The sequence below is a fragment of the Gossypium arboreum genome, chromosome 11 (genome assembly GCF_025698485.1).
Source record: "Gossypium arboreum isolate Shixiya-1 chromosome 11, ASM2569848v2, whole genome shotgun sequence".
NCBI classification, from domain to species: domain Eukaryota; kingdom Viridiplantae; phylum Streptophyta; class Magnoliopsida; order Malvales; family Malvaceae; genus Gossypium; species Gossypium arboreum.
In genome coordinates this window covers 7,369,002-7,440,805 of record NC_069080.1, presented here as the reverse complement: position 1 = coordinate 7,440,805, position 71,804 = coordinate 7,369,002, and the positions used below count along the sequence as shown (strand labels likewise).

General features: G+C 33.4%; 6 protein-coding genes and 1 long non-coding RNA gene across 19 annotated transcripts in view; 2 read left to right on the top strand and 5 right to left on the bottom strand.

Moving 5' to 3' along the window:
* Nucleotides 1-1,531, bottom strand: part of LOC108460385 (uncharacterized) — an 11,512-nt gene extending 9,981 nt beyond the window's left edge. For 4 of the 5 annotated variants that reach the window (XR_008273816.1, XR_001867522.2, XR_001867525.2 and 1 more), the window contains exon 1: nt 280-1,531. Coding sequence is in view for 1 of the 5 variants with exons in the window: in XM_017759866.2 (XP_017615355.1) it covers nt 280-1,299 (1,020 nt within the window). In the remaining 4 variants the exon portion in view is untranslated. The remainder of the gene's footprint in view (nt 1-279) is intronic. The other variant, XM_017759866.2, reaches the window with a different exon arrangement.
* A 10,370-nt stretch (nt 1,532-11,901) lies between these two features.
* LOC108459089 (zinc finger protein ZAT5-like) lies at nt 11,902-13,650 on the bottom strand. The gene has a single exon (XM_017758454.2). It carries the CDS (start codon nt 13,362-13,364, stop codon nt 11,988-11,990), a length of 1,377 nt encoding a protein of 458 aa, XP_017613943.1. The 5' UTR covers nt 13,365-13,650; the 3' UTR covers nt 11,902-11,987.
* A 9,002-nt stretch (nt 13,651-22,652) lies between these two features.
* On the top strand, nt 22,653-24,048 carry LOC128283737 (uncharacterized). The gene is made up of 2 exons (XR_008274144.1): nt 22,653-22,901; nt 23,847-24,048. It is a non-coding gene; the product is annotated as an uncharacterized LOC128283737 (long non-coding RNA).
* A 4,554-nt stretch (nt 24,049-28,602) lies between these two features.
* On the bottom strand, nt 28,603-29,782 carry LOC108459671 (cyclin-U2-1-like). The gene is made up of 2 exons (XM_017759070.2): nt 29,147-29,782; nt 28,603-29,044 (listed from the first exon to the last, which is right to left on the bottom strand). Exons 1-2 carry the CDS (start codon nt 29,554-29,556, stop codon nt 28,780-28,782), a joined length of 675 nt encoding a protein of 224 aa, XP_017614559.1. The 5' UTR covers nt 29,557-29,782; the 3' UTR covers nt 28,603-28,779.
* Nucleotides 29,783-33,718: 3,936 nt separating this feature from the next.
* LOC108458303 (transcription factor UNE10) lies at nt 33,719-37,933 on the bottom strand. Of its 3 annotated transcripts, XM_017757653.2 has the most exons (6): nt 37,259-37,933; nt 36,468-37,161; nt 36,240-36,335; nt 36,054-36,119; nt 34,215-34,583; nt 33,719-34,135 (listed from the first exon to the last, which is right to left on the bottom strand). In XM_017757653.2, the coding sequence occupies exons 1-6, from the start codon at nt 37,357-37,359 to the stop codon at nt 34,052-34,054; spliced, it is 1,410 nt and encodes a 469-aa protein (XP_017613142.1). In that variant the 5' UTR covers nt 37,360-37,933; the 3' UTR covers nt 33,719-34,051. The 3 variants fall into 3 exon arrangements, with proteins under 3 accessions (XP_017613142.1, XP_052878098.1, XP_052878099.1); XM_053022138.1 differs by having other exon boundaries at nt 36,240-37,161; XM_053022139.1 differs by lacking the exon at nt 37,259-37,933 and having other exon boundaries at nt 36,240-37,229.
* Nucleotides 37,934-41,937: 4,004 nt separating this feature from the next.
* LOC108459367 (protein transport protein Sec61 subunit beta-like) lies at nt 41,938-43,164 on the top strand. Of its 3 annotated transcripts, none has more exons than XM_017758728.2 (2): nt 41,938-42,084; nt 42,754-43,164. In XM_017758728.2, exon 2 carries the CDS (start codon nt 42,756-42,758, stop codon nt 42,993-42,995), a length of 240 nt encoding a protein of 79 aa, XP_017614217.1. In that variant the 5' UTR covers nt 41,938-42,084; nt 42,754-42,755; the 3' UTR covers nt 42,996-43,164. The 3 variants fall into 3 exon arrangements, with proteins under 3 accessions (XP_017614217.1, XP_017614216.1, XP_052878067.1); XM_017758727.2 differs by having other exon boundaries at nt 41,989-42,132; XM_053022107.1 differs by having other exon boundaries at nt 42,021-42,132; nt 42,726-43,164.
* A 909-nt stretch (nt 43,165-44,073) lies between these two features.
* On the bottom strand, nt 44,074-61,238 carry LOC108460381 (uncharacterized). 5 transcript variants are annotated; one of them, XM_053022106.1, is made up of 52 exons: nt 60,874-61,238; nt 60,567-60,626; nt 60,159-60,456; nt 59,808-60,036; nt 59,352-59,691; nt 59,126-59,239; nt 58,922-59,050; nt 58,655-58,846; nt 58,363-58,557; nt 57,996-58,133; nt 57,782-57,904; nt 57,435-57,688; nt 57,043-57,146; nt 56,562-56,656; nt 56,204-56,440; nt 55,485-55,676; nt 55,325-55,406; nt 55,152-55,219; nt 54,277-54,422; nt 54,029-54,137; nt 53,797-53,943; nt 53,608-53,655; nt 53,400-53,528; nt 53,028-53,267; nt 52,810-52,950; nt 52,633-52,718; nt 52,440-52,545; nt 51,925-52,020; nt 51,686-51,838; nt 51,124-51,297; nt 50,810-51,024; nt 50,602-50,737; nt 50,396-50,521; nt 50,057-50,101; nt 49,850-49,927; nt 49,641-49,757; nt 49,137-49,263; nt 48,961-49,061; nt 48,726-48,863; nt 48,454-48,537; nt 47,903-48,049; nt 47,667-47,798; nt 47,523-47,570; nt 47,296-47,442; nt 47,159-47,220; nt 46,167-46,320; nt 45,878-46,069; nt 45,676-45,780; nt 45,303-45,440; nt 44,826-45,062; nt 44,571-44,672; nt 44,074-44,470 (listed from the first exon to the last, which is right to left on the bottom strand). In XM_053022106.1, the coding sequence occupies exons 3-52, from the start codon at nt 60,325-60,327 to the stop codon at nt 44,321-44,323; spliced, it is 7,017 nt and encodes a 2,338-aa protein (XP_052878066.1). In that variant the 5' UTR covers nt 60,328-60,456; nt 60,567-60,626; nt 60,874-61,238; the 3' UTR covers nt 44,074-44,320. The 5 variants fall into 5 exon arrangements, with proteins under 5 accessions (XP_052878066.1, XP_052878065.1, XP_052878062.1 ...); XM_053022105.1 differs by having other exon boundaries at nt 60,567-60,612; XM_053022102.1 differs by lacking the exon at nt 60,567-60,626.
* Between the last annotated feature and the right edge of the window lie 10,566 nt (nt 61,239-71,804).

Here is a 71,804-nt window from a genome sequence, read left to right as displayed (position 1 = left end):
TAACATATCAAATTTAAGAAAGATCCTAGAATAAAAAATAGGAGCAATAGGAAGAGGAAATTATGAACCAAAGATGTTACTACAACTGAAGGTTAATTTAGGCTCACACAACGAGTTCATATAATTAGTTTGAACGAGCCCTCCGTGTTTAAACCTTCTCTCGATGCTTACAACTCAATTAAAGCAGGCATTTTTTTTTTAAATTAACTATAATAATTATATCATAGGATAAACTCCATCATTAGATTAACATGGAGATAACAAAGTTTTAAGTTATACCAGGGATTTAGCAGCTTTCCCGAAAATTGCATTAAATACTTTCTTCCTTGTTGCATCACCCAAATTTACCCACCAATCCAAACATCCTTTCTTCCTCCAATACACATTTGCAGCTACCCCAGCAGCCTTCATCTTCTCTTTCAACTTCATCCCTCTTCTCTTCCCATTATTACAATTCAACCACGCTAACCTCAACGCCACCTCTAATCTATTTACAACAAAAGCCTGAACACTATAATACCCTTTTGATTTTAACCACTCGAGTTCAATCCAATCCGATACCAATTCGCTCTCATCCCCTCTCAAAAACGCACCGTTTGAAACTTCATCCATTATTTCAACAAACCGGTCCACATTTTCAACCAACTCTTCAGTCACCGTCATCGAATCGAGACTACTCACCGAGCACGTACAGTCGTCGATTTTTTCGCCTTCTCTGGATCCGAACAACCGAACCGACTCAAAAACTCGCCGTTCCGACTCATTGGACTGGGCAACCCTAGAGAGGAGACCACGTGATTGTTTGTAACAGAGGCCCGGGAGGAAGGGAGGATCACGAGAGGGAAGGTCGGGAAGAATAATGAAGAAGCCATGGCCACGTGTACGAAGCTTGCCGAGCATCTGGATGAGGAGCTGGGTGAACTTGGAATCGACGGTTGTGAGGTGAGCTTGACGTTGATGGATGGTGAGAGATGAGAACCACCTGAGGATCGAAGACCTTGAATTGCTATTAGGGTTAGGGTTTGGATTTTGGGAGAGAGAATGGCAATGGTAGAGAGAGATGTGGGAAGTAAGCGAGTCCATGACTTGGTTCTGAGCCATGAACGATTTGGTCAGAGATTTGGATAATTGCTGGGGAGGGAAATTAGGGTTTGATTTGGACATTATTTGCAGCTTATTCCTTTCTTCTTCTTTTTTTAATTGTTGATGTTTCGGTTTTACCTTCTTTGGTAGCAGAAAGACGAAAGGAGCTTTGACAAGAGGGAAGGCAAAGAGAAAAACGGTGGCCAAGACAAACATGAGATGTTTTGAGAGAGATTTGCGGGTAGGAAGGTTAAAAGCACCGCGAATACACTACTTCATTTTATTTCATTACTGAAAAATGAAATTTTATTATTTCATACATGTTTTGAAAATAAAATTATTTTATTGCCAAAAAAGTTTGATTTAATAAATTAAAGATGCATGAGAGAAAATAAGTAAATTTTAACAAACAATAAAATATTTTAGAATTCAAAATATTAATTTATCACACCAATTCAATGACTATTGCCTTACTAAGATGATAGATAGGATTGCTTATTAATGGACAAGTCCAATGAATAATTTTATTTTTATTCAATGCCGTTGAGCAATAAACTGTAATTATTTCAAGAAAAACGATTTAAACTTGTAATAAAAATACGATGTATTTATATGAAACCATCTCATCTTATGCTTTCCAGCTTCGGACTGACTGATGCCACACCAATTGAAGCAAAGTGCCACTATTGCTGCTATTTGGAAATGTTGAGTTACTAAAATCCACAGCATCAAATTGAAACAAAGTAATAAGGTTAAATACATTCTACATAGAAATAAATTAAAACCCCCGCACTTGTAAAGCAACATGAAATGACATTCTCTAATGAAACAAATTAAATTTCTAGAACAAGTTTGGATAACTTATAAAAGGAGTGTAAAACGTGTTTAACATAATATGAAAAAGAATTACAAAGGATTGAAATATAAAAAAAAAAAAAAAAAGAAATACATTATTTAAAATAACAAATATTTAGATATGCGAACATCCAAACCAACTTGTAAACGCCAAACCATGGTTTCAACAACAAAAGCCGAAATGTTTTTTTGTGCCTCAAAAGCCGTGCAGACAGCAATGCTAAACAAAGTTCTACGGTAAATTGTGACATGAGTTTCGTACAATATAGAAAAATAATAATAAGTAATAGAAATATAAGAATTTTTAACAAAATTTTGATTTGAGACCTAAATCATACTTGGAACAATGTTGATCCAAGTAAAAGCTCCGAAAAATAAATATTTTAAGAAATCAGAAAGAAAAAAGATATGTTTATTCAATGGAATGAAATAAAAGAGCAATGTATTACATTATTTAATTAGATTGAATGGAATATACAATTAATATTATTGTATTGCTTAATTGATTAGAATACATAAAATTAAATAAATGTAAAATGATATATTAACACTTAAATGAAATTAATAATATTTTATTTTTACATGTTCTTGCAATAATAAATCAATTATATGTAGTCAACATTTAAAATAAAAATAATAAAATTTTAATATCTATTACTTTTTAAAAATATAAATAAAAGTAATTTAAATTCATATTTTCAAAGGTTGAACCAAAAACACTATATGTTTTTCAAAATGGAGCAGACCATAGTTATTATTGCTACCTTTCGCCATTGCCGTTCATCGACCCCCATTGCTATTCATCAACCACTGTCAGCCACCAACATGAAGTTTATCCAAATTTTACCAAAAACTTTTTTTATCTTCTCTTTCATATTTTCTTTAGTTTTTTTAAATCTTCCAAAAGCCTAACTACAAACCTTCTATATCAAAAAATTCTCTCTCTTTTTTTGATTACTTTATTTACTAGAAGCCATTAGATTTGATTGAACCTCACTGAAAATGTCAAAAAATCAAAAAACTTTTTCTCTAGATCTACAAAGCTGTATCAAAAAAAAATATTTCTGGTTATGTTGTCTACAAAGCTATTAGATGTGGTAGAAATCCATTGAAAATGTGAAAAATCAAAACTTTTTCTCACTTATCTATCCTTAAAAAAATTATTTTCTCTCATTTGAAACTCTCATTTTTGTGATTGACATATTCTTATTTGATTTTATTTTTTTTTCACTTTTGGTCCTAACAAATTAGAAAATGTTAAGACGGGTAAAAAAGGGAAACATATTTCATATTGTATTCCAAGACCCATTGAATAGGCTTATTCAGTGAGGGTATAATTGAATAGCTCTTGAGCGTTCTTATTAAATAGACATATAATGCATATTCAACCAAAAATAATGGGATTATATGAAACTGTGATTCTATGTCATTCTTATTTCTTTTCAATAGGAGAATGACAAATCAAATTTTTTTTCCTGAAAAAATTCAAATCTAACTAAATATGGTAAAAATCGGGAAGAAAAATATGATTTCTCATTCTCCCATTGGAAATGATAAAAATGACTAAAACTACAGTTTCATACAATCATTTCTCTTCAACTGAATAGGTTTACAATCAATCAGAGTAGTGAATGACTATAACACATTGAATAAGGATTGAATGGCATTCCAACCAATGGAAATGATTATATGAAATAGTGACGTCACATTATTTGTATCTCTTTTTCAATAGTTTAATACAATGTCAACATTTTCATCCTGAACTTCAACGTTTTCATTCTGAAAAAAATTAAATCCAAATGAAAATTCTAAAATTCAGGATAAATTTACTTATGTGACATTAAATTATTGAAAAGAATAATATCGATATTTCATATAGTCTTTTCTCTTTAACCAAGCATAACACTAGAAATTAAATACTATAATCACTTACAATTGGTAGGACTAAAGGTGTTCATGGGTCAGGCTACCCGGCCCGGCCCGAAGGCCCGCCCAAAATGTGAGAAAGTTTGGGCAAAAATAAGCCCGAAAAATGGGCTTCGACAAAAAATAAGGCCCGTTTAAAAAATGGGTCGGGCCTCGGATAAGGTATTTTTAGCCCCGAGCCCGACACGGCCTGGCCCGGTCTGAATTCACTAAAGGACAAAAAATCTGCATTTTTTTTATTTTTGAATGTTATTTTCTTGTTGTTTTCTCCCTATTTTGCTACCATTTTACTATTATGTTACTACTATTTTGTTGTTATTGTTTGAATATTGTATAAAACTTATTTTATTGTTAATTTTGTTATTATTTTAAAGGTATTTGTTAATTTTTATTATTTTAGAGGCATTTGCTTGTTAAGTTGTATCTATCTTAGTGTTATTTAAGTCTACATATTTTTTTAAAATTTATTTTCAATTTGTTGGAAAATATTTATTTTGATGTTTTTAGTATTTTTAATGTATTATATATATTTAAAAATAATATAAAAATTAATACGGGAGGACCGGACTGGGCCCGGGCTTTAGTATTTTTATCCAGGTCAGGTTTGGGCAAAATTTTTGACCCGTTTTTTTGGTCCGGCCCGGCCCAAGCTCAATAAATGGGCATGATTTTTTAGTTGAGCCCAGTCCGAACGCAACCTGGCCCGACCCATGAACGCCTCTAGGTGGGACAAGATAAAATCATATGGATAAGAAATCTTTGAGTATAGGAAAACGAAAAGAACAATAAAAGGGAAATTCTACACCTAAAAATTTTCAAAGTGCTCCACTTGATCCTTTGAAAATAGAATATATGATCTAATAATCCTTGACAACTATGAATTTAAATATTGTCCATAAAACCCAACACTCATCTAAGTAGAACATGCAAGCTAAAGAAATTTTGCATTCGTAAACAACTGTCTTACAATATACATAAGGTGGTAGCCAATGGAAGGGAAACAAGATAACTGCTACATTCTTAGCTTTGTGGGTACCAAAGGACTTTGGTTGAAATTTGTCAAGCAGTTAAGCAACGACTATAATTATGAAACACTGACTAAATCAAAACAAACAATGCTAATTAGTAAATCATTGAAGGTTTTAGCATGAAATAAATAAAAAGAATGTGCAAGAATGAAATCACTTAATTCAATAGAGCACAACAACAAAGGTTCTCCCTGCCTACATTCTTGGAGCAACCAGTGAAGAACTGATATCATTCATCCATAATGTGAAACCCAAAGCAAACTTGTCGCTTGGACGTCGTTGTCTGTTAGTATGCATATTTGACATATTTTAAGTAGACAAAATAGTAAATTTGAGAAATTCTTGTTACTAATTTTATTGAATTATGCTAATCTTTGATAGGCTAATTTGTGCAATTAACGTATGGTTAGTGACAATATGGCTGGCATGCAGCTAGAAGATGGTAAGCATGTGAAAATTTGTGGATCAAATCAATAATCATAGAGATTATTTTGAGATAACAATTGTTTTTTATCTAATTATATTAAAAAATCCTATTGAAGAATAAATGCTATTATTGATAATTTTATCATTTTAGGATAGGATAAAACTCTTTTTTATAATGGAGGAATCTGACATCTCACAAGAAAGACACTTTTAAATATTTTTTAATAATATTTTTTAATCAAAAAATCGGATTAGGCTTGAATATAAAACACAAGCAAGGTCTATAGAAAAATAAACCAAACATGACAATTGGCCCAAAACAAGCTGTCTCGGAAAGGAAATAAAAATCTGGTATTTATGGAAAAAAAGAAAAATCTAGAATGCCATTAATGCCATCGTCCTTATGCCCAATCAGAAAGTCTGTCGTCTGACGATTCCATCGCATCTTTCAATTCACTCTTTAATAGCGAAATCGGTTACCGAGGGGAGCTTTATTCACTTAGACTGTTGATCTAGTCATTTTGAAACTCTCATCTGTCATTCTATCTCCTCTTTTCTTCAATTCGGCTCTCGCACACTCTCTAATATCGTCTTATCTTCAGTATAGATGGGAATGCTTTCGATTAGATACATCTCTTCTCTCCTGTTTAGTGATTTTGTTGCTAAAATATAGGCTAAACCATTCGCTGATCTCGGGGTATATTCAAACCTTAACTTTCTAACTCTGGATTTCAACTTGTGAATATCATGTATATAAGCCCCTATCTGCGATTTATCGATCTCTATAGCCTTGCATTTCTTTATTATCGATAACGAGTCACCTTCTATGATGATTTCTGATCTTTGCATGTCGAGGCCTATCTGGGTTGCTTGTCGACAAGCGATAGCTTCGGTGGCAAAAGCAGAAGACACCCCTTCATGGATCTCTGTGCTTGAGATGAGAATGAGTCCCTTACGGTCTCTGACCACGGTCCCCGATGCAGATCGGTGGTTCCTCTCGTCATATGCACCGCCAAAACCATTGCACCCCTATCTGTTGCTTCACCAAACAGCACGCAATCGTCTGCAAATAATAAATGAGATACCTTTGGCCCTTTTCTACTTGCCTTTGCGCCTTTTAACAAACCCTCTTTCTTTGTTATTCTCATCAGAGATGAAAGGCCCTCGCTGCATATAAAAAAGAGAAATGGACTCAGTGAATCACCCTGTCGAAGTCCCCTAATAGCTTGAAAAAGTCTACCCCTTCTTCCATTAATATTAACCGCAAAAAAAGTTATGGTAATACATTTCATTATTAATCCCACCCATTCTCTTGCAAACCCCATTTTTAACATCACTTCTTTTATAAAATCCCACTCAACTCTGTCATAAGCCTTACTCATATCAATTTTTACCGCCATAAACCCTTTTTTCCCTGTACGTTTTGGTCGAAACATGTGTAAGATTTCATAAGCTAAAAGCACGTTATCTGAAATAAGTCGCCCTGGGGCAAATGTGCTGTGTACCTTATCAATACAACTGCTAATGACCTCTTGCAAGTAGTTTGCTATTGTTTTTGCCACGATTTTGTACATGACCGTGCACAGATTGATAGGCCTGAAATTCACAAGTTTTAAGGGTTTTGAAACTTTTAGGATGAGCACAATATCTGTCATATTAAATGATTCAACCTCCTTGTTGTCATTCAAAATTCCTAAGCAATAATCAACGACATCCTTTCCTACTATATGTCAGTACCTCTGAAAGAATAATGCTGGAAACCCATCCGGTCTAGGTGCTTTGGTGGGTCTCATCCCTTTTAATGTTGGCTGAACTTCTTCTTCCTTGAAAGGAGATAATAAACCTTTATTTATCTCGTGAGAAATATTTCCTTCAATGCCTGTTAACAAATGACATGGATCCCTGACTCCCTTTGTTGTAAAGAGCTCCTGAAAAAACCAAGCAGCAGTCTCGTTAATCTCTGATCCATCAGTGATTTCCCCCCCGTCATCCAATACCAGCTTAGAAATTGTGTTGGCTCGTCTACGAGCAGATGCACACTTATGGAAGTAGGCAGAATTCTTATCCCCAAGCTAGAGCCAATTTGCTTTAGCTCTTTGCTCCGAATACATTTCATCTTTATCGATCTCCATGTTCAGGTGGATTTTCGTGTCAATAATCCTTGCCAATGTTTCATCATCCCTTTCTTTCTCCAACAGGATTTCAAGATCCTTAGTTAGCCTCATTTTTAGACCCTCTCTATTTCTTCTGATATTGCATGCCTATTTTTTCAATCGAAATTGCAATCTTTCTAGTTTCTCAATTAGCGGTCCTGTAGATGACTCCCAAGATTCCCTAATTACTTGTTCGATAGACTCCTCCATAGTCCACCAGGCCTCGAAGTGGAATCTTAGACTTCATGTGTATTCATTAGCACTTTTTGTATTAAAGAGAATAGGACAATGATTTGCTGTTGAATAAGGAAGATGTTGACTGCTACCCATTAGAAATAGAGTTATCCATTTTTCATTTGTGACCCCTCTATCGAATCTCTCCCTTATGTTTTTTTCTGGCAGATTTCCCATTTTCCATGTGAACCAAACCCCCGAGTACCCAATATCCACTAATTTTCACTCCTCTAAAACCTCCCTAAATGCCTCCATTCTCCTTTGATCCCTTTGCATTCCACCACTTTTCTTGAAAGAATACATAATTTCATTAAAATCACCACCTACAAGCCAAGGGCAATTATGTTCTTGGCCTAATCTTCTAAGCAAAGTCTATGCAAGATTTTTATTTTTTAGATAGGGTGAGCCATAAAATCCTGTAAACCTCCACTCTTCTTGGACATCGTCCTTCTTTATCATAACATCGATATGCCACTTAAAGAAGCTCTTCACAGTTACCTTAATGTTTTATTTCCATGCTAAACACAGCCCTCCCCAAGTCCCCTCTGCTTCAACGTCAATTCTACTCGTAAAACCACAGCTCATTCTAGCCTTCTTCATATGCTTTTTGTCTAATTTCGTCCCTATTAAGAAGACCATGTGGGGATTATGCTGCTTAAGTAAATGTCGCAGTCTCCGTACCGCCCGTGAACTCCCTAACCTATGGACATTCCAACATATATTTTTCATTGTGTCCAGTCGACTTGCCTATTGGCAGCTGCCGATCCTATATTGTTTGAATCAACATTTTGTTCCGAATTTTCAGTCATTGCACCCCTAAGAACCCCTTCTTGATCGACCATACCTTCGTACTTTAACCTTTTTGCTCCATCTTCATATGACACTTCTGTACAGTTTTTGCTATCAGCATCTTCCAGAAATTTCCTCTTACCCACAACACTTTCACTCTTTCGAATATCTGGCAGATTCACTGGAACTAGCTTTCTCCAGCTTGACTTCTTGGGAGCTGCTGAAAATCTCCCCACCTCATTATTACTTTCATTCGACACACCAATCTCCATCATATTGAAATCTGCCTCATATTCCTTTAGCCCTTCCTCCCAACTCGTCAATTGTCGTCCACCTTGTACCTTTCCCTGCGTGGTTATAGGTTCTACAACCTTTTCAGTACCATCGAACTCTTGCTCCAATTTACCTATGTAAGGGCATTGGGAACCCAATTTTTTTGCAAAAGGATTTAACTTCATACTCTTCTTCCCAACCAAGTTTGATTCGATTTTTAGTGCTATAGTGTATGGAGGATCATCTCTGACTTTTTTTTTTTCTGCAGGACTTATCACCAAGCAATCATTGAGACTATGATCCATTCTACCACACCTAAAGCAGAAGATCAGTAATTTCTCATATTTGAAAGAAATCCATGATTTAACACTATTATCACTTAAAACAAAAATACCTCTTCTAAGGGGTTTCTGCACATCCAAGTTAATTCTAAGTCTACAAATATCACCATTAATTTCAGACCTGATTACTCCTCTGAACGTACCCCCAATGGCATGCAGAAGATCCTTTTTATGAAATTTTGGTAAGCATGAGCCAATTTTTATCTAGAACGTCGAGGAAATAAGCCGAATCTGATATCACTCAATCGATCTGCTCAAACGATCGAATAAAATAAGATATTTGCGGAATAACCAATGACGTCCTTCCATAACCGTCTCCAAGTCTTCTTCTGAATAAAAAACAACTAGGAAAAGATTTTTCCTTACCAACTGAATCTTAAACTTTTTCTTTGTTTTCCATATGCTATTCAACTGTACCCTAAAACTCTCCGGATTGAAAGACTTTTTTGTCCAAACTGAACATTTCAAAGTTGGTTCAACATTCAGAACCACCATTGATCTCTTAACTGATAATTGGATGAGCTCTTCTGTTAACAAGGAGATCTCCTCACTACTCTCCCTCTCCTCACCACCACTCTCCTCCATCCCAAGCTGCAGCAATTACTACTTTCTCTAGTACTCTATGAAAATCACTATTGGTTTTCAAGGGAGACTCTCCCCCTATTCTATTGTATATTATTTTTAAATAAATATTTGTGTTTTAAATTTGTGATTTCACATATATATATATATATATATATATGTATTTTAATAATATTATTTTTAGTGTTCTTACGAGCGACTAATTTTCATATTTTCTAACCAATGGTAGATAGAAGTTTCGATTTTAGTAGGATTGTAAGATTCAAATGTTTTTTTTTTATTATCTTTATTATTATTATTATCATTTGGCATTTAATTTACTTATTTTACATAGAAAAGATTTTAACCACCTCTTGTTAAAATTTTCGGTGTCCTCTCAAGTGGGGCCCTTTTTAATGTTTCAGATAGTAAATCGTTATCTAGAATAACTAGATCTATAATTGTATTTTTGTTCTAATAATTAGTTGTAACGATCCAAAATTTGCGGGTATTAGAAAATTAAATTTTCGGGTCATTATTTCTGTAAAATAAATTCGTAAATATTTATTAGAAATATTTATGAAGCTAGTAGTGTGGTTAATTAGATTTTTGGTTAAGTGAATTAGCTTGAATTAAGGCTAATTTAGTGGAAGGACTAGATTGAATATAGGGTAAAGATTGAATTGTAAAATAAAGAAAAGCTAAAGGACTAAATTAGTAAATAAACCAAAAAGAAACAAGTGTATGGTAAAAATATGGCACATGTGTAATACACATGTTTGCACATTTGTAAATACTTATATGTATTTACTTATTATATAAGTAAATAATAATTATTACTAAATATAATATAATATTATAATGAAGTATAAAATAAAACAAAAAGAAATAAAGAAATAAAGTAAAGAAAATAGAACAGGGAAAGAAACGAAAGTGGGGGAAAGAAAGAAGGAAAGAAAAAGAAAATGAAAAATAGGGCCGTGTGCCCCTTTGATGCTTAAGAAATTATAAGTCAGAATTGCCCACGGGCTGGCCACACGGCCATGGGAGCCACACGGGCTGGCCACACGGGCATGTGCCCCTAAGTTCAAGATTTTTTTTTTAAAGTTTTCCGAAGTTACCGGTTTAGTTTCAAATCACTTCTAAAACATGTATTGGGCCCCGTAGGCCCATATTAGGTCTTTATGGTAAAATTGAAAAGTTTTGATTTGGAATGCAAATCTATGACTCGGTTTTGTACAAATGCTAGTGTATAAGTCCAGTAATGCCTCGTAACTCTATTTCGGTGACGGATACGGGTTAGGGGTGTTACATTAGTAAGACGTTAAAACAACTTGATCGAGTTTTTCTAATTCGTAAGGCTCTTAATAAATTAATTTCTAGAAACGTCGTTTAGGATTGTTGAAGATTATTCGACTGAGAAAAGACTAATTATAAAAAATGTTCTCGCAATTAATTTACACATCTCCAATAAACAGCGAAGTTGAGCCTCTAAACATAAATCTTTACTATATAATTATCTTAATTTGCTATAAAATACCAAGCCTTTTAAACAATAAGTAATCATTAGTACAGTATATACAGATAAACACGAATTCAATAAAACAAAGATTTTAGAAAGATGATAATGTAATTGCTTAAGCAGCAAAATTGCGCCAATTAACTGGTTTTGACGCTTGACGCCTTGCATCTACCAACAAACATTGGGATCGAGTTTCATGCTTGAAACTATGATTCTAATCCTTAGAAATCCAATTAAAATACGATTTCTTAAATAAAAAGTACAATTTTTCAATATGCATATCTCAAAGACTTAGACAACTTTAATATTTTGATAATTACCAATTTTAAAAAATATATATTTAGAAAATAAAATTCAAGATTCAACCTTATAACATGTAAAATAAAATGAAAATAAATGTAGTCATGCAAAAGAATCTTTAACACGAGGAAGTGGTGCAGTTTGTGAAACTTTTAGCTTAATTCAACTCTTACGTGTATATATAATTATACATTTATTTCATATACTTTCAAAAATAAAATATCAATACTAATGTTTTATTTAGTGTTCAAGCGTATATAATGCTTACAATTATATCAAATCAAAACATTAAATATTATATCAAAATTCTATAATTTATCTCTAAATTAGTAATGTAGTTCTAAATTTTATAATGAATAAAAGTTACAGATAAAAGAAATCAATTTTAGTTAAACAGATCGTATAAACATATATATACCAAGGACTCTTGAAAATTCTTAGGGGGGGAACTAGGTCTCCTCTATAAGTACCATCCGCCTCTATTGAATCACGAAACTTAAGGGTCAGAACCAATCCCAACTTGCAGCCATGGAGATGAACCTCCGCTCATATTGATGTCCTTTAGTTCACTTAGTTTTGCCAACTTCAACTTACTCTTTGCCTTGTCTTCCTCATTTTGCTTAGAGTTATTACAGTTGTTGTTAGCATTGTCAACTTGCAGATGGTTTTGATTATCTTCCTTTTCTGTGGCATCAATGCTACTGCAAGGCTGCAAATAGATTTTTGTAGAAACATCGAAACTCGATGGATGGATGTGGTTCCGCCGTACAAGCTTATCAACTGGAGCAGGAAGATTGAGATCAAGCGGCTCAGAATCGTCAACAAAATTTGGTCTTTGGGTTTGCTGAATCTGCTGTACCTGGTGTTGAAGCTGATGAAACTTAACCAAGGAGGAAGTCTCAACAGGTGAATTTGAAGTGATCCAATGACATCTTTTATGCCCTCCCAATGCTTGTCCCGATGAAAAAACACGGTGACATATTGAACATTCATGTACTTTTGATTTCTTTTTGGATGTGGAGGCCAATGTATTATCAAACCGAAACGTTGATGTTGGTTTCTTAAGGAAAAACCCATGGTGGTCTTCATCAGCTAAACTATCATCAACTCGGGCTGCGAAACATCCCTTAACTTTCTTGTGGCTAGCTCTATGTCCGCCCAGTGCTTGATGGGAATTGAACACTTTCTTGCATGCTTTGCACTCAAACAGCCCTTTGGCCTTGTCCGTAGGTACCCTAGGCCTACATGCAATGGCATGAGTGCTGAAATTCATCGTATTCCTTCTCTCCTCTTCTTTGCTGGCAGAAGTACAAGATTCTTCAGGCTCGGTAACTAAAGGGACAACGGTTGCATTAGATAACATCATCAAGCAATTGGCAAGATCTTCTTCTTCGCTTGATGGAGAACTGAAGGCGTTGAAATTACCAACTTCACTTCTCAATGATCTTTTCCTTTTAGAGCAATAACCAGAGGAGCCTCTCCTTGTGATGCCATCATCATCACCTTCTGACCCTTGTGAGGAAACAAGAGATTCAGCAATATCCCTAGGCCTGGAGCTACATTTTCCATGCTCCAGAAAAGATTTCCATGAAAAGAACTCCTTGCCACAATTCTCACAAACCCTACAGCTCTTTAATCGATTAGGGTTTGTTCTTAATCTGTACATGCGCTCATTGTTAGGTGGCACAACGTTCCCCTCTAATAATTTGTCTTCCCAATCACTAGCAAGATCATCGTCATCGATGAAGCGGCTCTCGTCGCCTATTCCATGCGCCATCATATGCCCACCAAGTGCTCTCCCACACCCAAATCGTTTGTTGCAAATTTTACAAAAGTATTTGAACTCTGATTGTTGATCCACTATAAAAGCCATACAAAAAATAAATAAAAATAAAAAAATCTGGGAATTAAATTTAATGAAGTGAAAAAAAAAGAATGAAAAAGAAGGGTGAGCTGTTTGTTCTTGTACAGTGAAAAGGTTTGTCGAGGAGTTTTATGGTGAAAAATTATCAAAGGGACAATAGTCCTAGTTTTTAGTAAGAGTAATGGATTGGTTTAATTTGTGGATGAAAAATATATAAAACATATATAGATTAGGGGGTAAAAACCACGAGAGCAATGGTGAGTAGAGGTCGAAGAGTGTAGGTGATGACAAGTGGTAGGAGAAGGAGAGGGTTAGAGACTTTTTCTACGGCTTTGTGGTGGTGCGCTGCTGGTGGCGCCGCCAGTCAAACCAATTATAATATTACAAAAAACCAATGGAGTTCCGTACAACTAGTGAGTGTAGTGTTAAAAGTTAATTTTGCGTCTCTCTACAATGTGTGAGATGGAAAGAGAGTAGTGAATAATGAGTGAAAGACATTTAAAGGTAAGAGTGCTTCAAACCAACCAAGAAAAACACGTGCCCATTTATGCTTTCTCCTTGTCTGTCGGTTGGTTCTATCTCCTTTTCCACAAAACTTTTTGCCTCTCTCTGTGACTCTGTCTCGCACATTTTAATTATTACCTCCCCTATTATTATCTTCTTTTTGTTGGGCAAAGATTCATCAATACCCACAAAATTTACACACACACACTTGAGTCATAGTTTTGTCTCTTTTCTTTTATCCAAATATGAGATGAAATTTATGTTTAATGTGAAGATATTTAAAAGACTTGAATAACATATATTATTAACTATTTTCAAAGCTCCAACAATGCATCAAATTGAGGAGAGGGAATTCATAATTAAGATATAAGTCTGTGTTGCTTAAATTAGGCAATGTACATTAATATACAAAAAGACAAAATCGTATAAAGTTGAAGAGAATTTGTTATTTGAGCGACGACTCTGCTTTCATCAGTATGACAGTGCGGGGTTAGTCGCCATAATCAGTCTATCAATCAGGTAATGATAGTGATTTAGAAAAAAATGGGCGCCGCGTTACTTCAGGCCATTTCTATTCATCAACTGCATTTTGAGCTCAACAATTTCACGTCCATGAATTTGGGACCATTTCCGGTGGTTTTAATATAAACATGTACCTATATGATTAAATTTGATGTTGTATTAGGTTGATGAAAGCCACGGGTGCATGGAGTACTTGCTTAACTCGATGGGGTAAGGCTAATTGATCTTGCTAAAGCACAGTAACCAGTTTAGGACCTGAAAGATCCAGTGTTTTTTGGGCTCTTCATCCCCACTATTAAAGCAAAGGGCTTGAGCCTTGTTACACTATTGATACAATCTCTTATGGCATGACATTACTCCTTTTTTTTCTTTTTTCTTTTTTTGGTTAAAATGGCCCATCTCCGTGACCAAAATACTATATTTCGGTTTATATGTTAAAAAAGTTAAAAAAGTTTTTAAGAAAATGTAAAAAAAATCAATTAAGTTTATGTATTAAATTTGCATCCAATTAAGCCGATATCGTTACATGTATAGTTTACCATTTTTTATAATTTTTTACCATTTTTTATAATTTTTATGATTTTTAAATTATTTTTATGAGAAAAATATTATATTAAACTAGAAGTCCTCAAGTGTTACCATTTGATGGGCTTGTCAATTTATTTTAACAATCAATGTGATCAATGATGAAAACCGTTAAAGGAGGGGCTTAATTTATTACTTTAGTTTACGACAGGGGCTTAATTGAGTGTGAATTTAATATAAAGACTTAATTGATTTTTTTTTTCTTCAAGGCTTTTTTTGACATATAAGTATTATTTTAACAGTTGTGTTTTATCGTTTAAAAAATCAATTCTTTTGAGATTTATAATTGTCTATTTCAACAATATATTCTCTAGAATTGAACTTAAGTTTCCTTATTGAAAGTACAATATATTTTATTATTATACTTAACACTTAATTATGTTTCGTTATTTTTAATATATAAATCATTTTATTTATGAATCATGAAAATTAATTTTGTTAATGATGATTAAATTCGTAATAGATATTAATGAAATTTAAAAAATAGAAATTGGCTTGACGTGTTGATTTATTGCGTATTAGTTATATTATCTTTAATTTAAAGAAAAAAACATTTATGTCTAGTGCATGTTTATATGAAAATGGAATGTAAATATTTTATATAATAATAGAAGTGAGGATGGAATCGTAATAAATGAGTGTCATTCACAATTTCATACAAGTTAAATATAAATATTTTAAATATACGTTTTTTTTTTTTAAGTACATTTGTCTTATATATAAACCGACTAATTAAACAGGGAATAAAAAGAGAAAATTAAAAAAGAAAAAAAAGAATAGAAGGGGGGAAAAGGTAATTTAATTAATTAATAAAAAATGTTAATTAGGTTCCCGGAATGCATGAAATGAAAGTCTAGTGGGACATAAAATCACAGTTAATCAAGCAGTGCAATTATTAAGGTTGGAAGGTTAGGTGGGTGCTGATAGACATGGCAACATAATTTGGATTTAAAATAAACCGCATGTTAATTTAACTCACTGCAGTTTGCATAAACAAATACAACTTTATATGATTAATAATCAACATCATCCATCTTTATTCCTTCATATCCGATACCACACCAATATCAATAACTGATTTATTATGTCTACACAAACTACATCAAATATTCTTTGTCAACAATAATCATATATACAAGTTAATCATATATATATACTTTGAACATGACCAAATTTTCATGCATGCATTATTATGTGAAGGAGACTTTTAATATTCTATTTGCAAAAAGAAAAAAAACATTATACATACAATTTTATTTTTTTTAAGTTATACCTTAATTGAATGCACAAAGTGGTAGAATAAGTATATACATATGCATATATATAGATTTTATTTTAGCTTAAGCTTTACCATGTATAGATAATGTTTATACTTATTCTGATTCATAATCTTTCAATTTATTTGTATATTATAATGATTTATTCAGTAAACTAATTAAAAATTCGATAAAAGCAAGTGCACCTATCAATTAACAGTATAACTACGGTGAGTAAAGATATTGTTTCCACGAGGACTAAAAGTACTAATAATTACTATGTTTCTATTATTTAACCGACAGATTAAAGTGATTGATTAAAAATTAAAACTAGCTAATTAAATTAACTAAAGAACATGACAAAGAATAAATCGGAAAATAATTGAGTAAACAACCAAGAAGTGAAACAATACCCAGGAAATAATTCACTTAGACTGTTTCTAAATTATGCTAATATCTCTTTTGAGAGTAAGAGCAACTGACTCTAGGTTGATTAATTGGAATTTATTTTTAATTAAAACCCCTATTGTCTCATTAACTCAACCTATAGATCCCCATATTAGATTTGACTCTAATCCGATAGATTTATGCCGTCCTATTTCTAGGATTGCATGCAATTCCACTCAATTATGCTAGATCTACTATCAAACAAGGTTTATTCCTCCTCTGATTCAAGCACATCAAACATTGATTAATAACCTAAAAATATTAAACCAAGAATTAAGCATACAAAATTGAGAATAAGATCCAAGTATTTATTACGTAAAATAGAAATCAAAAGACAAAATTTATCATAGAGTTCATCTCCCTAGGTATTTAGAAAATTAATTCATAATCATAAATAAAAACACTTCTAATACAGTATAACCACAAGAAATAAAGAAACTCATAATAAATTTCAAAGAAATCAAATTGGGGTCTTCAATCTTAATAGAAATCTACTTCAGAGTAAACTTTAATGGTGTTTTCTGAGTCATTTTCTTTAATATTCTCTTATGGCTTATTCCCCTCTTCTTATATTTGGTATATATAGGTATTAGAATGCCCGAAAAATCTAAAAATTGCATTTTTCCACATTTCTGGAGTGCAGTTCGCGAAATCTGCACGGTCTGGCACATGGTCGTGTGGCTCACACGGTCTTGTGCCTAGCACGTTTGGGAGGGTCTAGCGCGTGTGGCTTTTGAAAGTTGCTTCGATTTTTTCTCTTTTTGCTCCAAAATGTTCCATCGCTGAAACAGGGTTTCAGGCATTACTAGGATTTACATATCATTTAACAAAAAATTCAATTAAATACTTACCGTTTCTTTATAAGTATATATCGTTCATTTCATTATATCAATATTTCATGCACCATCATTTCCATATATTTTATGTATATTTATTCCGGTAATAGTTCATATCAAACTTAACATAAATTATATTCCATGTACCTATACTTATTTCGTTTATCTATCTTCATAATTATTTCATGCAACTATTTTGTACATATATTTCCATATGATCAATTCTTGTAAACATTTCACACAACCATTTTGTACAACCAATTCATATAACCATTCATCATTTGATACATATTACCTGAATATCAATTATTCAACAGATGTCATAGCGTCTCCTATCCACGGTCTTATTTATCTTCGAAATGATGCCATAGTGTCTTTCAACTATGGTCTTATTCATTTCATGTCATGTTGCCGTGGTATCTTTCAACCATGGTCTTATTCATTTCCTGTCATGTTGCATGGTATCTTTCAATCATGGTCTTATTCATTTCCTGTCATGTTGCCATGGTATCTTTCAACCATGGTGTTACACATTTGAATCGCGATGCCATAGAATCTTTCAGCTATGGTCTTACTCGTCTGAATCATGATGCCATAGCATCTTTCAGCTATGGTCTTACTCATTTCTGGTATGATGTCATAGTCCAACTATGGTCTTACACATGTATTGCCAAGGCCCAGCCATGGTCTTACACTCGTAGTGCCATATCCCAAATATGGTCTTATCATCAGGATGTTATAGCCTAACTATGGTCTTACACATATATTTCCACGGCCTAGCCATGGTCTTATCCGTCAATTCATCACTGATCACTGAATGGTCATACTCAATTCAGCGTTTTGCTCAATTTGAACTTTTGATCTGATTTCCATAATTTAACAATATTCATAATTCAATAGCAAAAATATGAAATAATACATTATATCTGTAATGACCTGAAATTCACGGGCACCGGAAAAGTGAGTTATAGAGCCTCCGCCTTAGTGAAATAAGTTCGAAAATAATTATTAAAAATATTTATGAGCCTAGTGGTGTGTCTAATTAGGATCTAATTAAGTGAATTTAGCTTAATTTAGAGTAAGTAATAAAAAGGATTAAATTGAGTAAAGGGTAAAAGTTTAATTATAAAGCAATAGAAAATAAAAGGATTAAAATGGCAATTAAGCCATTGACTACAAATGAGGTGGCATATTGGTGAAATAAAATCAAAGATTTTTTTAGGTTTTATATATTATAATGATTATTATTATGGTTTTATATTAAATTGTTATGATTATTTAATTGATAATATATTATAAATAAATTAAATAGAAGATAATTGTGTGGTAATAAAATATACATGTGTAAGAATTGTATGGGTACATTTGTAATTTAAATATTTAATTACTTATAATTTAAGTATAAAGATATTTGTTAATTAAATAATTAAATTATAAGATTTTTGGTATGAAAAACAAATTAAATAATGACATTTGTAATAATATGAATATATACATTTGTATTATAATTATGTATTTACTTAAATTTTAAGTTAAAGATATTTATTAATTAAATATTAATATTATAAAATTTTTATTTGTTAAATAAATAAAAGAAAGACAAATGGATGGTAATAATAGTGTACAAATGTACAAAGATACATGTATATAAATGTGTTAATTATATTGTTATTAAATTAATAATAATATATATTAGTTAAATGATAAAATAAATAAGTAAAATAAATGAAACAATAAAAGAATAAAAAGAAAGACAAAAGAAACAAAGAAGAAACAGAACAAAAGCATTTCGAAACAGGGAAAGAAAAAGAAAGAAAGAAAAGGGAAAGGAAAAACTAGGGTTTTAAGGTTCGAAGCTTTAAAAGGTAAGTCAATTAAGTCCTTTTCTCTTAATTTTGATGTTTTAGGAGCTTTGAAACAAGATTTTGATGAAATTAAGTTGATAGTTCAAGAGTTCATATGTTTCCAAGTAGGGTTCATGTTGGAAAAATTATGGAATTAGGGATTTAATTGAATGAATTCTAAGTTAGAATTGATTAAGGGATTAAATTGTAAACTAGGCTATAAGTTTTATGTTGTAAGGACTAAATTGAAGAAATTTCGAAATTAGGGAAATATGCTGGAAATTTTATAGTTAAATATAAGTTTAGACAAAATTTGAATAGAAAAAGAGAGTGAATTGGATTAAGAAAATAATTAAGTTTAGTTAGGATTAAATTGGGAATAAGGTAGGAGTTGTTTAGAAATTTAATTATTTATTATAATTAGTGCTGTAAGTAATAATGTAAATTACTATTATTTTCGTAGCCAACAAAGAACCTGAAGCATCAGCATCGAAAGGAAAGGAGAAAATCATCGAGGACTAAAACGGGAGAATTACGGTGTGTATTACTATAATTCAAATTTTAATTATTATTGATTGCTGAAATTTTAATTGTTATGTATGGTAAATAAGACTTGAGGTAAGTATGTGAAATTGATATGAATATTGAGTGAAAATGAAAGTGATATAAATTGAATCAAATTGAATTGAATAAGTAAATTATGGAATATGTGATCATTTGAAAAGTGTATTGATTGAAAATAAATAAATTGTGACAAATGTATGGTGTTGATAGTATACACTTGTGTGAAAATTAATTTGTATATGAATTAAGATAATAGATATTTGAATTGAATGAGTATTGAAAATTCTTGTGTAAATGAAATTGAAATTAGAAAAAAATAAAATAATACCCTATTAACTTGTCGGACTAGATTCGATACAAATGGCATGCCATTGGATTTGTGATGTGATGAAAAGATTGTAGTTCGGCCGAGAAGATGTTTCTGTTATTATATACTTCAATTTATCCGAATAGGCATTTAATGCCTTATTGGTGTGTTTGGGAGAATATATTATACCGGTGTGTTTGGGAGGATATATTATACCGGTGTGTTATGGAGGATTTACAATATTCCGGGTGTGTTTGGGTTGGATATTCTGGTGTGTTTGGGTGGAAATCCGCGTATCTGTCATAGTCCGAGCTTTGTTAATAGGGTAAATAATTAAAATGGAATTTTGAAAATGAGATTATTTGTTTTAGTACTATTGAAAAGTACGAGAAAGAATGTATGAACTAAATTATGAATTGAGTTAGTATGAGAAAAAAAATGAATTATGAATTTAAGATTCATGAAGTAAAATAATTATATATAAAAGTAGTTTAAATAATTATAGAATTTATGGTTGATGTTTGTAATTTATTAATGTTAAATAGTCTTGATTTATAGTAATACCACTGAGTATATCCATACTCAGCGTACGGTTGATTCCGTGTACAGGTTAGTAGAAGTCAAGTGTCCCTACCAAAGATCCGAACAATCCCGACTCCAACACAAACTTGGTGATGTATATTTTCTTTGGGTAAAGGTGGCATGTACATAGGTGTTATTTAGTCACTTGAATATGTATATTACTTTGGGTAGTGAAGGATGAATTATAAAATTTAGATGGTTAAATGAAATGGTAAGGAAAGTACATGATATTTTGATACATGAACATTAAGTTGTTAAATGAATGATGCTATGATAGTTATTAAATTAAAATTTTGTTAATAATATAAATATTAGTATATGAATGTGAAATATTGGTGTTGGTTGTTTTGGTTTGAAGTTTCAGGAGGTTTAGGTAAAAATAAGCAGAAATGCTGCCGAAATTTTTATAAAAAAAAATAAATATTGGAATATTCGAACAAGTCCCGTTCTACTTTTAATACGTGTTTGAACTTCGAGAGTTCAAGATAGGGACTTAATTATTATATTATACTATGAAAGTTGTATTAATTGTAAATTATTCGTAAGTTGTCTGATATGTCCGGTAATGCCTCATAACCTCGTTCCGGTAACGGTTTGGGGTTAGGGGGTGTTACAATATCAGTCCTAATTTAGCAAATAATCATGAAAGTTCAATCATATGAACTTGGCTAAATTGTAGAAATACCAAAATTTAGGGGCATTTTAGAAATTTTCTATTTTTCTTTATTTTCCACCCAATATTTATCTAAATTGATAATTTCATTCAATTTATTAATTTAAATAATAAAACAATTCATTTCATGCAACTTGGTCATTTTTTATATTTTTATAAAATTGCCCCTAAAGTTTTACTTTTATTCAATTTAATCCCTGATCCTACAACATGCAAATTAGCCATTTTTAATGTAATCCCATGTTAGCTGAATATTCACATATGCTTTCCTCCTCCTCCTCTCCATTCCACATCCTTGATATGTACATAATTCCACTATATAATTATATACTCATATCAAGTTGTCCACTTGAGTCATTGTCACTAAATTAGTTATATCTTGAGCTACAGAATTATAAATCGAGATCTGCTTATTGTTTTAGAAACTAGTTATTTATACCATAAAAATTCTAGAATTTATAATTTAGCCAATAAGTACAGTAAAATCTTCAAATTTATCCATGTTTTGCTGTTTGATAGCTTCAACCTTTCTTTACTAAAAATTAATTATCTCTTAGTACGGGATTCAGATAATATTCCCATTTGTTTCTCTTGAAAATAGACTCATTAAGGATTTTAAAATATAAATTTAAGCCCTTAATTATTTTTATACAATTTTTAATGATTTTTCCAAAGTCAGAACAGGGGAACCCAAAATCATTCTGACCTTGTCTCACTAAATTTATTATATCTCATAATTTACAATTCCATTGCTTACACCGTTTATTCTATGAAAAACTAGACTCAATAAAATTTAATTTCGTATTTTATTCAGCCTCTAATTCAATTTTCACAATTTTTGGTGATTTTTCAAATTTAAACCACTGCTGTTGTCTAAAACTGTTTTAATACAAAATGTTGATTACCAAATTTATAACACCCTTATTTCCTTTCTCTACGATATTTTTGTAACGACCCGAATTTTACCGTTACCGAAAAAGTGTATTTTCGGGTCTCCGTTTCTGAAAAATGGATTCGTAAATATTTATTAAAAATATTTACGAAGTCAATTGAGTGGTTAATTAGAGTTTAATTAAGTAAATTTAGTTTAATTAAGAGTAATTAGGAAAAATGACTAAATTGAATAAAGGATGAAAGTTGAATTGTAGATTAAAAGAAAATGAAGAGGACCAAAATGGCAATTATGCCATTTGTCCTAAGTGAGGCGGCATAAACATAAAAATCTGAGATTTTTTTATGTGTTAAAATATATATATTAAATTATTATTATATTATAGTATATTATATTATATATTATATTATATAAATAAGTAAAGAAACATAAGAAACAGAATGAAAGCAAACGAAACAGAGAAGAAACAGGGGAGAAAGAAAGAAAGAAAAAGAAAAAGGAAAATTTGGGTTTCAAGGCTCAAAGTTTAATTTGGTAAGTCAATTAAGTCATTTCTTCTTAAATTTTGATGTTTTAGAAGCTTTAAACAAGACTTTGATGAAATTAAGTTGATATTTTGAGAGTTTATAGATTTTCAAGTATAGTTCATGTTGAATAAAATAGTGAATTAAGGGTTTAATTGAGTAAATTTCAAGCTAGAATTGATAATAGGATCAAATTGTAAAGTAAGTTATAAGTTTTATGTTGTAGGGACTAAATTGATGAAATTTTGAAATTAGGAAAGTATGCTGGAAATTTAATATTTAAATGAGAGTATGGATGAAATTTGAATAGAAATAAAGTATGAATTAAGATAGAAAAGTAAGTGAATTTAGTTAGAATTAAATTGAAATTAAAGTAAATCAACATTTTGTACTAAGACTATTTTGGACAGCAGCAGTAGTCTAAGTTTGAAAAATCACCAAAATTGTAGAAATTGAATTAGAGGATGAATAAAATATGAAATTAAATATTATTGAGTCTAGTTTCTTATAGAAGAAACGATATAAGCAATTGAATTGTAAATTATGAGATATAAGGAATTTTGTGAGACAAGGTCAGAATGAATTCAGGTTCCCTATTCTGACTTTGGAAAATCACCAAAATTGAATAAAAATAATTAGAGGCTTAAAGTTATATGTTTAGAATCCCTAATGAGTCTATTTTCATTAGAAATCAATGAGAATGTTATCCGAGTTCTGTACTGTGAGATAATTAATTTTTAGTGAAGAAGGGACGTAACTGTCAGACGGCAGAATAGGGGTGAATTTAAAGAATAAACTGTACTTAATGGCTAAACCAAAAATTCTGAAAATTTTATTGTAAGAAGATTTGTGAGTCTAGTTTCAGGAAAAATTAGCGGATCTTAATTTAGAATTCTATAACTCAAGATATGAATTAGTAATGTATTAATGATTATGAATTGTATTAATTTCGTAGTCAATGTGGTACCAGAAATCTCGGCTAAGAAAGGACAAGACAAAGTCAACGGGAGTTAGCTCGAAAATTACAGTTTGTATTTCTATAATCCGAACCTAATACTTAATTGTTGAATTTATTTCTTAATATGTATATTAAGTGTTTTGAAGTAAGAATTATTGTGTTTTGCAAATGAAATAGATTGATATAGTATGTGATGAAATTATTGAATTTATATTGATTGAATTAGGCGTATATATATATAGATATATATATTGAATATTGAATATATATTGATTATTTGAATTGAATTGAAATATAAATTGTTTGAAAATTTTAAATATGAGATTTGTGATATTTGGATATTTGTTATTGAAAAGTGAATTGAATTGTATTGGATTACGAATTTATGTGATTAATTAAAATGTGTATTGATTGAAAAAATTGAAAGTGAATTGAATACCCTATTAATGATGTCGGGCTGAGTCGGATATAGTTGGCATGCCATAGGATTGGAAGTGTTCAGGATTCTTCGACCTCGAGTCGATGAGACACTGGTGTCACTATATTTCTTCGGATAGATTCGATGAGGTACTGGGTACCAACTTTACTTCGGCTAGGCCGATGAGACACTGGGTGTCAAATATTGCTTCGAACTATCCGATGAGGCACTGGGTGCCATATTGGTGTGTTTGGTTGGATCCGTGTATCCGCCAAGGTCCGAGTCTTGTTAATAGGGGTAAATAAGTAAAAAGATAAGTCAAGTGAATTTGATTGATTGAGCTATTGGAATGAAATGAGAAATTGAATTGAGAATTGAAATTGAGATATGAGATTGAAAACATGAACCAAAAGGTTCATGAAATGAGTGAAGTTCAAATGGATGATGATTGATGTTAGAATGAATTAAGATGGTATATTGTTAAGAAATAAAGTGTGAAAACAGGTGAATTGTGAATATATTGTATAGAATTTATACGGTAAGTAAATGAAAAGAATTGAACAAATATGCTATTGTGTTTGTTATATGACTTGTATAGAATTTATATGGTAAGTAATTGAAAATTTATCTATAAAACAAACAAATGAATACTTATAATTGTTATTGTGATTTTAAGTTTAATTGTTATATTATTAAGTGTTCGGATTATGGAAATACCACTTGAGTATACCATACTCAATAGTACGGTTTGTTTCCGTGCGCAGTTTAGTAAAGATAGAACGTTGAATCAAGATCCCGATTCGATCCCGAATTCATTAAGGTAAAGTGTGTTAATTATTGGTAATGGCATGTACCTAGGATGTTTTATGAGAGTCATTTAGGTTGTAGATGTACTCATGAAATGAGTAAATTATGGTTGGCAAGCGGTATGTAGTATGAATTTTGAAATTTACTAAAATTCGGAGTGATTCTAAATTAGTCCCGAATTGAATTTACTGTTCATATTGGACCGCGAGGGCCCATTAAAGGGACGACATCTTAAAACTAGGATGTGTGTAAATATTTACTTTAATTAATGACCGAAATTGGACCGTACTGACTGGTAATGTCTCGTAACCCTGTTCCGATGACGGTATAGGGTTAGGGGGCGTTACAATTTTCCATCACTTTCTCTTATTTCCCTTCACTAACATATCAAGAACATAAAACTTTATATAAGAAAACTCTATATTCACATCATTTCCTTGCTTTTTCAACAATATTACTCTTAAAAATATATTGAAATCTTGATATTCTTACCTTATTCTATTAATTTCAATCTCTAACTTAATTTTCTCTCTCCTCCAGCTCCTATTTATTGAATCTAACTTGATATTCTAGCTCCCTATAGCCTTATTGTCATCTTTCTCTCTTGATGGCTATGGAAATTCTTTTGATTTCTAAGTGAAAATGGTGGATTTTTTGTAAAATGACCAAATTGTAAAGAAAAGAAAGTTTCTTTCTTTCTTTTCTCTTCATAAGGGAAAAAGATGATGACTCTTCATCTTTCTTTCCTTATACATACTAAATAAAATAATAAAATATCATTTAAAAATTAAATTAAAATATTAATAAACTAATATTTATTTAATTAATCTAAAATATCTTCAACATCATCATTACATTCTAGATTTCTCTCTCATTCTAATTGATCATTTTGCCCTTTATGATCTTTTAAAATTTCATCATTGAGTCGTCATTTATATTTGGTAAAATTACAATTTAGTCCATCATAATTCTTCACCTATTCAATTTGGTCCTAATTCATCCATTTTCTTTAGTTTCTAGATCATTTCACCCTTAAAATATTTACACTATTAGTCTTTTAACTTTTCATATTTACACTTTAACCCCTCAAATTTTGAGTATTTACTCTTGTGCAACAAAATTTTTCTCACTTTTACAATTTAGTCATTTCTTGAATTAATATATCATAATATCCTCCCTAATGTTGACATAACTCAAAATTTCCCTTTTTGTCACTTTATTTCCTTATTTTACTATATCAATGATAATATCTTACTGTAAAAAATTTTCGGGGTATTACATTTTCCGCTCTAAAAATGTGTCTAATTTCTCACTGTTTAAACCGCAACAATATTTGATGAATTCTTCAAACCAATGCAGAGTTGAGCCCTTCAGAAGATCACTATTGAATAGCTATAACTGCTTTAAGATAGTTAAATTGGATCACTACACAGTCATATCCTTGCTTCACAATCAAAGATAGACCTTTCAGAATACCCCATAACTCAGTATAAAAAATAGAATAATTCCCCAAATACTTATTGTATCCAAGAATCCAACTTCCGTTTCGATCACCTATTACTCCCCTACTGCCACGAAGCCAACTTCCTTCATATCGAAACCATCTATACTCGAGAGGACATATTCATTAGTTAAAAATGGAGATGGTAACTTAGCTTGTGGGATTTAAGAAGTATTGAAAGACGTGCATGTTAAAATCCAAAATGAAATTTGGATTTGAGCATGTAAGGATGGAGCTGACAGGGGGGGGAATTAAATTAATGATAAAACTCCGAAGGAGAGGGTTGACAGGGAACAGCCTTAGTTGGAAGAAATAAAGTAAGAGTTGTTGAAAAAGGATGTTGTGGGAACAACCACACTAGATTAGGAGAATGGTGACAAATTTAACCAAGCTATTAGGGACACTACTCTAACTCCTTTGCTTGTCGTTTCCTTACAAACCCAACCTTCTATCTTATTTTATAACTCTTGTTTTTTCTGCTTGGGAAATGGCCACTATTTTCAACTTTTTTCAGCTCCACCATACCCTATAAAAGGATTCTATTTGTCTTTTTGTCATTCCGTACATCACGTCATAACAACTCACTCCATTTATTGGATCTTAATTGAGGTGGTTTTAATAATTCCAATTAATTTAATTTATTATTTAAATTGCCATTTTAATTATATATAAATTTTAGTATAAAAATTTCAAAATCATCTAATACTCTAGCTAAGTATATATATATATATATATATATATATATTTGTTTTGAAATAATAACAAATTTAATATTTAATTTTACATTTTTAATTAATTTAACTTTTATTTTTAATTAAATTTGATTTCAATCTTTTTAAAAAGAGTTAAAATTGATCATCATCATTTTTTAAAAAAATTGAGATGATATTTTTTAATGGAAATTATGATTATAACAACAAATTTTTAGACATAACAATTCACATATATATATATATATATATATATATATATATATATGTGTGATTTTTTGAATTTATGAACTTTTGTTTTTATTTTTTGAATATTTTTATATAATTTAAATTATTTGTTATCATAGCATGTAAGATAAATAGTGTGATGTCAGCATGGAGTACACATAAATTATCACACAAAATTATAAAAAAATTTAATTAGTATTTCTATTTAAAAATATCAAATATTTTTAAAAAATTAATGATAAAATTTTATTAAATATAATTCGTAAAAAAATTAAATTTATCATTATCACTTGTATTCTTTTATTTGGACTCGGATTTGATTGACGTACAAACATTTGTGTAAAAAAAGAGAGGCTAAATTATATAAAAAAATTTAGTTGGGTATGGTCGCATAGATGCAGTGTAGTTGCCCTTGCTGGACAAATTATGAATAACAAGAATAGGTGAGGTGTGGTCGTCAGTGGGTGGGGGCGACCAAATCTTCAGAGAATCAAAACTTTTCGACTTATTCCAGATGATCACAGCAGCGGGCTCCTATCTAATGCCATTAGATTGTCATTACATTTGCCCAAACAAACACCTCTTTCTTCACATCCTAAAGAAACTGAAGTAATGTTTACTTACACCAACCAATCATTTCCGAATTTGTGACCTTTTTCTTTTCCTTTTGGAAATACAAAAAAGATGCCTCCGCTTTCCTATTGTAATAAATTATATATAATTAAATGAATAAAATTTTCAATTATCGTTTTATGCAAGTTAAAATACCTTCTTCTTTTTTGGGTTCAATGTTTTAAATAAAAAATATAATAACATTAGGCCTAGGTTATTTGTATTGTGTTAAACAAATATACACATGAGAATGTGATATTTTAATTATATAAACAAAAATTATTGGATGATTATTTAGTATGCTATATGAAAATAAAAACCCTTATATATCTCATTTATTTTATTAAAATTGTATCAAATAATTAATAACAGAAATGTTACCTCGAACTTTTCTTTAAAGAAAAAAAATGGACCGAAGACATCGGCCTTAAAGACGTAAGAGTATTTAAAAAAAAAAAAAAAAAAGGGTAATTCAAATTTGAAGCAAATTGTAATAAGTTATTAGTTAGCCATCAAAATTCAAAAACACTTTTTGGAATAAAATTATACAGTAGTCTGCACCTAATTTCAAACAAACCATCAAATATTTACACTTACAATCTGTACAAAAAGGAAAACCGGGGGATGAAAATTCCCAGATTGTTCATGTAAAAATTACAACATAATGCGAGCAATCTGATTGTATCTTCGTTCTTCAATCTGTCTTGATTTGATTTCTTCAGCGCATCTTAGAGTCTTCTCGATGTGGTATCCTCCTCCAATGCTCACTTCCCTCTCTAAGTGACTGCAATAGCTCTCGAACACACTCACATTTACATGCAACTTGAAACCCATCAAGAACAAAAATTCAAGCTCCAAATTATTCAATTCGTTTGTAGTCAATCCCCCAACTCGTGCAAAGTAAGAGTTTCTGTAATTCCTGTTCAACCAAAAGAAAAAGAAACCCCAATTCTATCAGAACATTGGCTTCACATATCTAAAGCCTGAAAGTTGTAATGAGGAAGAGAACTAATATACTCACATGTCTTCAACATATTTGGAAGCCACCATGATCGTTGTGATGAGAAGCCTGTGTACGTTTCTTGCATTGATCCGAAACCCAGGATTTGCCTGGCAAAACCGATCGATATACACATAAGCAACCACATAAACCGAAGGACCGGCTTTGGTGTATCGGAAAATTCTCTCTAGGTAAGATTGAATCGTCATGTCGGGTGTCTCGTGGCAATCGAAAACCCTGCTCCTGAAATCTTTTCTCGTCAATGCCCATTTACAGTTCTTGACAATCCTTTCGTTCCTTGCCATTGTTCTCTCGATAAGAGAAGCAAGAACTGATATAACCAGTGGGGTGTTTGCATCACGTTGATAGGAATAACAGTAGAGATCGGATCGAAGCTTTCTTGGGGAGATTATAAGGGAAGATGCAGCCATTTTCTCTGTTTTGTGGTAGTATATGCTTGAAAGCTATGAAAAAGGATTTTTATACAAACAGAAAAAAGCCTTAGCTATTGGGTGTGGGGTATTGCAAAAAAAATGTGAGGTTTAATGAGGATTTATAATAGGGGGATTGGGCTCAGATAATAGCTGTGAAAGTGAATAAAGAAAGGGGAAATGACAATGGTTTGGACCATTTGGAAGGTGGGTGGAAGGCTAGATAATAATACTACCAGTATCGTTTCTCAAGGATTTCAATGCTTCCTCCTTGTAAAGCCACACTACAGACAAACCAGCTAAGCTTTCAACATTAAAAAAATACCCTAATTTTCTGCATATCAAACCAACCAATGGGTCAAATAAAATAGGGTCGCCGACAGTGCGTTGAAGGGCAAGGAAATGACCTAAGCAGCTTCCTTGATTAGGCTTGGACCCACAATCAACTATACCAGATTTATTATAGCCATACATGTACTTGTAGTGTAGTGAAATCAAATAGACTTGAGTCTCTTTAAGTGCGACTGCTTCTCCACCAGTTACACACGTGCAGTAGCTATTTTGCTATTTGACTTCATCAAATCTTGGTTTTCTACCTGTAGTTGTACCACGTGCAGTTTCTTCTTTGCAGCGCTCTTGATGCCGGCAATTCTTTGATCTTCCTCGTCAGGCACAGATTGTAATTAATCCCACCTTCGCTTTCCCTTCGGTTTTTTGTTTTTTTCTTCTTATTTTGCTTGCAACTTGAAACACACCGGCCGACACTATATTCTACTCTTTACCTTGATGTAGCTAAGCTTGGCTTGTTGTAAAAGATAATGAAAAGCTCCTTCTCCGGTTTGATTTCACAAATATGAGAATCTATTTTTTTGAATAAATCAGTGTATTCGAAAATATAGACAGGTTAATTAATAATTTCTTGGAAGAAGAGATAAAACCAAAGATTTAAAAAAAAGTTTTAAAATCAAAATTCAAATTTGTTTTATATAAAAGTTGAAAATTATTAAATTAAATATCACCTTTGTCAGGTTAACTCATAATAGTAGTCAATAGGGAAGATCTAACACATATATATATACACCAAGATTTCTCACATATTACTACCAATTATTATGTCAAAAGCATACGTATATGTGTATAAAGAAAATTTATTTTGTAATGCAAGTGGACAAAGCCAAATGATGTTATGATTCAGCAGCATCATTTAGATTCTAAGCCAGAAAAGGTAGAAAAAATAAAATGATGAAATCCCGATGTGCTGTAGATTGCATGAAGATCCAGTCGAGCAATGTGGGTCAAGCGGAGTCTTCTTATTGTGATTGAGATGACAGATCTTGGGTACTCTCTTCGTATCCTTAACCAAATAAGTTTGCAGATATTATATACTTCCAAGGGATTTTGGTCGACCAAGAGAAAATATCTAACCAAAATTTAAAGCTTATAATAAATATCTAACTCTTATTAACCCCCACTTTTTTTATATCATATGAATATCTAACTCTTATTAACCCCCCCTTTTTTTATATCATATGAAAGTAGTAAATATATCTCTGTTTTGGAACCGACATTTCACTCAATCATCCATTCTTCGCCAAAACACTTGTCTGCCTTGCTGAAACCATCAATATTCTGTCTCGAAAATCGATTCCCATTGTTCTGTGTGATTCACAAAATTTGTTGAAATTATATCTACTGATAGAATCTTATACACCCAAAGTTGTTTTTTTTGTATAATATTATATATCAAATTTAATTTAATGTAATTATATATTTGAAATTTTAATTAACACAAAATTGCAATGTTTGCTTTTATTTACTTTGTTTGGTAAGAAACAGTAAAAGTCATGTTGGCAATCCAAAACTGGTTCATTCTTTATTTGCATAGATTAAATGTTTTGTCTGTGTAGAAATTGGGATATGATGTATTGAGTGTTGCTGATTTTGTAAATAAAGAGGTTGCTTAAGCTTTTAAACAGTTACTATATAGCAAGATTTTGCATCTTGGACGACATTCAATTTATTGATCCAAAAAAATTGTTAATCTGGTATTTTATTAAATTAAAAAATATAATTATTTTCACATAATTTTAAATTATGATATTCATTTGACACATAAGTTTGAATTATTTCCACACTAATGCAATGACAAAAATTGACCTTTAAATCCTTGGAAATAATTAAAATTTATTAATTTGTTTTTTTAGTTTAATAAGATGCCACGTTAACAATATTACTTAATGAAAAATATAAGCAAAATAAACTGTTTTTGAGCTACTATTACAATAAATGTATAAAATTTACCCAAGTCGGGCCAAGACAATTCAGTTTCCGAGGCCTAACTTGAACATTAGCCCAATGGGTAAGAAATCTTCACAACTAACTCGGAGTAACACACTTTCTGAACCAGATTTACATTTAAATTTGTAATTATAAAAAATTATCTTTTACACAACAATATTTAGAGACCATAAAAAACCCTTTATTATTGATTTCTCACATCCAGTTTTTGCCCAACATTCAGTTTCCACCAGGCCCGACAACCTTTTATTTTTCGGAATCATGAAACAATATAATATAAATATAAAATATTTTAAAAATCTTTTATTTGTTTTCCGAGTGTTCCTACTCAAAAATGGTTTGGAAGGAGGTTTTGCAATTGTTCTCTTTGCGTTGACAAGTTTTCTCATGGCAGCAGGTGATAAGGGTAAGGCATTTGTTGCTGTTATTTTACGTTCGGCATGGAGTGCACATATATATTTGGTGTGGCTAGAGAGAAGCAACAGGCAATTCAGAGGAAAGCAGAAAACCCAACAAGAACTGATTAGCATATTAAAGACATCTGTTAGATTTAGATTGTTGTCAACAGTCAACTTTGTAAAGCTTGGGGGATTAGTTAAAGTATACTGTACAGGGGAAATATTAATTGTATGATATAAAATATGGGACAATGTTGAAGTTGAATGTGTAAATGTTATATATGAATTTTGATTTTATGTAATTTTAAATATTATATGTTAATTTAATTTAATTTCGATAAATTATTAATACAATTATCTATATAACATTATTTTATGTTAAAATATTGTATACATAAATAATTCAATAGAATAATAAATTGATATATTTATTTTTAAAATGTGTATAATTAAATTAAAATTAAAATTAAAATTAAAATTAAAATTTATGCATCAAATTATATATTTAACTAAAATTTATGTATAATTTTGATATTTATGCTATCTGAGTTATTAGCCAGAAATATTAGGCGTCAAATATGGCTAGATTTTTCAAAAGAAGAAAAATGAAAGCATGTGGTAATCTCATCGCCCAAGCGTTTCAGTCTCCAATCATAGACTCATCTTCTACATGCTTTAAACATGACATGGCTGCCTATCACATTCACATCACTGAGGTTTACAACAGCTAATTTGTAAAATCTTTTGGGGGTCCCTTTGTTGAAGTTTTTTTCACATTTTTTCCAATTTTCGTGCAAAGCATGAACAAAATCAACTAACAAAGCGGTCCCATGAGTAATAGTCCTTGTTTAACAAATTCTACTTCATTGTTTTTTTTTGAACTTAAGAAGGTCAAATATTCATGAAAATCATCAGTTTTTGTTTTGTAAGGGAGAAAAGGGCACCTGCAACTGTACTCAAAGGCTCCCAAAAAGAGTGGGAAAAATGTAAAAAGAAAATAATTTTCTAATATATATAAGGGCTACAAATCGGCGACTCTCAAGATTTTATCCAAAAGGCCCAAGTCATTCAAGAAATGGTAAAATGGAAATTTGTGTGGAACCCATTGGAAAATAAAAACCTGTGGTGATTCCTGAATACAAGTTGACAAAATGAGCGACCAATCATTTAAATGTTCATCTTTTTACGAACACTACACGTTAAGGTGTCTCATTAAGACATTGAAAATTTGACAAAAAAATTGAAGATATTGATTGATTACCCACCACCATTCAATTACATTAGAGGTAGACGACCAAATCAGAACAAGACTCGAGTTTGGTGTTTTACTAGGTAAGGCTTTAATGATGAGATTATGAGAATGCCCAATCTCACAAGGATTTGATTTCTGGCTTGAAACTCTACTCTTTTTTTTTTCATTTTTTTTATAAAAGAGGTTACTGCATCTTCTATAAAGATAATAAGCATTATTAGATGAAGTTCAATAATTAATGTAACAAAAATCAGGTGGAGTTTTAAAGTAATTAATTATACGAAACTCTGGAAGAAAAAAAATGTGAACACTAAATACAATGGTTGCCTTGACGAAAAGGAAAGATACCAAGCTCTTGGCTCATGGGATCCTTTCATACTACAAATTAAGCAATCAAAATAATTACCACTCACACGCTTGTAATTAAGAAATAACTACATGAACTAGATTGTACCAAACCCTAAACGCTAGGGAAATGTATAAGAATTGAAACCCAACTTCAGGTTTCTGTATAGAAAAGAGTAGCTAAAAAGTACTGGCTTGAAGCTTAGCTCTTAGAACCAGAAGCTGGTGGTTGTTGCATCTGCTGATACATGGCGGCCAGCCGACTGTAAGCATCCATGGTCATCGGCTGCAACAAAGTTCGAATTAATCTTAGAAAGCAAAATACTTAAAAGGTACACACATACATGATGGGAAACAAATGTCACCTGTGGTTGGCAAGCCAGGAATGTGGAAAGCGGGTCTGGCATCATGGCTGCCGCTGAGGCAGCTTGTTGTAACCTCTCACCGGAGCCATCCCAGGAGGTCATAGCCATGAAAGGATTAGGCATAACAGGTGAGATGCCGGTGATGTTGGGACGGCCCATAGTGTTGATGTCCATGACACCCATGCCCATGCCCATACCCATCCCCATCCCCATCCCCATCGCTGGGGCCATCATCGACATTTGGAGTTGCTGTTGCATTGCCATCGGCAACATCATCTGTGGTATGTTCATCCTGTTCATCATTTGAACTTGTGCTTGCAGTTGTTTCAGATATTCAATCACTTCGTCTAGCATCGAAGCTTTGTCTGTCTGTAGTGAAACAAAAATGAAATTAACATAGTTCAAACATGAATTATACCAGTACTAATTATGAAATAGTTCATTTAGAAGCGCTCAAGGTAACTTTCTGCACGACAAATTTCTACACGTTCACTATGTGTCGCTATATTAGTATTAGTATTGCATGCATGACCAACTCGGAAAGGTCCACTAAAATTACTTCCCTATACGATTAAGTTGAACCTAATATAGACTATGTACGTGGCAGTGACAGAGTTGAAACATAACCAGGAGCAACATGGGCCTACCATGAAGGGTGTTTTAAGTGGTAAGTGGTAACAGGTTATTGTGATCTCCACACCGACAATCTTATGTCAAGTTGTCCCCATGGCAAATATTATGTGGCGTAGGATTATTGAAAAAGCCCCGAAATTCCCACAACCACTTGAACACCCCCCCCCAAAAAAAAAAAAAAAAGTTGTAACTAGCTTTCTATGTCTGCAGACGGCAGCTGTCCAGTGAAGACTAATCATTTGAAGTAATGTTAGAGATTGAAATTCATGGGATGGTTTCTAAATTTACATCTAATATCATATAAGCCGTGCTAATTATTCTTTTATAGCACCTACAAGAGTAAACTAGACTAATCTGAAGAGGATGCAAGCAAGGGAATCTTAAGTACATGTATACATATACATATACATATACACGTACACGTACGATATGTTTTACTTTTAAGAGAATCTTACAGACGAGGACACAAAAAGTTTGTCCCGTGCGAGTGGCTCAAGTTGTTTCAAGTCTTTTAGTAAAGGGTAACTCTCCTTTGGAACAGATAAAAAAGAAAGTTTTTTTTCTTTCTTTTATTTTTATTTAAGGATAAATCCATGGAAAACCCACCAAAAAGTATGTAGACTAGAGAGGACATTGAAGACCAAAAATGGAGAAACCTCCGCCCACAAAATAATTAATTGACAGTGAAAGGTAGCAACTTGCTAGACTGGTAGAAATAACACCAAGACAGGTGCTTCTACAATTTTATTCGTCAGCATTTGTGTTCTGTTTTTTTCTATTATTGTAAAACCCTAGGTGGGGTCCATTACGCCTTTATAGTTTGTTAGCGATCTCTATAGATAAGCTTCAATTTTTCTTTTTCAACTTTATACAAAGTCATGGATATAAATCCTAATTCTTTTTAGATATATACAAAAGAAATAGAAAAGCATAAAATATTAAAATACTAGTATGCAAAGTTGTAAGGTATATGTAGTGATAGAAAATGCAGGTTGTTTCATGTCAACGCGTGAAGTACTGATGAGATGTTGATAAGAGTCCTAATATGGAAACTTGTGAAAAGTAACCGCACACAAGAATTATTGCCATTCAACTACTTTTACTGTTTCTTGTTTTGATAATTGTCCAATTTTGCAGTGATTTTTAGCCATTAAAACTAGGTTTGCGTTGTAGTTTACTGATAAAAGCTGAGATAAAAATTCATACCTTGCTGGAATTGGGAACCAGCTTCTGTAATGTCTTCATCCTTTGATTAATCTTGTCTCTTCTTTTCTGGGAAACCACCCAAACAATTAATTAAAGACTTATAAACTTCTACAATGAGTGTAGTATAGCATTTATATTTAATTTGTTGAAAAAATTCAAAATAAATTCAAGGATGAGAGAGCATACACGTTCAGACTGGTTATGGATAGCAGCAGCTCTGCTCCTTTTGTTTGAAACTGAAGATTTCCCAGTTTCCTTCTTGTCTTCCTCAAATTCCTCCCTCTTTAACATAACCAAAAAAACAAAATTCACAAACACACACACGCACACGCACACGCACACGCACAAAAAAAAAAAAAGGAGAAAAAAATATTTTGGACATGCAATTACATAATTAAATGGGAAGAACTTTGCCTGGGGTCTACTGTGACAAACAGAATCATGATCATCAGCAGTGGTGGTGGCCTTGGTGCAGGGTTTCGTAGAGCTTGCGTTTTCAGGAGAGCCAAGGGAAGTAGAAGTGAAACCCATACCAAAATCTTTCTCATACGTATCCAAAGTAACGTATCGGCTGTCTCGGTCTTTCCCGAACGTGGCACTGGCGCTTGCACTTTGTTCCTTGCTGCTCCACTCTGGCATTTCAGGAGCACGCGCCGCCGGTGTGCTTTTCCCGCTAACAAGTACCTCGTCGTCATGGGTACCGGCCGGCCCACTACAGGATCCCACCCTGGTGGAGCCTCCCACCAAGCAAGTTCTTCCGAGTCCTGGTATAGATTCCATCGCGTGGGAGGGCCGGCCCTCCGTCCTTTTCGAGCAAGGAACCAAAGCATCCATAGCCATGGTGGCAGATGACGCCGCTGCCTCACGGTGTTGGTTCAAACAGGGTACAAGTTCATCCCGGTCACCATCAAGAGAAACCTTAAGATACGGAACGCGAGTGGCCTGGTTCACTATGGACTCCAAAGTGCCATTAGCCCTTGGTTTATCCCAAGTGTACTTCGAGGGAGGGTTGGAAACTAAGGGTTTAGCCGGCACACTTGCCGGACCTAAACCATGCATGGCTAGTTGGCCATTTTCCCATGTTAATTCTGCCACTTCGTAGTCCGACCTGCAAAGTAAATCACATACATACATCAACAAAAGTACATACATGTGTGTGTGCATATATAGATATAAGGGAGTAGAGAAAGCGAAAAAGTTAGTACATGTGAACATCAGGGGCGGTGGAGTTGGAGTTAGAGCGTAAGGAATGGCGTGCAGTGACATGATTATCGTCCAGATCCCAACTGGGAACACACTGACTCATTTTTAACCAAACTTTCTTTTTTCAGAACTAGTTGCAGGATTTGGTGTGTGGGAGGGGCTTGACGTACAATCGGCTTTGCTTCATAAATTTCATGTTTCACACAAGAGACATAATGAAAAATAAATGGGGTTGCCTAGCTTTTATTATAATGGAGATAAGAATTATCATTTATCACAATCAATTGAAGAGTGAGAAGGATTCTGGTCCATATATATATATATATATATGTATATAGTTAATACAAAAAAAGAGGGGGAAGCGGTTGAAATAACCAAAAATTAAATATGGAGGGGGAAATGACGATGTTGATGACGGGGTAACTGGAGTCTGGCTGGCTGGGTTAGGACTACTACTAACAGGTTGGTGTATAGTAATGTCAATGTATTCGAGGTGGCAGAGACAGCCACAGAAAATGAGGCCAAAAGGGACGACTAGGAAAGTTGAAGAAATGAAATGGAGTGAAATGCGGTGCGGGATAAATAAAAGGAACCAACAACATTGATGATTGAAGTGGGAAGTGAAAATGCGGGACCGACCCCTGACATGGTGGAGTAGCTGTGCCTCTGCCAGAACTCAACTGAGCCTGAGAACTGTTATATAATAAATTTATATAATTCAGAACCCATTATGATTTGTACACGTGGAACTCTGATGCAGTTTCTGAGGAATAGATTAGCCAGCCTCTCTAGTAACTTGACACGTGTATCACTTCCACGTGCAAAAAGCTGTGCTGGATCTACTCTATATGCGGGGCTTATAATAAGCCTCTCTTCATCTTTCAAATGCTGCACAAACGAATTTTAGATATCGCTAGAAGTGTGTTTGGAGTTGAAATGCTGTTAGTCAACTATCTATTAATTATATGGTTTTCCACCTTCGATTTTTTATTTCTTTACTAGACAAGATTGTTTATATATTTAAAATTTAGATTTCATACTTCTATTTTGAGAATTTTTTAATTTTTAAAATTTAATTTATGTTAAAATTATTTTATTAAATCTACTAATACGTGATTTTAAAATTAAAAATATTTACTCTGTAGTTATGTAAAAATAATAATAATAATAATGTTGAAAGTTTTGACATAGATTTTATTTAACTAGACCCAAGTTGAATTAATTTTGAATCTGATTGTGAATTAATTCACTTGTAAGGCTCATTGTGTGATTTATCTAATTCCCGAGTTAGTCACTAACTATGTGTATGTAACTCATTTGCTTTGATATAAATGTAAGCTTATACTTTAAAGATGATTGAGTCGATAGTCGATAAGTTGAGCACATGATTTGTGTGTGGCATGCCTTTACTAGCAACAATAGAATTCATAACTCGATTAAAGAGTTAATGATATCCTCTCATTGACATTATGTGGATTGATAAATATGGAATATGGCCACGAGTTGCTTGTTCTCGAACGCGCAATTTATCACATTAATTAGTTAACAGTGATAATATTAATCATTAAGAAGACACAATGGTGACAATGAAATAAATAGAATTGTATTAAGTGAGCGGATATAACTCAGAAGAATCAAGGACATCATATAAGGATAACACGTACATGACGAGGTCATTGGATAAAATAGTTAGATGAATTGTTTTCGCAAAGAGTAGACAATAAGGAGTTTCCAATCATGGTTCTTCTTATAGATTGACTCCATGATTAACTAAATTTTGAATTACCGAAAAGATACTTCTGGACATAATTGCAATTACTCGAGTCTAATTGTATATGTCCAATTGGTCCATCCGCTAACTCAACAAAAACTCGATTGGACTGTATTTGAATCAGAAGAAAATTCTATGACTTTGGAAATAATTTAATTGAGTCAATTTATTCAATGTGGAATTAAATTAGGTGGTTGTGAGAATTGTTCAACTAGAGAATTTGATTAAAGAATTTTATTGAAAAAATAATTTGGAACATCTTAGTGATTTTTTGGAAAACTAATTTTGATAAAGTAAAATTAAATTAATCAAATTAATTAAAATAAATATAATATTTTTAAAAATTAATTTTCAAGTTAGACAATTGACCCAATGAGTATTTGAACTTGAAAATAGTACCCAAGATCGAAAATTGAACTCGAGAACAAAAACTTGAGACCAAAATAAAAAAATGGTTGAACCGCCAAAAATCAAATTTCCTAGGCCCATTCAGGCAAAACAATGACGGTTCGGGGTGACAGGGAGAAGTGGCACTGACAATGGCACCGCCGGGCACGACAGTTGCGACGATGGTAGAACAACTATAAAAAATATACTCCTAATGGGATTGTACCGGGTAATTTAATTTCAAATTAATTTTTCCAAAGATTATATTGTTTTAATGAATTTAATATTAATATGATATATTAAATTTAAATTAATATTTATATAGATAATATTTTATTAATTTAATATTAATGTGATTAATTTTAATCCTTGTTGAACTCTTTCTAAACTCTCATTATATATAAAGAGCATATGAGTCATTATTCTCATACACTTGAATTCAAAAAAGTTGTAAAGAGAAAATTTCTAGAAATATTATTGTTATTTACAACTTGACCTAAAAAATTTAGAGAAATTATGAAATTGCCCCACTGATAATTTTGTAAATTACACTCAGCAGACGTGAGCTTAAGGATAATGAAAAAGACTATTTGATCAAAGCGTTTATCCTTGATGAATCATAAATGTATGATTTTGATATATATATTTATTACTTTAGATAACACAACAAGTTATTGTTTTTGAAAAAAAAAATTAAAACTCAGGTTTTCCCTTAAACCTATTTTTCGTTGCATTTTTCAAATCAAATTCGTGCATCACTCGATCGGATTCGTGCATCTCAATCGTCGCAAAAAGCTATCAATGACAACTTGACGTGCCATACATTGCGATTTGCTAAAAATTCAGTCGGGATGCATTCTTGAATTCACGGATTAGTGTATGGAATCCATTCAAACAATAATACGAAATTATAAATTTTATTAAGCACCTAATATTGAATTTCAAATCCTTACGTAAATATTATATGATTTGAAATTTAAAAAATTAACATCGACTTTTGATCGTTGATCTAATGACAGTCGGATATCTTCGAGCTCGTTCGTTATACCCACATGACTCGCATCATTATTCCATCTATTCAAATAATATATTATTTCAAAAATATGATAATTATATTATTGAATGAATTTTTACCTTTTATGAGTGGGAATACATAAGGGACGTTTACTCTAGGACGTAAAAATGATAGTTAATACCATGTCCATGACTGACGGAGTATGCAACCATCGATTTTAATTTTTTGTGTGTCTGTCACTCAACACATCCCTCGATATAATGTTGCAAACATAGTTGCTCCCCAACTAAGTCGCCTTGCTTCTTTTAAGTTGACTAGTTGTAGTTGCTACCTTAAATGCATCAGTTTTCAAAATTTATCGAGCATTAGAATACCTTTAATTAACTTCAGGATGAATGCTTGTGTGCATTGTTCTCTTTCAACGAAACTCGTGGAGTTATCAATATATTGAAATTATTTTTTGATCATTTCATCTCTATCCAGCTACAACTAAACTTGTTTGCCACCTTGCGTAATAGTTGCTTGCAAATTATGCACCAATCAACAATGCCCATTGCCCCCATAATGACTGTCTTATCCACCAATAAATCGAGTTATAAAACTACGTCATCAAGTCTAATGTCTTAAATTTTCCACCAAAACACTTATAAGTACAGTATCCAATTTAATCCCAAACATATAAGAGTCTCACCTCTTGTAAGTGTGATTCCATATGACATATTTAAATTAGAGTGTGGTTGATTAAGAAAAATAGGGAGGTGAATAAACTTACATATTTCACAATGGGTGGTGGTTTAAGCAGCCATGTACTGTATAATCTGGTCATTTCATGCATATTTTTAAGGTTAAATGTAATAAAATCTCAGATTTTAAGCTCAATACGGAAGGGAAAATGGTGGTAGTCGGGAATGAGGGCTGAGTCACATTTATCTGCACAATGTCTTGAAGTTGACATTCCAACCTCCAAACATTAATCATGCGTGGATAACAACCCTATAGGGGCGGACTTTCCAAAAAAGTTGAAATCTCCTTAAAACATTTCAAAATTTCAGTAAACCTCCTATAAAAAAAATTTAATTTTAAAAAGAAATCTCATTATTAAAATCCGGTAGTGAGAAGTCTACACCCTAAAAGCCAAGCCCCTTTCCGTTTTCTGTAATTGTCTTACCGACAATGACTCCTTTTAGGCTTTGTTATGGATATCGATTTCATTAGTTGTCATCACTATTTGCACCCATCGCCATCATATGCATGAATTTTAATCTTTTTTCACTGATCCACTTTTAAACCTCATTTGGGTCTCCTCAACCTCTTTCTTCATTCAAGGTAGAGGATAAAATACTCCCAAGTTTTACTTTGGGATTAAATTTATTTACATTTGAAAATGATTAATCCATACCACAACATTGAAGGAGAAATATATGTGCAATTGAGCCAACTTAGCCCACACAGCCTCACGCGTAGACATAATCATTCCGCAGGCAGATTTGTTTGGGACTCTATATGATGACGTGGCTGAAAGCGATTGGTCAAAGCTGCGTGGAGGTGCCTACCAGTTCCGTTGGTGGGACAGCCTATATATAGGAAATGAAAAAGCCCACTGTCTACATTCGAACGGAACTTTAGTCAAGGATATATTAAACAGGGCAGTACAGGTAGGCGTCTCCTAAAACTTACTGGATCTGAATTCCGACTCCACTCAGGCGAGTTCTTCTCCTTCCCTTTTACCTTCCATTAGATGTCGGATGATGAGTTTCTCTAAGCGATGTCTTGATCTCTCATTTTGCCTCCGATAGGATTAGATCGATCCACTTTAGAAATACTTTCTCAGAACCTACTCTTTTACTTTGCTTGGATCTGTCATTTTTTGAGATTATTTGCACATTATAGTTCAGTAGGATTAAGTGCATGCGTGAACCCTTTAAATTGAATGAGATTGTGATTTGATCAGATCTTAAATTTGGATGGATGGGAATCCTCCTGTTGGTCAATTAGAATAATTAAATTGGCTTACAGCATGAAGATTTGGTACACAAACTTATTGGGGTTCAATCAACTATGTTATTATATATCTTGTTTAGGATTGGATGGTTTAGGCTGAATTTATTGATAATTCATAGGGGAGCTTTATGAACTTTGGGAATTTCAGCCATGCTTTATTTCCTTGACTTGTAATTCTAATGGGAAAATCGTTTAGGTTTCACCTTGTAAATTGTGTATTGCCTGATATCCATTCTTTATTAATGCTCTTATCAAGAAACGTGATGTGTTTGCTAGTGTATATACCAATTTTTAGTTGTGAAGATTGGTGGGTTGTTTAACAGAGATGGCAACGGGAACAGCTCCACCAAGAGGAAGTGCAGCAGCAGCAGCAAGCCTGCGCAGGAGGAGAACAACAAGCGGTGGGGGTGCCTCGGGAGGGGCTGCTGGTACTATGCTTCAGTTCTACACCGATGATGCTCCAGGACTCAAGATCTCTCCAAATGTGGTGCTTGTAATGAGCATTGGTTTCATTGCTTTTGTTGCAGTTCTCCATATCATGGGCAAGTTTGTTCGTAGGGACTAGGAAGTATTCCAAGCGTGTAGCAAACACTTTTTCTTTTTTTTTGGTCTTAACAGGAGCAAACACTTCCCATTGTTATAATTTTTCAGTTTTCCTTATTCCTGGATTTGATTTCATTTGATTAACCCAGACTTTCCTTAATAATGCATAATAGGAGAAGCCTTCCAAGCAATTATGTAGCAGGCTGATGGATATATAACAGACTGGCAAATGACTAGGTATCACCTGGTTATCTAAAATGCAGTGCTTGCCATGAGCACTAGTTTCATTGCTTTTGTCGTAGTTTCCTTCTTTGGTCAAATAAGGGAACATTTATTTAATTTGCCATGAACATTTATTTTCTAGAGGTCTAATGAGATCAATAATAACAATAGCATCCAATTCAACAATGACATGAGAAATATTCAGAATTTGGCAAGTAAAGGAAATGATGGCAACCAACAATCCAATGCCCATAGTGATCATGTACAATATCATCTGAACCAGTAGCGCTTGGCTTTCCAAATCAAGAGTCAACACCGTCAAGTTTAAACTACCTAAGCTAGGCGCTGACCATTTAAACTCAACCTGTATGGTGGACGGACAGCCCTTGTTTTCTGAATTAAAAGACAACCGCGAGAGACATGGCTCTAGAAATAATCATGTTTTCATCCAAAGGTTCATAAAAAAATGATAGCTTTTCTCGCAATCCAAATGCTATGAACAAAGTAGGCCAACGGTGAGGGAAGATAGTATTGACGTAAGATCTCATTTGAGCCAAACTGCAGGCGGGAAAGGGAGCAGTCTACATAATCTTGCATTAAGTTGCAATCCCTTGAAAGATGGGGAATGGATTCAGGTTCGGAGTTGCAGAAAGGACAGCGGCCCCTGATGTCCCTCCCTCTTGTTCTAGGAGAAGTGCGAATAGGTGAGTTATATTTTGTTCATTGTTGTGGTTCAGTTTTCCTGCCGAGCCTGATTTAATTTGATTGGCCCCGACTTTCCTTAATATATATTTGACGGACTAGGGAATGACTAGGTATCCCCGGTTATCCAAAATCATCAAAATCTACTAAGAAAGAATCTAAGATTAACGGACAAATTAGCCTAAACCAATGGGGTGCTTAATTCACAATTTTTGTATACTTCTAAATGTATAAAATGAACTTGCAGTCCTCGGCATGCCATTTACAACAATGAATAAGAAGGCAGTAATTTGGAATAAGTTTTAACTGGCTTGTAATACAGAATTCTAAGGGACAATAACAATAGTAAGACTTGTACAGTTTACAGATACTCTAAAATTACAGTCCTATTACATTATGGCATTGAAAAGAGTTTTTAACTGGCTAGTGTGCGTTGTCAGAAACCCAACCAGAAACGATACTATCGTCCACAGGTTTCAAGCCCCCACATGATCTTGCAACAGATTCAAAGAGTTTTTCAATCTCGGGTGCACACCTTATGAAAGATCGATTCCAGAAGTTGTATCTAGGATTCTGAAATTAAAAGAGAAAAAAAAAACATGGAACAGTTTTGACATCATATTACATACCAGAAAAACTAAAAGATGATGTCACATTCAGAATCAATTTTTACCTTTATGAGCTCAATGAAGGTAATGAGGAGACCCCAAGGATGAGGTTTATTAACAATCAGCCGTTCCAACAAAACTCTTGTGATTTGCTCTTGGATAATTTCCTGTAGAAAGAAAAGTTTTATCCTCAGTCCATTAGAAATGCAATAATAATTTACTACCATGAAACAGAAGTTCTTCCTGTAGAAAGAAAAGTTTTATCCTCAGTCCATTAGAAATGCAATAATAATTTACTACCATGAAACAGAAGTTCTTACCTGATTCGCTTCGGCAAATAAGTATAGTAAGATGAAGGAGAAGTAATGTGTATGGTTGTTTGGATATCGCAATTGGTTCGCAATTGCATTGAGAAAAAGATAACGCCCCTCGGTATCAAGGTCTGCTATTAGAGTCTGGAAAATATCTAAGGCAGCACTAACTAAGAACACACTCATTGGAGCAGTGCTTGCTGCTGACTGTGCATGAGGTACTCTCGACTGCAGTTGCTGAATTGCCTAAAAGCAGTTTTCCACAAGTACTCAGTAAATGCCAGATGATATATTTTCAGTAGAAACATGTCATTCTACATTTTTCACCATATCATTAGAAGGATTCCATAATAAGGCCTCATTCCAATTAACTGGATGAGATTAAAAACAAAATACCTAGTAAATTAATACATGTTATGCATAGTGAAGATAAAAATTGATTACTAAATGATAACATCTAGAAAAGTAGAAGAAACTTTAGAATACCTGCATACCGACATATAGCACCAGTGAGTTGATTAATGGAACATTATAATGGGTACCAGCTGATGCTGCCTCGCTTGGTGAAAGGAGTAGTCTTTGTTTCAGTTCAGTTAGAAATGTAGATCCTCCTTGTGGCCTCATCTGCAGAGAATTTTTCAGAAAATTTTTAGCGAATAATTTAAAAAGGTTAATTCAATGGATCTTTGACAGTAATAAAAATTCCAGGGAAAAGTAGGAGAGAAGAATGGTTCTCAAATCTGAAAATGTTAGATAAGAGAAATAGGTTGATGTAAACAACCAAGAAACCAAAACGTTTAGGGAAAGGTAAGAAACAAGCTCATGAGTCCAGCACAAAATTAATAGTTAATTTGAGAACCTTGAGATACTCATCTACATCAGCCTTCATCTGTTTTGCCTTCAGACCAGCATCAACCTCAGAAAGGATGCGAGGGGGTTCTCTGATTTCCGGAAGCAAATCAATCTGCACACAATGATTACAGAATTACTTTCTTGATTAAACTAAACAATACGAAGAGGAAAGGAGGGAGGGAGAGGGAGAGAGCATGATGAACTAACACCTTTAAGTTGGGAGTAGATGGATCTGGTAACCTCATATTGCGTGGAAAAGCACTAAGGATAATATTTCGCATCTGTATGCAGCTCGGAGGAATCACATCACAGAAGGTAAAATGACAATAACACAGGAACTCAGGGAAGTCATGAAGTAGAACCAGCAGCACCCTGAGTGTGCCTTTATACAGAAAATGAACCTAATATGCATATAATACAAGAGAGAATCAGTAGGACCATCATAATTTGTTTACAATGAAAACAAATAATCAAAAAAGTCTTTAGAAAGAGGCAAACCGGCACTCCGAGCTCAGCATTCCTCAAAAACGGCTCCAGGAATTGAAGCAAGTCTACCAGCAATCGTTGGATATAGGGCCAACCCTTCTGACCATTCCCGGTGAGCAATTTTGGCATGAAACTTCTGTGACTGACAAGCTCCAGCCATGCAAAACTATAACAGCAAAGCAAGCAATGAACTTAAGTAACAGGACTTACAAATAGCATCTTCCAGATTGTAAATGTGCATGCCAAATATTAATGCTCAACAAGTTATTGGATTTCCAACTTCATCCTACCGGATGCAGTGTTCTCAGGATAGTCTTCATTGAAGTGCTCCTTAAAGCATTAATCAAAAGCAAAGTTGGTGGGGATAGGAAAGTGCATAAAAGCATCCAGGTAATTATTTTTTGGACATTAGATAGTTTAGCTATACTGAATGATTCGTGAGAAATAAAACAGTAACAGAAGCATTTAATTGTAGCTACCAGGTACCTTAACCCAGAATGCCCATTTATCATAAACCATACTACAAGTTAAGCCAACTCACTATAAGGTATCCACTCAAGGAAATAAGAATATGATGACTAAACCAACCCTTCACAAGGAAATTTTTTTACTCAAGACTAAAAATTGTATCTAAATGATGCTTTTCAAGAGGAGACAGGACATCCTAAAAGCATATTCTTGCATATATTAAAAACTAATGCTACATTTGGTTGGAGTATTATTTTTTTCACATGTTTTATCACTGTTTAGCTATAAACTACTCGCAATTAGTAATTTTTAGCCACTCTAATGCCTTGTTTGTGGCAAAGAGAAGGAAAACTTTTCGCTTATTTTGAAGAGGTCTTATTTTATACAAGAGTTTTTACTCATCTTTTTAATTGCATGTTTAAACTTGTACTAACAATTCTTTCTTTCATGACTATTTTAGAACATGTGTTAAATAAACTTTTTCCTCATGTTACTACACTAGTAACCAAAGTAGCATAAATGAACTCAATTCAAACCTGAAAGCAGGAACTTTAAGGGGATGGAGAGCATGAAATGCATTGGCAAAGGCAGTCAAGATCTGCAATAAACACAAAAATAATTAGGCTATTCAATGGCAAACTATCTTGGCTAAGCATACGCAGATGAATGGTACCTGAAAATTTGCACCATCAGGGACAGGGTCCAAGGAACCAAGATCTAACAGCCAATTAATAAATAATCTGAAATATGGTCTTGGATTAAAAGCTGCTTTCTTATCCTCAGCCTCTTTTTGAATAAGTCTTACAGTCACAGTCAAAATCTGTTCAGCACCATCAATATCATTACATATTTTTGCAAAACAAAATCAAAAGATACAAATAAAAGTTAAATAATTTTCACCTTGGACATAAGAAAGAGTTTACTTGATCCCTGTTCCACTGGGCAAAACTAAAGAAATTCCCAGACAGAGGACAAGTTAAAACATTTTAATGCAAATGAAACGTAGATCATATTAATATAATGAAAAAGAGGATATAGTAGGACCTTAAGGATTGACACCACAAGTTTTGCATAAATATCAATGGCCAGGAAAGAGAGAGTTTGCACTTGCTGAGGTGATTGTAATGTGCCAGAATTCATGACTTCAGAAGATAGGCAATGTGCAACAGAAAGTTCCTAGCATGAAGTAAAACTAAAAAATTAGTTCGGATCTCCTGAGTTCTCTTGTTAATTTATATGTAACACAAAGGGGGGAAAGAAGAGGCAAGGGGGAATTTCACCGTGATAATACGGAAAAAACGTTCTGTCATATCATCCCCTTTAAGCAGTCCATTTTGATGCAATTGTACAATGTAATGATTACAAGGTCCATCATTTGCACCAGGAAGCTCACAGATCTGGTACCATTCTGCAAACAACATGGAAACCTACAAAATATATAGAAAGAAAATTAACACAGGAATTGAGTGATATACCACTTTTCCTGCCATGCAGGAGAAAAGAAGAGAGGACGGTGAACACAGGGCATAGAAAAAAAAGAGTTTTATTGGGAGAGAGAGAGGAGAGAAAAGAGTAAGAAAGATAAATGACTAAAGTACGCCAATAGGAATAGTGCAGGCTTGCAAGGAGTACTTGCATCACCACTTTCAAACATTGGTGCAGATCCAATTATATGAGATTTTTAACAGGCATTTTTGTTAATTAATACCCATAGGTTTATATCTTGAACACCCTTAAAACCAACTTAGAATTTTCACTCCAACAGTATGAAGTGAAATCTATAATATGCACAAAGCATTATGCCTTTTTAGATACTGAAACAAATAGTCACCTGCTCCTTGAAGCCTGCAGGATCTGGTTCTAGAGCCTCTATATTACTATTATCTTCCCTGCTAGCTGGTGTGTGCCCAGGTGCCTGCTTCAAGAAAAAGATTTGAGCTCAGACATAATCTTAGTATATGTACGAATTAAACAATAACAAATTAAGCAATAACTTAAAAAATTTTATTAATTCCTCTCCCAAACCCTGCAACTGCGACTCCTCTTTTACATCAACAAAAGAAAGGAAAAAGAATTAAACAATATAACACATGAGAGGGCAACCTTTTTGTCTCTAGACTGCCTAGTCTTATCCTCCTTTCCAATAGAAGCACTGGATAAAACTGCCATACTTGCAGAAGGATTTCTGATCATCTCAATCAAATGTTGCAATGATTCAGAAGATCCAGGTTTTGAAGCAACCTGCACGATCATAACAATTAAGAGACCATACCAAAATAATCAAGTGGGAAAACAAAAGAGATAGAGAGGGAGGGAAAGAGAGAAAGATAAGACCCACCTTTGCCAGAGCATCAACAAGATTGTGGAGTTCTGAGATGACTCTGGATTCATCAGTAACCAAAGTTTGAAGAAGTGACATCGCAAATTCCGTAGCAGCTTCTGCAGTTAATGGATTGCATGAGTTGGGATTAGCAGAAATGACTTCACTAAAGGGAAAATTACTTGTGTACATACTATTCCTTCCCCCATCAATAAGTTTTGCCATAAGAACGTTGTACTCTGCAAGGTTCAGCAATTCACTTCGAATAAGGCCAACTGTGATATCTTTGTTGAACTTTCGCTCCTCATCCGAATATATCACCTGTAAGAGAAGAATTGAACAATCAACACAGATTGAGAGATAATTCCAGACATATCTAGCCACTACAACAGAACAAACCAATAAGTTATGCAAAAAGCCACCAAATGCAGAATACCATGGAAAAACTTAGCCAGAATACATCATTTTACCCATTAAAATGAAGTCCTAACAACGGCAAGAGATTAACCACTATAGACAGCCATCTGCTATAGCAGTTACTCGTACTCTCTTTACAAATAAAACATGTAACAAGTTTAGAATCCAAAGCAATGGAGCTATAGGACTCCATAACTAATATTTACAGGCAACTAATGCAACTTCACTGTTTTATACACCAAGGAAAACAAGCCTCCTTCCATATGCAGAACAGAGCATACCCAACTAGTAAGCTCCTTAACAGCAAGCTTGCAAACATCACGGACAGCTGCCAGAATAGCAAGATGAGCATTGACATGAAGACTATTGGATGCATTCTCATATAAGCCTTTGAAAACCTGCATATGCATTGAGAAACAAAATCAAGCAATTTCACAATATAAAATAAATAACCAAAAAATAAAAATTCCCCCCACAATCAGTAGAATACCTTTTGAGCCACAGCAAGTGCAGCCTCATCCCGACTTACACATCTGAGTATGATTTCAGCTACCTCGGAGATCAGTCCCTAAAATAAAAATGTCATAAAACAGTGCTCAAATAATATAACCAAACAAAAAGAAAGTTCATTGCTGATACATAAATAACATAAAATACATAGCTGCAGTACATGGAAGTTGTAGAAAGTTAACAATACCTCAATGTCAGCTTCTCTGCCATCAGTCGTCACCAAACTTTCCAACTGAATGGTTTGACAAAGAGTCAGAAACATATTTTGACAGATTTCAATGTTTAATAGGAAAAACTCAAACTCAAGTAGTACGAGCACAAGAGTAAGAGGGATGGCAGCTATAGTCTGAGGGATATTGTGCATTTATCACAATATTTGAATGTGAAAAGGAATATGGAAAATAAATACAGGAAGAAGTTGATAGTTGCAGACATCAAAGTCATTCACTGATCCGACCAAATTCTCCCAGAACCCAAAAGATAGCAGGATAAATAAGGCAGGAAAAAAAATGGAGTTGCATTCAACCTTCAGAGCAACAAGCTGAAATTTATCCAATGCATCCCTTGTGCTCAATGAAGCCTCCGAGATGCTACTTCCAAGACGCTCGGTTACGGCAGATGAAGGTAACGGCTGTGGTGTAGGTCCCAGTTCCTAGCAACCAATTGGGAGCATGCGTCAGTAAAAAATAATGACTCTACTAGCACAAAATTCATCCATACAAAGTTTCTCACTTTTACTGCATCAGTGGTCTCCACCGAATGCAATTCAGGGGCCAAAGTTGTTGAAGGGAATGAAGCATTGAGGGGATCGTTTTCAGTAGTCTGCTGGGTAAGAGCAGCTCCTGCGCCAATATGAATTGAGGAAGCACTGAAACAGATTTTATCAGCTACAAAAGCAGAAAAAATCAAAGAGACCAAAGTATCATTTAAACTGACCCACCTTAAAAGAGCAGCTGACGAAGTTTCAATTGCCTCAGAAGTAACATCCAATTGTCCCAGAGTTCCAGGGCCAGATGTGTAACCAGGGGTACCTTGCCCTGATGTTGAACCAAATGTGCCGGTTAGACCAGCATCACCAGATAAGCTTGAAGGACTAGCAGACATAGAATGTGAATTCTGGCCAGATTGATTTTGCCAAGGAAGCCGAACAAAGTCCTACAGGATAAAGAGGACAAACAAGCAGGAAGGATCAACTATCAGTGCCTTCCTTCTCGAACCAAAGTAATCCTTGTTCAAATGGTTATTCAAGACTACCTCATACACTCGCTGCTGAGAGAGAGACAAGTGACCTGGTTTAGGTCGAAGAGCCTCAGGCACAACACCCACAGAACCTTGTCCATACATGCTTGGATCAAAAAATGTGGGATCTCTATGCTTTCTTCTTAAAGAAAGTTGAGTAGCTATCTCTCCATCAATTGTTTGTATTGCCTATATATTAAAGTCATATAGAAGGAGAGGGGGGAGGGGGATAAAGTTAGAACCAAGAACAGAAGATCAGTTAAAACACATTAACTCTATGCCAATTTTCTAAAATCCCACCTCTATGCAGAAAAAAACTACCACATGAATAATGCATTACTGTGAAAAAGGAAGCCTAGAAACCAATATCTGATGAACATTTTCATTAGAACAGTTAAGAGTCACTAATGAACCCTACTTATGAACCAAATCCATGAGATTCATAGATATTACAGAAACCAACTTAAGAACCAAGGTAAGAGTCAATCCATGAAAATCAAACCAAGCCTATCTGCAAAACTTAGCTCAATGAAACACGTATGCACAAAATACTATTGATCAAAAGCAACCATATGACCTTATCAGTAGCAGCCTGTTCAATCACTGCACAGCCAAGATCAAGGTTATCATTAGTAACAAGCTGAACAGCTTGTTCTAGAAGATCACTCCCAACACTCAAACCCTGAAGTGAATTCCTCAGCTGACTTGATATAGAGCCACGTAAAGGTTCCTAGAACATCAAAACAACATATTAAAACCATACAATAAAGTTGACAAGGCATGGAATAACAGAAAATACAAGATATGAGATAAAACCTTGCATGTAACATGCGCTAGACTTCCAGCCAAACTTGCAACCATCAAGTGTGCAGCATTATAGATCCGTGTCTCGTCTGATTCCATAGCATAATCCTAAATTGCATTTGATTAAAGTGATTTAAGACTAAGAATAGTGATTCAATGACTTGTTCAAAAAGTTGGTTGTAATCATTCCAAGATGATACCCAGGCATTTCAGGAATATGCTCCCTATAACTTCTAGGAGACAAATATAAATCATACAAACATAAACTTAAAAGAAAATATATCCAATGATTGTGAGAAGAAATAAAAGCTTTATATAGATGAACAAGAGAAACAAAATTGAACTCTAATAAGAACAAATACTAGAAAATACAGAAAAGTAACAAGACAGTTTCTGAAAATGAGCTAAAGGCAGTAAACCAATATGGAGATAAAAAAAAAGGAAAGTCATCTTATTGCCTTAACAAAATGGATTGAATAAATTTAAAAGTACTTGGATCTAAGCTTCATTGACTTGACATTTCAGACCTTTAAAACAAGCTCCTTGGTTGTTTGAGTTGCTATAGAAACACTGCGCTGAACAATACCAGCTACAATCTCTTTGATAGCTCTGTCCATTGCAATTGGAACTACCCTGCATCACATTATATGCAGAGTTAATCACCAAGGCACCAAGCAATGTATAGAAAAAGCAGGAAATGATATGACAACAGCATAAAACCTCTGGAAGTGCATGTGCAAGCCTAGAGAACTGAGCTTCTGATTGATAATAACATGAGTTCCAATGTTAGGAATTGACGTGGACAGCTGCAAAGAAGACAAGGGTGAAGAATCTAAATAATAAAAAAAGTTAACAATTCTTTGAACATGGAAGAATAAAAACAAAAAACAGCCATACCTGACTAACAGAAAAAGGTGACTGTGATGGAGTGGCTTGAAATAGTCCTTGTGCAGAAGGAAGCTGATCAGACAGGCCTAAAGCAGCTAGTTTTTCATCCTCCACCAATGCACCAGAAGAAAGACGCAAGGGCCCAGCATACTAAAATAACTCCAAGAAATAAATATTAACACATGTAATTAACTACTAATAGCAACTGCAAAAATAAAAAATCAAACCTGTGATAACAAATGTGTGGGGCCACCAGAATTTGGTGGACTAGCACCCTCAAGAGATAAATCAACATGATTAAGTGGAGAAATTATTCCAGATTTAACTTCTGCAACCACTGGGGCTTGGGATACCCCGACATCTTTATTAGAAAAATCAGGATTCCCCTCGAGTTCTCTTTTACGATCCTTGAGAAGAGAAGTCGGTGAAATGTCCTTCATATCCACACCAAGGTTCTTGAATAGAACCTAAAAAGCCAAAGAGAAAAAACACAATAAGCAGATAAATTAAATGATTACCAAGCTTCTGTGAGGAAAACCACAATATTGAAGAAAAAAGACCTCATCTTCATATGGCATGCTTAAAATATATAACAGTACCTCTATGTCAAACTTGAGATTCATTTTCAAGTTCGGCATTGAGTAAATCTCAGCTAGTAATGACAGAATGCCCATGGTCCAAGGATTAGGGGGTTGGTATGCCAGACTGCTTTGACACGGCTCAAGAATCTGCAAAATGTAACATATTTATGATAACCCAAACTTAAGGTCAGCACAAGAAATCAGTTAATTTTATAAATAATCATACCTTTGAAGTAAATGGGATAACTGCAATCATTAGCCCCTTCTCATACGCCTGGAAAAAGCAAAAGTAAAAAAATGAATAAATTCAAATCAATTGATAGATCAGTAGACCAGATGTCATAGATGGGCATAAGAATAACTGAAACAATAGGTTGTATAATCAACTAAAAGTTTAAACTTAAGAAACAAGTACCTCTATAATCAGAGATTTGGGATCTATTTCACGAGCTCTCAGGACTTGATTTCGGCCAATTGTTAACTTCCCAAGCCAACTACCCAAATTTTTTAGCAACGACCGCTCTTCAGAGCTTGATTTTATAAGCTCAGATCCCAACAAAACCTAAACAGTATATGGGATAATAAATCATTTTTTCAGTTATTGGTCAAATTATTCTGCGTGGCTAAATTAATTAAACAACAGAAACCTTGCAGTTCTCATATGTAGCCTGGATGATCTCCTTAGTCAAAGCCTTTGAGTTAACTTTGTCAAGAAACTTCAAATACAAATCATGAAAATTTGGCTCAATGCTTGCTCTGCAATAAAGCACATGAATAAGTTAATTCAATAGTAGAAAAATGAGCAGGAAATATAAACAGTTCAGTTGAATAATCAATGGCATACCATACAAAAGAGGCATGAACATTTATGTTAAATAAAGTATCTAAGTCTGACCTTTTCATAACCATGTATTGGGCAAACCAAGGATAGTACTGCTCTTTCAGGATTTCAGTGAACTCTTTTCCTTTAGCTTCAATATTTGCAACCGAAATATTATTGATTATGAATGATATCTTGTCTTGAATCTCAGATGCCGGAGCCTACAAATAAAGCAAAATTCAACATTCCATGATCATCATTGAGTGGATTAATAGTCTGTTTTGATGGAAGAGAACTAGAACGGAGTAAAGGGAATATCCTAGCTGGCTTGGGAGTTTTTTATGGGAGGGAAGGGGATGGAGGCAAACTAAAACCCCCCAACAAATCACTTTTTAGAGACCCTCTGTTTGGGAGCATTTAAGAGTCAAATAGTCCACTTACAAGCTTTACACGAACCCCTTTTCTCCTAAAAGACTATTTTAACAACTTTAGGGTAAAATGATGACATTATATAGACTCTCTATTTGCTCCACCCAGTCCACTCCCAAACAAGATGATGCATAATCACGTACTTTTCCACCTGTTTACTCATTCTATCTTTCACCTGCAAACCATCTAAGTCTGAGCCAGGTAGGGAAGAACATCAATGGTTCCAAACACAACAATTCTTACAGCCACACCAGATTGGAACTAATAGCTAACTTGAATGTTTTTGGCACTTTCATTGTAGCAAATTCTAAATCCTTTTCTTTCATCATAGCCCAGACCACAATTACATACGGTTTAAATAGATAACATCATCTATAAATATGAAATCTTTTAATTGTTTCCATGTCGTTAATAGCAGGAGCAAAAAACATAGAACTGTGATATGCATACTGATTAATAAAAAATTAAAACAATTTTCCATATACAAATTAGATGGTTGACAATAACAGCTCATCAAATACCTCTATGGGCGTCTCTCTTCTCTCAGCAGCAGCAACTAGTGTTTCAATGTTCAAAGCAGAGCCAAACCCTGTAATAAAAACAAAAGATTGTTGCATAAGTGCACGTAAAAATATCAATGTTTTATGGAAGACTGCAAATGAAACATCCCAACAAAGTTATGGAAAATTATTACTAGTAGAAGTAATGCCCCGAGAAGATCGAACAAAACCAGGGGAAGCAGACAGCATAGACGAACCACTGCCTACACTTTGCGACTGAAATTTAAGGAACAATATTAGCTGTAGATAACAAGATCCCACATACATCACAAAATAATAAGTCGAGAGGCATACTACTTTCTGAATACTAGAAGCATCACTCAAGGGAGCAACTGAAGGCTGCCCTACAGAAGACACCAGTGGTTTCACATCATTGGAAGATGCAGCAGGGGCTTTAATACGATCATCATGAGAACTATCATGTCTTGGAAGCTGAAGTTGAGAAGAAAGTTGTGGCCCTGGCTGAGCGATGCTAGAGCTATTTAACTGAAATGGTGACTCCAAATATTAGAAAAGAAAGCAATAACTAGATTGCATAGATCAAATAAAAAGATCATTGACCCGAAATACGGGGAAATCCTAACACAATGGCGACCCGATCATCAGCAAGTTACAGATTTTTTATCATATTAAACTTCTCCAGCCAAACACATCGTACATTATAAACTTCTCTTGAGTTTGCTGCACCAACTCAAAAGCATCTCTTTATTTATTTTTAATACTTATACATGCATGGATCTAAAAAGAATAAACTTCAATGCAGGCTATAAAGAGAAAAGAAACAACTGATTTAACAGCTAAATTCTTGAATGACAGAATCTTAATATTATTGTATCACCATATTATATCCTGCTGAACTCTTAGATGCAAACCAAATAAGATATCATTTATAGCCAGCAAAATGAGCCAATATTTAATTATATATTATCGCCAAGCTAATATCTATTTTGTGACATCATTATTTGTAAATTTAAATTCTACATATGCAACAACAAAAAAACACCACGATTTACCTCCCCGTTTACTGGGGTCACCTGAGAGGAAGCCTGGTGATGAACAGAAGGATTGTTGCTCCCATCTGGCTCCAAGTGACCTGATGAAATCCTGATAAGAGCTCGTTCAATGAAAGCAACAAGCTCTGAATGAGTGGCACGCAGGTGAGATATCTGTAAAATATGGTTGCAATACTGCGGCCACTCAATCAGACGATCCACAAACTGCTCCAAGGCCTTGGTTCCAAACAAAAACATCTGTACATGAGATAGACCATCAGTAATTCATTAATAACAACTAAATTACTCCTTTACACCTTCATCGGCAAGAAACCAAAGATGAGAAAGAAGACAACACTAATGCTAAGAAATAACTAACTTTTGAATCTGCAGGTTTACGCAATGCATCTAGAACACAACGCAAGGCAATTCCAAGAGTGAGGTGAGTTACAAGTTGATGCTTGATAACAGAGCCTGAAATTCCAAAAGCATGAAATAAGTTTAATAAAAAGGCGGGCTTGATAAAAGAGCCTAAAAAACTTATCCACACCACATTAACAAAAAAAAAAGAATATATTTGTAGGTCAGAAAACTATATAGCAAGCTGAATCAAATAAAAGGATAAGTAAGTTATAGACTAAACAACTAGAGCTTTACATATATTTTGCACATACTTTTAAAAACATTTATCCAGATGGATCATGATAACCAAAGAAAGACAAAAGTGATGGCAAAATTTGAACACTAAAACAGCAACAAAGTCTTACACATGAAACATATAGCTAATGTAACAGCCAGAATGGCCCTGAACAGCTAGGATAAAAATTGGTATATTAGGATTATATTGTATTATAACTCACCAAAGAGAACTGCAGCAATTTTGAGCTGTCTTTCTGGATACTTGGGGAAAAATCGGTATTCTTCAAACAGATTCGCAATCATGCACTCAAATATCAGTTGTTCCCTGTTATAAACAGCTCATTGAACCATCATGTCTTAGGAATGAAATTTTCTAGTAAATCCAAATTTTCAAATAATGATAAATGTTAAAGCAGATATAGAATGTGGCATAGAGACATGATGAATGCCTTCCTTAACCAAAAATATATATATATATCAACCAGATGCATCGAAACTAGTACAATCACATAACCTATTAGGCATGCCAATAGACAAGAGTGGTACTGAATCTGAGAATATTTTTGGAGCAATGAAAGCAAAACCTAGGAATGGTACTGAAGCAACAACATACCTTCTCACAGAAGAATCCTTGAATCGGGCAAGCATTTGAACCATTGCATCAGTAGTCAACTGTTCAGAAAACATTTGATGAAAGTAAGAGTTTGCTTCTGCCTCAATATCATCTCCATATCCATCAGAGGTTGAAGACTCTGTGGACCCACCATTTTGCAACTTTGGAGTAGAATCCATTATTGTCACATGCAACCTTTCCATTTCCTCGAGAAGCTGAGTAGAGGCTATCACCCCAGTATTAGCTTTAAGAACCTGCACAGGATACATACACAGGAAAAGCAGTTAGTTTCCAAAAAAAAAATATACCAGATGTGGATTACAAGAATAACCAATTAACAGTAGTACCTTGATAATGGTAGAACTAGCTTCCAAATAAAGATTCAAAACTGCAGTACTATGATGGAAAGGTGTGGCAGAAAACTCTTGTGATCCACCAAACTGTATCTCCTTCAAGAACTTTAGGCACTCCTGAAAGTTGCATCAGACATGTCAGCCAAAACATTCTTAGGATCAAATTAGCTTCAGTAATCATAAAGGCTGGAGAAGGACTTGATATCACCTCCAAGAAAACATCTTTATATGTATTCAGGTTACTACTCAACCACTTTTCAAAATCTATGACCTCTTTCCTGGAAGCAAGGACTGCTAATCTAATGCCAGAAGGAAAAGGTATCATCTCCAGCACTGATGATAGAATCTGCAAAAACAAATAAGATACCAGAGAAATTACCAAAAATAAATTATCACATTCAAATAAAAGTACTTTCTAAGGAATGAAATATCAGAACACTACTGAAAACTTAAAAAGAGAGAGAGAGTGAAAGAGAAGGAACAATTTGACATTAGCAGCAGTCTGATGCAGAATAAATGTTTTACCTCACAATGTGACGCAGAAGGAAAGAAACATAATTGAAAATCCAAATTACCTTTAACTCTTGACAAACTTCCAAAATTCTAATCATGCCGTCTGGCTCACTGTTGTGTACTTCTACAAATCCCCGCAAGACAAGATTAGCCTTCACATTCCATAGTTCAAGTACCATACCAGCACCCAGAGCATTCTTAATTATCATTGGGAAAACTGTGGAAGTTACATCATGCAGGAGGAGATTATAAGCAGTCTGCAAGCATAGGCACAAGATTTATTAACCAAAAGTTAAAGATACAAAAAAGAAACATCAGACAGCATGAGAACATATTGAGATTGTGGACATTTACATTAACATGTGCCATCCCAAGAAGCAGGACTTCAGGGCAGTGTTTTAACGGGTAGTCAAGCATTGATCGAACAAAGATGGTGTGACCCCTTTCAGCTAGTTGACATAGCACATCTAAGAGGTCAAGACACAGCCAGGCATGATTTTCATTTGCAAGGTGAAGCTTATGGCCGTACACTGCATCCATATAGGCCTGAAAGATTGAACATTATTCCTACTGCAAATATAGCGACAAGAAAAGGAAAGACTACATTTACATAGCTCTTACCAGCTTCCTCGAAGAATGGTCAAAGGTAAATACATCTGGCACTGCTGATACAGCATATTTTAGAAAAGATAGCTGACCTTCACTATTCTTCCACACGGACCCACAAATGGCATGGAGTGGAAAGGGGTCCTGCACAAAGAACGATAAAAAAACTAAAGCAATACAACAAGCAAGCAACTTCACACTAAAACAAAATCACAATACCTGGCATGCATGTTGATATACAGACATGAAAAAAGTGAATGCTGCTTCACTAGGAATGTAGAACCCCTCATGATCCAGGTTTTCAATAACACGAATCCAGTTGGTACCAGGAGCCTGTATTCAGCATGCGTTACAAAAATAAAGAAAATATGCTCCTTGAGGAAAGGGCTATTGGTAAATCAAAAGACGTCAAGAACCGCATAAAGCAAAAAAAGGTATTACTCACAAATTGCTTTATAGTTTTTACGAGAACATCAATGTTCCAGGAGCTCAATGAAGGCAAATCATATGAGGTGTTGCAACCAAGGGCCAGGCTAAATGTTGAAAACATGGTTTGGTTGTCCTCAAGCCCTGCATAGGTGAGGACAATCGTGCCAAGTATTCTAGCTATAGTCATCTCTGTTAGAGGTAAGCAAAGAGATAAAATTTCTTTGCAGTGTGCAACATCAACAGTGCATCCATAGCCTAGTTCCTTAATGATATCAGCCATGCTCATTTCCTTCTCCATTTCTTCTAAAAGTGCATCAAAATCATTTTCTCCAGATTCAGTGAAGAAATCCATTTTCCTGCAGAATAAATAAAGTGAACAAAAGATATATTATCACAGAGTGATTAAAAAACTAACAGACAACATGACACTGAAGCTTGCATGATTAACTGCAGTTTTAGATGAGAAGAACACCTTAAGAAATTAGCCCCATGTGATTCATCTGAAAGTATTGGAGTCAAAATAAACTGTGCAGCACCGTTAGCTTGAACTAGAGATAACATCTGCATAAAGGAATCTACATGCTTGGAAAGAGCACCAGAGCACTGGAGGAACATAACTACATTCTGAATTTGCTCAGTAGAATCGAAAGAGGCAGTATTCGAGTTCAGTTCCTCAATCTGAGCCATACAGAAATTCTTCCCTAGAAAAATGCAAAAGCTCCACTTTCATCATTTTGATCAGCAGTGTCTAAGAACCTAACTTAAACTAATCAACGGTACATCCATTTAACACGTCAATGCCCATTCAAACAATGTAACTTACCACAGATTTTTATATCAGGATTTTCAGAATCAGATAAAGCAAGACCAATGCCAATTTTCTCAGACATGGAAAACTGCATTGCTTTTGAGAAATTCTCCAAAAAGTTCTCACTGATATCCATACTTCTTAGTGACTGACAGAAGACAGTACAAAAATTTGGCTTGTCCATTGCATGTCTAAAAATCGATGCTACAACTTGTTCAGATTGCAAATTCTTTGAATCTGTCTTGTGAGAGTTCAAGCAATCTAAGCAGGTCTGCAACACCAGAATGCTTCCCTCTATACCATATTCGATGAACTGCCAAGAATAAACAGGCAACATCAGCATGTTATCCAGAAAACTGCATTAAATTGAAAAGTATCAAACAAAAACCCCCATCCAAGCCTGCTAGTTATGTCTCTTGACACCTTGACAAATCAGCGGTATCTTAGATCTTAGTCTTCCTTAACATTCCTGTACATAAAATCCTACGTATAAGACGGCACCAAACTAGTTAATCGTGTAAAGAAAGAGCTACAACATGATCAAGCAATGAGTGTCAACTAGATCCCAACTCAACCTAATTCTATTAGCATACATTAAATCTAACAGTTACTTTTGCGTAATTTTAGGGTTTTTGGAGTGACCAGACAAATCATTAGAAATGCAACAGCAAAAAAAATCCCAATAGGCGTAAATGACTACAAAAAAGTTGATTGAGAAAGGGGGGAAAACCTGGCAGAGGTCTCGAGAAACTGAGTCGGCGTTGGCTTCGGTCAAGGACTGGAGCAGGAACCGAACGTGAGTTGAGAGCGTGGACGAAAGGTTGAGCATGGTCAGGAGAGACGGATCACGAGGGTTTACGGTGAGTGTAAAACAAATATAAGAGAAAAGAGAGGGATTAGGTTAGGAGTGGCGCGGTTACAGGGCCTCTCAAGATCAGGGAGACTCAGAGAACCGTTGAGAATAAGTGAGAGAGTCGAGAGCTGTTTGGATGTTAGAATTGGGACAAAAGTTGCGTTTGGTGAAGTGAGAGGGAGACTAACTAATTCCGAAATGTTTAATTTTTATAGCTCATGAAATAGACTCGAAGATAGCTTAATCATATGAAAAAAGGTAAAATGCATTATATTAAGGTTTAAATTATACTTAATTTTTTTCCACTTTTAGTACTTAGACTATTATTTTCGTTTTGATTTGCACAAAATAAAATTTATAAATAAAAAAATATAAACACATTTTAATGCATTCAAACATATATATTTTTACAATAATAATATTTATGTCAATCAATTAATACTTAATCAAAAATTTTATTTATTAGATGAGTGTTAAAATAGTTTGTTATAACATAAGAAGTAATGAGTTCAAACTTTCGTAGATAATTTAAATTTATATAACACATGTATTACTTTAGTTGGTTAAAGTCAAATTTTCGAAATTGAATCGTTAATCGAACTCGCCAGATCACCTGTTCATCGATCGATTGATTCGTTCAATTTAATTAATAAATTATTAAAATTTATAAAAATAAATATACATATACAATAAAAACTTAATTCAACAGTTTCATTTGTCTTGGTTGTTTTAAGTTATGTGTCCACGCTTTCTCAAAATTTTTAAATTATTTTACTTTTACAAAATTATTAAAAATATGTGAATTTAAAAATTCATTTAATAAAATATTAAAATGTATCTTTCGATATTTAATTATAAATATATTAATTAATTATATAATAAATTTAAATTGTTTAATAGATAAAATGACAATTATTGTTAATTATATTTTATATAATAAATACAAATTATATTGTTAATAATATGTATTAATTAATTATATAATAAATACTATTTTATTTTAAATTAAGAATTAAAAAAGAATGTGAAGCCGCAACAAGAAAAAAAGAATGTGAAGGAAAAGACAATAAAAATTAAAAGAATGGAAAAAAAGACAAAACACGATATAAATATAAAATTTGTTATGAAATATTTACGTGGATGTCATTATCAACCCCATAAGTTATAAAACTCTTCCTATACCCCATAAGTTATGAGACTTTTCTTATACCCATTAATATGGGAGATAAAAGGTCATGACCCTTTACATGCCCTATAATAATTAGATAGTTACTTTTAACCCCTATATATATGGGGCTCATGTACTCATGAAAAATATATATAAAAAGAATATACACTCTCTCTTATATATTCTCTCTACACTCTTTCTTCTATCACATTTTAGTTTATTCTTTCTTTATTATTTCACAACACGTTATCAGCACGAGTCTCTAATACAATAAATCAAGGCTAACAAATTTTTCCTTAAAGATTGCCGAAGGACGCTTAGGTGAAGTAAGGGTAACAAGTTGATCTATTTCATTTGCATATGTGTTATTTCATTTGCATATTAACATGCTTTATTTTACATTATTGACTTGTATATTTTGTCTTATAGTTTATAATGTCAAATCTTACAAAACTCGAATTTGTGGCTCTGGACATCACTGGAAATAACTATTTATCATGGGTACTAGATGCTGAAATTATGCAAAAGGTCTTGGTGAGACTATTAAGGAGGGAAATGAAGAAAGTACACAAGATAAAGCCAAGGCCATGATTTTCCTTCGCCATCACCTCCATGAAGGTCTAAAGACCGAATATTTGATTGTTAATGACCCTCAAATTCTTTGGGCCAATTTAAAGGAAAGATATGACCACCAGAAAACTGTGTGCCTAAAGCTCGCTATGAGTGGCTGAATTTAAGATTACAAGACTTTAAGTCTGTTAGTGATTATAACTCGGCCATGTTCAGAATCACTTCACAATTGAATTTATGTCGAGAGAAGATTACTGATGCAGAAATGTTAGAAAAGACATACTCAACTTTCCATGCAAATAATGTTGTCCTGCAGACACAATATCGTGAAAAAGGCTTCCAGAAATATTCTGAATTAATTTTTTTGTCTCCTAGTGGCGGAGCAAAACAACGAGCTGCTAATGAAAAACCACGAATTACGCCCAACTGGCTCTGCTCCATTCCCTGAAGCGAATGTGAGTTTACACAATGGGCAAGAATTAAAAGAAACACACCATGTAAATAGTAGTGTGCGTGGCCGTGGTCGTAGCTGAGGGCGTGGCCGCGGACATTTTAAAAATTCACATTCCTACCAGAAGTGGGATCGGAAAAATGTTAACAGGGAAGAGAAAGAAAAAGGTGAAAATGTGACTAATGTATGCTATCGTTGTGGAGGAAAAAAACATTGGTCTCGTGTGTGTCGCACACAAAAGCATCTAGTTGATCTTTATCAACAGTCCATAAAACAAAATGAAAAGAAAGTAGAAACCAATCTTGTGTATAAAGATGGCGAAGGTGATTTTGATGATGGCAATGCAACCCACTTAGAAGTGGCTAATTTTCTTTCTACCCTTGAAGGAAATTATTAAGGCCACAAATTTCGATAAATAATAAAATAAACCTCTACTACTCTATGTTTCATTTAGCAACTTTAATAATGATGTTATGACCTTTACTAGTGCTATGTTTTATGTGATAATTTTACTTTATAGACCTTTTAGTAATTTGAACTTTGAATACCTGTTTTCACCATTATGTGTGACATTTTGTGGTTATTTTGTTTCTTTGAAGAACATTATCTCACAAAGGCAATCAACTATGAATGGTGAAAATATATGTCTAGCAGACAGTGCAACTACTCACACCATATTGAAAGACAAGAGATATTTTTCTCATTTAATAATGAAAGAAGAAAGTGTTCGGTAGTACAACTATTATAGAAGGCTCCGGAAGAGCAATTATTTTATTACCAAGGGGAACAAAAATTAAAATTATTAATGCATTATACTCCCCTAAGTCTCAAAGAAATTTATTGAGTTTTAAAGATATTCACCAAAATGGATATCGTATTGAGACTTTAAACGAAAGAAATTGTGAATTCCTTCAAATTACGAGTATTGCTCAAGGCAATAAACAAATTGTTGAGAAATTGCATGCATTCTTTACTGGTTTGTACTACACAAATATCAGTTCTATAGAAACACATGCTATAGTAAACTAGAAGTTTACTAATGACTTTGTTCTTTGGCATGACCGGTTAGGCCATCCCGGTTCAATAATGATGCGAAAAATAATTGAAAATTCATGTGGACATTCATTGAAGAGCCAGCTGATTCTTCAAAACATTACATGTGCTGCATATTCACTGGGGAAATTAATAATCCGACCATCACCAGCTAAGATAAATAACGAACCACTTACTTTTCTTGAGCGAATTCAAAGGGATATATATGGGCCTATACATCCCCGATGTGGACCATTTAGGTACTTTATAGTTTTAATCGATGCATCGAGTAGATGGTCTCATGTATCTTTGTTATCAACTCGCAACCTGGCGTTTGCGAGATTGCTTGCTCAATTGATTCGATTACGAGCCAATTTCCCAAATTTTCCTATTAAGACCATCCGTCTTGATAATGCTGGTGAATTTACTTCACAGTCTTTTAATAACTATTGCATGTCCATTGGAATAAGTGTTGAACATCCTGTAGCTCATGTTCACACACAAAATGGTCTAGCAGAATCTTTAATAAAACGACTTCAATTGATAGTAAGGCCATTACTTATGAAGTTAAAACTCCCAATCACTGCTTGGAGGTATGGAATTTTACATGCAGTTGCATTAATTCGCATCAGGCCAACAAGTTATCATAAAGTCTTCCCCTTACAAATAGTTCATGGTCAGGAACCAAATATTTCCCATCTAAGAACATTTGGATGTGCCGTATATGTTCCAATTGCTCCACCACATAGAACTAAGATGGGACCTCAAAGAAGGTTGGGTATATATGTTGGATTTGAATCCTATCCATAATTAAATATCTAGAACCATCTACGGGGAATCTATTTACTACTCGTTTTGCAGATTGTCATTTTGACGAGTCAATTTTTCCAACATTAGGGGGAGAAATCAAACAGCTGGATAAGAAAATTAGTTGGAAAGAGTTGTCATTAGCTCATCTTGATCCTCGAACTAAGCAATGTGATTTAGAAGTTCAAAAGATTATTCATTTACAAAGTTTAGCTAATGAATTGCCAGACCCATTTTCTGACCCAAAGAAAGTGACTAAGTCACATATACCAGCTGTGAATGCTCCAATAAAACTTGATGTCTCAGAAGAACAAAATCTAGTTGCTACTGAGTTTAATACACGCCTGAAGCATTGTAGACCAATTAGTTCCAAAGATAAGAATCCTCGAAAAAAGAAATGAGCAAAGATTAATGATGGCGAAATCAAAGAAAAAATGATTATACTGGGATCTCCTAAAGAGACTATAGACATGACTAGAAGAATAGTTTCAGAAGAAAATCAGGTACCTGACAATGAAGAGATCTCTATTGATTATGTCATGTCCGGTATAAAATGGAACCGAAATCAAATCGACGTCGATGATATTTTTGCATGCAATGTAGCACTAGATGTTATAAATAATAAAGAGGATTATGAACCAAAATCGATTGATGAATGTAAACAAAGAGATGATTGGCCAAAATGGAAAGAAGCAACTGAAAATGAATTGAAATCGCTAGCGAAAAGAGAAGTGTTTAGACCTTTAGTCCGTATACCTGCAGGTGTGAAACCAGTGGGATATAAATGGGTTTTTGTGCGTAAAAAAAATGAAAATAGTGAAATTGTAAGGTATAAAGCACGTTTAGTTGCACAAGGATTCTCACAAAGACCTAGAATTGATTATGAGGAGACATATTCTCCTGTGGTGGATGCAACTACATTTAGATTTTTGATAAGTCTGGCTATAAGAGAAGGGCTTGATTTACGCCTAATGGATGTAGTAACAGCTTATTTGTATGGCCCACTGGATACTAACATTTATATGAAACTCCCTGAAGGATTTAAACTGCCTGAAGCAGTGAGTTCAGGTTCTAGAGAACATTATTTGATCAAATTGCACAAATCCCTTTATGGATTGAAACAATCCAGACGCATGTGGTATAATCGCCTAAGCGAGTATTTGTTGAAAGAAGGATACAAGAATGATCCAATTTGCCCATGCATTTTCATTAAGAAGTTTGGATCTGGATATGTAATTATTACGGTATATGTTGATGACTTGAATATCATTGGAACTCCTGAAGAGATCCAAAAGACTGTTGAGTGCTTGAAGAAAGAATTTGAAATGAAAGACCTTGGAAGAACAAAATTTTGTTTGGGGTTACAAATTGAGCACTTAAAAGAATGAATCATTGTGCATCAATTAACGTATATTGAAAAGGTGCTAAAGAGATTTTATATGGATAAGGCACATCCAATAACTACCCCGATGGTTGTAAGATCACTTGATCCAAGTAAAGACCCTTTCCGTCCTCGGGAAGATAGTGAAGATTTTCTTGGTCCTGAAGTGTCATACCTCAGTGCAATTGGGGCATTAATGTATCTTGCTAGCCATACCCGACCTGATATATCTTTTTCTGTAATTTTGCTAGCAAGATTTAGCTCATGCCCAACTCGGAGACATTGGACTGGAGTAAAACAGATATTTCGTTATCTCCAAGGCACAAAGAATATGGGTCTATTTTTCCCTAATAAATCCAAGATAGAGTTGATTGGTTTTGCAGATGCAGGATTTATGTTAAACCCTCATAATAAAAAATCACAAACTGGATATATTTTTACATATGGAGGTATTGCAATCTCTTGGCGCTCAATGAAGCAAACAATTGTAGCAACCTCGTCTAATCATGTAGAAATCTTAGCAATCCATGAAGCAAGTCGTGAATGTGTATGGCTAATATCTATGATTCAGCATATAAGGAATAATTGTGGTTTATCATCTGGAAAGGAAGCTACAACTGTCTTGTTTGAAGACAACATAGCATGTATTGTTTAGCTCGATAGTGGATACATCAAAGGTGACAGAACAAAACACATTGCACCAAAATTCTTCTTCACTCATGACCTCCAGAAGATTAAGGAGATAAAAGTTAAGTAGATCAGTTCAAGTGAGAATTTAACAGATTTATTCACTAAGGCGCTTCCTATATCAGTGTTTTAGAAGCTTGTTTACTACATTGGAATGCGTCACCTTCGAGATCTCAAGTGATGTAGCCATTAGGGGGAGTTAATACGTGCTGTACTCTTTTTCCCTTAACCTTAGTTTTATCCCACTGGGTTTTCCAGGTAAGGTTTTTAATGGGGCAGCATATCAAGCGTATAATTATGTACTCTTTTTCATTCACTAAGTTTTTGTCCTACTGGGTTTTTCTTAGTAAGGTTTTAACGAGGCATAATTAGATAACGAACATCCAAGGGGGAGTGTTATGAAATATTTATGTGGATGTCATTATCAACCCCATAAGTTATAAAACTCTTCCTATACCCCATAAGTTATGAGACTTTTCCTATACCCCATTAATATGGGAGATAAAAGGTCATGACCCTTTAACTGCCCTATAATAATTAGAGAGTTACTTTTAACCCCTATATATATGGGGCTCATGTACTCATGAAAAATATATATAAAAAGAATATACACTCTCTCTTATATATTCTCTCTACACTCTTTCTTCCATCACATTTTAGTTTATTCTTTCTTTATTTTTTCACAACAAAATTATCTATTTTTGGGTGTTGAAATTTTTAGCTGGAGCAAAGAGCTCCGGTAGGGAAAAGAAAAAAAAAAAAGCCTCCAGTGCGTTAAAACTTCTTGATTGTACTGCATTGTTGCAATCCAAACAGATTGTTGTGGTGCGGTTGCGAGGGAAAATGCTTCAAACGTGCAGAGGTTAAACTACGCCCTTAATTATAAACCCAAAAAAATAACTTAAAATATAACTAATCTAAATTTTAGAACCATATTTTTTGGAAATTTTACTTTATAACAATTTATAAAATAAAAATATTCATGCAATCTTATATACAACCCAAAATATGTTCATATGCAAAATAAAAATAAAAAAAATCACACTTTATCAAAATTTATTCAAACAAAATAAAGTTTCAAAAATATGATAAACCGATTTACATTATAAATATTACATAACTTAATTCTAATATCAATTATTGAAAATATCTGTTTGAAAATAGTGGAATTAAGCACAGCGGAATTTTAAAAATTTTCTTTAAAATCGATAATAAACCCTTTAACCCAATAATACATGTATTTTGGATTAAGTGGACTAAGTTATTCCCAGCTTTCAACCACTCGGCCTTCTCCGCTATCATCGACCTCGGTTTGCTAAGTATGAACTCTATACGCAAATTAATGAATACTTCAGTGAAACTTTGAGGGCTAAAAAGTCGAAAGACGATTTTTTTTCAAAAGATAGAATTTATTTAAGAAAATAGCTTCTCTATATGTTGATAGAATATCGACGTATATGAAGTGTATGGTTAACTTAGCCCTTAGTCTCTGTTTATAAAAAAATAACAAGAATTTCAACTGAACAACTCATAATAGAATAATAATATTTTAATAGGAAAAATCAAATCCTACTTGGAGTGTATAAGGTGGGACGACGCCGTGCCTTCTTTTGGATTAGGGTTTGTCTCCCTTCCTTATAAAATCGAGCCTATTTGGGCATTGTCATTTATCGGATCAATTATATGTGTTATATGGTTTTTAAACCAACTTATATATATTTTCCATCCCAATAAATATTTTCCTTATGCCCAAAAATATTATTTATTCATTTAATTAATATAATCAATTAAACTAATGATATTATTTTCTAAACCTGATTTTAATCTCATTAAAATCATGACAACTATGTCGTATTATAATTTATGAACAAATTAATTTAATAAACTTGCTCTCATAAAACTATGAAGAGTTTATTAATTCATTTTCACTTTGAACTTCAATTATTTAATTTCAAACTAACTAAATAATAATTCGAAAAAATTAATTAATTCACAAGCCATATCTTGTTCATAACTTGAAAACACATTCACCGCGAATAATGATATATGTGGTCTATTTCTCTAATTTGTCGTTTCACTTTTTTTTCCATATCATCAATTAATGCAAACCATCAAGGTTATATCGAGCTAGCGGATGGATCAATTGAGCATATATAATTAGGGCTCAAATAATTTATAATTAAGTTTTGACTATTTGTCTATTAATTACAACATTATTTAGTCATAGAGTCATTCCACTGAAATATCATAACTGAGCTCTCCCTATTATATACCATTATGAAAGCTACTTTATCAGATGCTCAACTAATGACCTTGTCATATGTGTTTTACCCTCATAAGGTATCCTTAATCTTATTAGGATAATTTTATTCTTCCAATGTGATCCAATTTTATCTCGTGACAATTGTTACATCTTCCTTTGTGAAAAGTCAATTAGTAACGAATAGTAATTAAATCATTTGTCTTTTGAATAATGACCCGTGGCCACATTACTTTCCATCTATCATGTAATACTGATGAGTTGATATAATTTACCCTTTGTTGGGCTATGAATTCCACTATTGTAACTGAAGTTATGACATGCAGAAATCATATATCTAACGTATCAACTTTTAACTCTATTACAAATTGAATTCAAGCTATCAATACATCAAAAGCATACGAGTCATTCACACATAGTCCATTACTTACTCAGGATTATGGTAAGCCATAATATGAGCATCACATCTATGTATCTATCTTCTCAAAGCCATTTGCTCCGATACCCAAGATAAGATATCTCTCCATTTGGACTTGGTAAATAAAATATTAGTTTTTTAATCGATTTACTTAGTCTAGAATAAACAAAAGACTTGTTTAGATTATCTACTAATACAAGTTGTCTTCTCGCATTAAGATTTGTCCACATAATGCAACTCAGTATTATATAAACATTATATAATTAATGAGTTAATATTTGCATTCCTTTTGTTTTTGTGTGCAAAAACCATTGAAGTCGATATAGAAAAGATATTAATGATAATGGTGGAGTTTTATTGAACAAACTTGTTCGAAAAAATTACAAATACATATACGTAATCACTACACTAAAGGCACTAGATCCTAGGGCACTAAGGGTGAATATGTAATCACTGGTGAATTTTATCTTAAATAAATCTAAAATCTAGTTAGCATCATTGTATCCTTCCAATACAGTGGGAAATTCATTGAATAAGATATCATAATTCATGGTATTCTCAAAATATTTTGCAGGTCTAACTATAGCATCCCAATGTTCATGAGTTGGGTAATGTGTATCTAATTAGTCAGCATACAATGTATGTTATATATTTTCAAGTAAAATCCATTAGTTGCATCAAACTTCCAATAATTTGTGCATACTCTGATTAAGTAATAGGTTCACTGAATGACCCATTTTCTAGTGGTGTCAAAAATTGTGATTTCAGGATCTTGTTTTTGTAAACCACGTTTGTAAATATTAAATAGGGATATTGACAGAGTTAGTCTATAGATGAATTAAAATTTAGATTAGCAATTTAGTAAAAAATATGGTTAGTTAACGCCCAATGACTAAATTGTAAAAGTCCAATCATTATAGATTTTTAATTAGGAAATGACTTAGGGACTTAAATTACAATTAACAAAATGTCTAAAATAGCAATTAGACAATGATCAAATTAAATATAGTGGACGATAATGTTATATTTTGATTAATTAAGAAAAACGATTAATTAAATTATAATCATAATCATATATATCAAATAAAGTGGAAGGGAACATGAAAACATTTCATCTTCTTCCTTTTCGTCCTCCGTAGCTAAAGAAACAAAGAAAGCTTCAAACATTTCTCAACTTTCGGCTAAAAATTCAAATACGTCCCTTACCATTTTTTAATTTTTATAGATTTGAGGTCATGGGAGCTTGATTTAGCTAGCTCATGTGCCAATTTGTAAAACTGTTAAAGTTTTAAGAAGTTGTCATAATTGAGAAATAGATGAAATTGGTGAAAATTTGATAGAGATTAATCTTAGATGTTAATAATAACTAAATTGTAAAGCTCAATTGATAATTTTGTACATTAGGAATCAAATTTAATAAAATAAAAAATTGTTATGTAATTTCGATAGAAATAAGAAATAGAAGGTTATGATTAGTGCAGGGTACAACTTTTATTTCAGTTATACCGATGAGCATTGGCACAATCTATTTACTTCGGAAGTTCCGATGAAGCACTGGGTGTTAAATTAGTGTGTTGGTTGGTATTCGTGTATCCATTCAGGTACGAGCTATTCTAATACGGAATATAAATTGTGAATTGGTTGATTGATTGATATTTAGAAAGTGATTAAATGTTATAAGTTAAATTATAGGTATTTATAAACGATGTTTGATTATCAATAGCATGTGAAAGACCATGCGAGCCAATTAGCAAGCTCGAGGCCGATATGATAAGATAACAAATGAAATGATTCAATTTAGAAATGAATTGTGATATGATTAGATGTTGAGAATTGATTAAAAATGCAAATATTATTGACATTAATGGTAATTGTATTATATGGTCACCTAGATTGATAATTTAGGTAATGTATAGTTGATCCATTTGATAGAGATTGTGCAAATTGTGGTATACATATATATATATATGTTGATATGTTGATTGAGGATCAACATGAATCGTATATGAATTGATTGATATTAGAATATGAAAT

Excerpts from the sequence above, each read along its gene's own strand:
- LOC108458303 (XM_053022138.1), bottom strand. The coding sequence starts at position 37,359 with ATGAGTCAGTGTGTTCCCAGTTGGGATCTGGACGATAATCATGTCACT. Across the intron at positions 36,120-36,239 it reads TCCATAACCAGTCTGAACGT|AAAAGAAGAGACAAGATTAA; the intron begins GTATGCTCTCTC and ends GTGGTTTCCCAG. Across the intron at positions 34,584-36,053 it reads TGGTTCCCAATTCCAGCAAG|ACAGACAAAGCTTCGATGCT; the intron begins GTATGAATTTTT and ends GTTTCACTACAG.
- LOC108459089 (XM_017758454.2), bottom strand. The coding sequence starts at position 13,364 with ATGGCTTTTATAGTGGATCAACAATCAGAGTTCAAATACTTTTGTAAA.
- LOC108459671 (XM_017759070.2), bottom strand. The coding sequence starts at position 29,556 with ATGGCTGCATCTTCCCTTATAATCTCCCCAAGAAAGCTTCGATCCGAT. Across the intron at positions 29,045-29,146 it reads TCCAAATATGTTGAAGACAT|GAATTACAGAAACTCTTACT; the intron begins GTGAGTATATTA and ends TTGGTTGAACAG.
- LOC108459367 (XM_017758728.2), top strand. The coding sequence starts at position 42,756 with ATGGCAACGGGAACAGCTCCACCAAGAGGAAGTGCAGCAGCAGCAGCA.
- LOC108460381 (XM_053022102.1), bottom strand. The coding sequence starts at position 60,972 with ATGCTCAACCTTTCGTCCACGCTCTCAACTCACGTTCGGTTCCTGCTC. Across the intron at positions 58,847-58,921 it reads ACCATTCTTCGAGGAAGCTG|GCCTATATGGATGCAGTGTA; the intron begins GTAAGAGCTATG and ends TCAATCTTTCAG. Across the intron at positions 50,102-50,395 it reads TTCAGCTTGTTGCTCTGAAG|TTGGAAAGTTTGGTGACGAC; the intron begins GTTGAATGCAAC and ends CAAACCATTCAG.